Here is a 62,659-nt window from a genome sequence, read left to right on the forward strand (position 1 = left end):
TTTTTTTTTTTTTTTTTTACATTAGCAATAGTAAGCAGTTGAACATAGATTTCTTTTTTCCTACAAAATCTATCAAAGCACTAACAGGTACATTCCCTCTAGAAGTGTAATGTCAACTGGATTTCCAGTTTCTTTGAAACCCCCATCCCACCCCGTCCCACCCACCTCTACATTTCTCGTTTGTCTGCGTTTTTGTATGCGTCTAAGATCACACAGACAAAAACAGTTTCACCGACACGCCAGGCGAATGTTACGTTGGCCTATCGGTCGTGTTTCGGTTTGGTTTCCATGCTGGAGATGAGCTTCCACATTCACACACAAGTCTCCCCATCTCTCCTCGAAGAGACCTAGCACCAATACGGTCTTTCTCCACGCGTTGTGCATTGGTTAGGTTGCTATTTGGTGTCAAAAAAGAAATGTTTTCGCTTTTGGTATGTCTTCAGTTTTGGCTTATCGTTTCACAACATTCGCAAATCGAAGCAAAATTTGGAAGCTACATGTTCACAGTATTGTTTCAAACCGCCTGATGAGGGAACCCCCCTCCCCGGCACGATCAATTCAAAATGAAGCAACACACGAAATATGAAAATAGGCAATACGTCACCCCATTATCCCAAAAATATAAAGCAATGAGACGAGTCATACAGCATAAACAGACAGACCAAGAGGAAAAAGCAATAAAACAAAATATATATGTATATATATATATTCTGAAGTTCAGTTCGATGAGGTTAATAAATATTCTCCCGTCCAGGAAGGAGAGTGAAAGCATCGACTAAACAGAAAGAAGGAGGGAGGAGGTGAAGGAATGATCTTCTGGTCGAAGCCACGTCGAGTCTTTTTTCACGAGTCTTGCTACTCTAAAAACCTCCTCCTCGTGCACCTCCTGTGGTCCACTCCTAGTATTTGGTTTCATTCCATTGAGTAAAGTTCAGTTTTAGTCCGTTGGTTTTGGTTTGGTTTCATTTTTGGTTTAATCCGTGAGTTGGAAAAAATTAAAATAAAAAAGCGGCAACATCACATGTCTCCCCTCAGCATCTCGGTTGCTGGATTTCCCCCTGCGAATTTCCTCGGATCCTCTTCAGTCGCTGCTCCTCTTGCTTTTCTTCGTTTGGCCTGCGTTTTTTTGGCCGAGGCACAGGAGAGGGGTCTAGAGAGGATGGAGGGCAGGGGTTTGGGGGCTCGGGGGGATTCGTTTTTAAATTTCTCCTTATGTACATGTTGTTTTTTTTGACATGTCTGAGGTCTTCTCATCTGAGCACTTTTCAGCTGACGCAAAAAGCCAGACAAACGCTTTGGTATCCAAGAAAAGTGAGTTGAGGATTGAGGCATGGATGCGCTTCCAGCGGATGATCAGTGATGGAAAGGGAATAGGGGATGTGTCACAGTAAGCGTCTGTGTGTCTGTGATACTGTTGAAAGTAGAGAAAAATCCCTCTAAATCTGTTTTTCATTGTAATTTGACAGGGAAAAATGCTGACAATGTCATGGATCAAAAATGAATAGAATGAGAAAATCTAAATACTTGGTAGCAGAGGTAGATTGAGAAATACATTTACAAAAAGTTGAAATTATAAGGGGTGCATGGAAAGATGGTATTTGGTGTTGTGTAGAGTTAATCTGATCCTGGACAAGTCAGGTTTCAAAGTCTTAGGTAAAGCTTTTCTCTCCGATTTTTGGTTTTGGTTTTTGGTATTTTGGTTTTGGCATTTTTTGTCTTTGTGAGTCTTTCCATTCTTCCTCCATGTGTTTATTTTTTGGTTTCTCTTCTCTACCGTCCAGTGACACTTGTCAAATGTCCTTCCTTTGTTCCATTCGTTGCCACCCGTTTTCCTTTTTCCTTGTTGTTTCTTCGCAAAGTTTTTTGGCTCTCGACCCTGCCCTCAAATTCAGTTCGTGTGGGTTTATCTTTTTCCATTTGGAAAGGTATAAATGTACATTCTCAAAGTAGCTCCGTCGAAGCCACCTCTCCACGCTGTGTAGGTCAATTTTTTGGTTTAAACAGTCCCCGTTATCCTGTTCTCTCCTTATCCCTGTTCTCTTCTGCTCATTTCTCTGTATTTTTGGCATTAAAAGACGTAATGAGAGAGAGAGAGAGAGCACAAGAGAGAAATAGAGGGAGTGAGAGATGGCTTTGGTTGAAAAGGCGAGTCTTGTCTGTCTTCTTTCTTCCGCCCCTCTGACTCCCCTCAATTGCAGCAGGTTGGTGTGGGCGTCACTCAGCCATGGCTCCACCCAGAGGGGGTGGTGAGGCGTCGCCTAACGAGCAGAAGGAGGCGGGGCTTGAGCAGGGGGAGATGGAGCAGGAGTCTGGACTTGTGCCACTGGCGCCCGGAGGCGGAGAAGCCCTGGGGGTGCCGATCAGACCCATGCCTGCGCTCCTCGCCAGGGGCAGTAAAGTGGGGTGGTTTAGGAAGAGGGACTGACGAAGTCCAGCTCCTGGACCTCCAGCTCCACCCAGGAACATTTGACCACTGCCCTCAAGAGCGGAAATGGGCATCTGGCCACCACTGGCAGCCAGGGCTGTGAAACAGATAAGAGAATAGAGGGAAAGAGAGAGATTTTTAAATTTAGGGCATATAAAACATATACACTCTTACAATGGCTGTTTGATGCCCCTTTTCCACCAAAAGGGTGCTGGTGCTTGGAAACAGCAGTTTTTTTTCTAATAATTGAGAGTTGAAAAAAGACTAATTGAAGAGTCTTATTAGTTTTTAGAATGTATTTTAACATTTAAAGTAATTACATTAAGTACCTTTGCCATCACGCCAGCTTTCGTGTAATTAAATTCTAAAAATATATGCACAATTTAAAAGAAAAAAAAAAAAAAAAAAATCTAAAGTTTCTTTTGCTCACCAAGGCTGCATTTATTTGATCAAAATACAGTAAAAACAGTAATATTGTGAAATATTATTACAATGTCAAATAGCTGTTTTCTATTTGAATATATTTTAAAATGTAATTTACTCCTGTGATGACAAAGCTGAATTTTCAGCATCATTACTTCAGTCTTCAGTGTCGCATGATGCTTCAGACATCATTCTGATATGCTGATTTGCTGGTCAAGGATAATTTCTTGTTATTATCAACTGTTGGTTAATATTTTTGAGAAAAAACATTTCATCAGGATTATTTGATAATTATAAATTCAAAATAACAAGTCTTTTGTAACATTATAAATGTCTTTACTGTCATTTTTAATCCATTTAATGCATCCTTGCTTAAGTATTGTTTGCAAAAAAAAAGTTAATATTACTTAATAGTATTCAATAATATTATTCACAGCTTTCAATTCACATGAACATTTTTTTTTTTACAATTTTAGTAATATTTAAAATTTTTCAAACTTGGTATACCATTTTAAAAAACTGTATTCGTAGATTTCAATGAACAAGATTATTTTTTCTTGATTATTGTTTTATGAATGAAATTTAATTATGTATTAATATAAATAAAATGCAAATTCAAAAAGCACTGTGTTGGTGGCAAAGGCTTTTAAGTGGTTAGGATGAAAGTTCAATGATGAGTTCAATAACAAGGGCCTAGAAATGGCAGGTGCTTTAGAAAAAGACAGACAAGGTACACAAACACAGTTCTTCTCACACACACACGCACGCAGACACACACACATCAGTAGTGAGGATGAAGATGTGATGAATATGCGGTGGGAGTACAGCGGAAGGCTCTTTGATGATGAATGATGGGAAGGTTTCCCTCATGTTATTCTAACGGATCTCTAAATATGTTCTCCTGCTCCATATATTTCTATCAAAACACTTTCATGCAACCATCTTTTTCTCCAAGCCTTTTTTTTATCTTGTCCTCTTCACTATGACAAACCTTGCATTGTGACCAGAGGGTTGCTGCTGATGAGGGCCTGGTTCATTCCTGTGCTTACACCCATCATTGTGTTCCTGTAACGTGTGGTGTCATTTACACGTGCCCACAAACACACGCCATTCATACATGCAGAGAGAAGCAAGCTTTTTAGTAACATTTCAAGAGCAGCCGCGTTCATCGTGGAGTTTGTGTTCATTTCACATGCTGGAAAGACTTACATGAGCCAGACAAAGAAAGAAAACTCAAGAACAAGAAATTCAGCATGCGGTTTAGGTTCAAATTGACAGGTTTGGAATACAACTGAGAACATTGCGAAAACAAGTATGATAAGACTGCAGCAAAACTGTAATTATTTTAGTTCAGAATGCTTAGCCATAATGAAAGCTGCTGACAGAAATACAGGCTTCATGAACTATTAATGATCACAACATTTAGCAAAATGCAGAACACCGGATTTATGCAAATATTGTTGCACATCAGAGGTATCATAAATAATAATAAATGAACATTCACAATATTTTTATGATTCAAATATAGTTGATTGATTGAAACAACCTAAAGAAAAAATTTTTGGTACTGTATATTATTATCATTAAACATATATGTAACAATTCTGTTTCTAAGATTATTTACATTATGTAACACTAGATTTTGTACATTTGGGCAAATTTCCAAATGTGGTTTCAAACGTTAAAGAATACTAAACAAGAAAAATTAACATTCATAATATATGTATCGCTCAATATGTTAGATGTAAACAAATATTGCACGGGTTAACTGATTGTTTATTAATAATAATAGTCTTTATTACTTTTATTATTAATTACATTTGGAGCAGTCCTGGTCTAAAATCAATCACAAAATCACAGAATTTGTACAAATATGTTTTCAAATGTCAAAATATAATAAACAAGAATATATTCATATGCATTATACATTACTCAATACTTTCTTAGCTGATTAAAACAGCCTAAACAATTAATTGAAAAAATGTTTAACCGTCTTGGTCTAAAATCATTTACATTATGTATAACATTGGATTCTGAATTTGTTCAAATATTTTTTTCAAATGTCAAAGAAATATATATATGTGTAAATATATTACTTTCTTAGTTGACTAAAACAACCAAAATAAATCATTTATAATTTCATTATTAATATAAATATTATCATAATAACACACTTAGAATAATTCATAATAATGTATTATTTACTATTACTAATGATTATAATTTATTATTATTATTGTTGTTTAAATTTTAAAAAGTTTTTCATCATTACTATAAAAACAGCATCAAAAGAGCATTTTCCTGCCCTAAACAGATGAAGCAGCTTCTCACCCTGTGTTCAGGCCAGGGTTGCTGAGACTGGGCGGAGTGGGGCTGACTGTGCTGAGAGGAGGCGGAGTCACGGAGGAAGGGGCGGAGCTCATTGCTGCATGTCCACTGGGGTTGAGAGAGCAGGCCACAGAAGGTGTGGGACTGACGGCTAGATTCAAGAGGAAGGATTCAGTGTCTGTACTTCTAACCACAAATTTGAAGTGTGCATTATTCATTGGAACTGCTCTTCTTACCTGTTGTGCTGAGACTGGTAGCGGCCTGAGCCAGTCCGTGACTAGACATCTAAAATGAAAAAGGAATAAGACTCCAATTAACAAACATACTTCTCCTCATGATGGTCTTTTATACTTTCTTTTACTTCCAAAGGTCTAATTTTCATTTTCTGGTGGAACATTATTCAAACACGTCGTGACCAGACATGTCTCCTCGGTACGGCATTTTGCACCCATTCTTACCACGCACCACGCAAACAACATTTGAACACAGCCGTCTGCAGAAACGGCTTTGGGCCATATCAGTGGCTAAAGCTGTGAGTGGGTGTACCATGTGCGGGCTGTAGCAGGGCTGTTTGTGCGTCGGCGCCGGAGGGTGATTGGGCAGAGGAGGGGTGGCGCTGCTGGGGTTTATACGCTTCTCTTTCTGCCGCCGGTTGCAGAACCAGACTCGGATGACCTCTTTCTCCATGCTGAGCTGCCCGGCCATCAGCAGGATTTCTTCAGAGGTAGGCTTCTGGTTCTGGGGGTGAGACGAGGCGCATGAGTACATGACATATGACAAAAACATTTGGACCAAGACCAGGTTTCAGCTCGAAACTATTTCTGTTAATGCATGATGCATGACATAAATCAAAGAAGCAGTTGAGCAACTGGTACTCAAAAATGCCTGTAAATACAGATTTGTTGAACCCTTAACACTAGAACCACCACGGGGTAAATTTTACCGGTGGCTGTTTTTCAAAGGTACATTACAGGTTTTCTATGATACATTCAAGTCTCCCAGAGGGCCTTATTCATGAAACACGAGCAGAACGAATTTTTGTGTAAATTGTTCGTAAAGCTGTTCTGACGTAAATTTTCGGATTCATGAAAGAGTTTGTATTTTCAAAATGTTAGTTGGTACGAAAGAAATGTACGCCTGGTCCCTATCACGTGTAAATGGTGCGTAAAACGTTCTGTGTTGTTTTTGGCAAACTGATGACACTGAATATTGATGCACTGCCATCTTAATATTTTACAAGTTCTTTGCACTTGTTTTTTTTTGTAGCTGAGAGTTGATAAATGTTCAGCTTTGGGTAAAACGCAGCACTTGTCATATCACTTTTACCCAGCCGTCCAATCAACGGAGGAGGGGCGGGACAAATATCTCCAATCAATCATCCTACTTGTACAACAACTGAACAACAATAGAGAAGTTAATATTGCTGGTTACTGCATTTTTATATTCAGTAATATTCTTCAAAATGAGATACTGGTAATACGTTACTGCCGTGGATATTCCACTTCATAGCAACCAAATCGACAGCTGGAAAAACGCTGTGCCACCAAAGCATTCAAGCGCCACTAGCTGGCCGCTTTTAGAAGAGTGCCTGACATTTTTTCAGTTGGCTAAAAACGCTTTGGTGGACACACATTATTGAATATATATCGTTAGCCATATGGCCTATTAGTCTTTTTAGCATTAATGCAATATACTGGAGCCAAACCTGAGAAAGTAGACCAGAATATTCCACTGCGTTCCTGGACACGCACAATGCGTAGCTGTAATTCATAGGCACGGATTATGCTAATTGTGAATGAGCGTGCACAAGCGCCCTATTTACTAATGATTGGAATTCATTAACATACATGTTTAACTATCAAATCTGATGTTTACAAAGCGTTTGTGAATCCAGGTTTTGTGAGTTCCAGTTTTCAGGAAGGTCCGTTTTATGCGCAAATTACTCAAAAGTTACTCCTATATTTACAAAGGTTCTTGAATGAGGCCCATTTACTTTTTACTGAAATTATGTGATTTACAATTGTTAAAAATTGTTTAGATAAAACCAGATAAAAAAAACGGTGCATTTATACCTATAAGCGGCTCGTAAGTTAATTTACCCACAATATAATGCCTGTATTTTTGCGCTGTCATTTTCTTGCCGCTTAACATTGTACATAGCTAGGCAACGCCTTTCACTCACTGAATTAGCGGTTATCATTTTCATAAATAAAGACAAAATGAGTAAAAGAAGGCGATTTATGGATGCTGAAGAGGTATAAGAAACACCATGAGCGATGGAGAGTCTGATGGAGGGGAGATAAGTAAAGCGTCCTGGGTCGGCTCAGCATCCGACAGCAGTTAAGATTTCATTTATGTTCTAGCCTAATGCTACTCATAATTGTTCAAAATTTGTATTAATTATTTCATTTTTGTTTTGCCATTTCTATCGTTTATCGTCCGCTTCTGTGGTGTTACAGTATTTAGTCTGCCCGTTTCCTGACAAAGAAAAAACGTTTAAAAAAGTTTATTGGTGCTGTTCTCTCATTCAAGTTATAAACGATATAACTAAACAAATGAATATTTAATTAGGTGAAGCTGTGCTCTTGAATTTGTCATCGCATCATGCAGTGTGGTGAATTATTATTGCTCATTATTGTCTATTGGCTATTTTAGTAATTAAACACAGGTTAATATATTATCTAATATGATTATATTATCATATCTTAATATATTAACTAATGACACTGTAGTTTAATATTACATCACCCAAATATGTATTTATTTCCTTATAATTCTCGTTGTCAGTGCAGGCTTGTTTAGCTTATATTGACCGTTATGAAAAGTGATTAGTGGCCTGTATAAAAAAAGCCTTGAACATAAAACAGGACAAAACTATAGTTGACTAGACATAATCATTTCATGACTCTAGACACTTCTTTGTGAAGATTATACAATGAAATAATATGTTCTTTAGCCATTATAGTGCGTGGGTAAAATTGAGCAAATTTGCTGGCGGTTTTAGGTATGCAGCGACCCCTCTCTACAAGTACAAGTAGAGTCACTCAGAAACGGAAAGAAACAGTGCCTCAAGTGTATTGGCTGTTTGCCTTGATCTTAGATGGGCTTCCTCGTGTCTTACCAGCACAAGTGTGGTGCTTACCAGAGAAGAACTGTGATGCAGTGCTTTTGTGATACAAGCGCAGCCAAACAACTTGGGAATGAATGAATCTGTATTGTGTGGTAAAACACTGAAATCTTGAAATGGGTGTAGTCTGAGTGTAGTCTCCTTTTTGGTTTTTAGATTCACCAACTCTTAAGCCACGTTCACACCAAGCACAATAACTATAAAGATAACAATAAAGATATAGTTCTAAAAATCGTTCCCAATATTAAAGAATAGCAGAGTCTACACCACAGCTATAACGATAAAGGCATAGAGAAACGATATTGTTGGAATCACTTTCAGTACGATTTTTCCAGCTGATGAACGATACAAACATTGACATCCAGTCAGAATCCATCCTGCTATAAGGAGCTTGTGCACTGAGAATAAACAGATGATATCGTTCGCTGGTGTGGACGCTAATATCGTTATCTATATAGTTATCGCTCTTGGTGTGAACGGGGCTTTAGTGCTGCTTGGTGTTCCACTCACTGTGTAAAGCAATACACACTCTTATCGATTGATTTGGTTGTCTGTCTGTCTATTCAATCCAAATCAAGAACATTTTATTTTATTTTAACTAACAAATGAACATTGCAAGCATTGCAATAAAATGCATAATTATTATAATATGTGACCCTGGACCACAAAACCAGTCATAAGGGTAAATGTTTTGAAATTGAGATTTATACATCATCTGAAAGCTGAATAAACAATATTTCCATTGATGTATGGTTTGTTAGGACCGGACAATATTTGGCCAATACAGCTATTTGAAAATCCGGAATCTGAGGGTACAAAAAAAATCAAAATATTGAGAAAATCACCTTTAAAGTTGTCCAAATGAAGCTCTTAGGAATGCATATTACTGATCAAAAATTAAGTTTTGATATATTTACGGTAGGAAATTTACAAAATATCTTCATGGAACATGATCTTAATGTCCTAATGATTTCTGGCATAAAAGAAAAATCAATCATTTTTGACCTATACAATGTATTTTTGGCTATTGCTACAAATATACCCCAGCGACTTAAGTACTGTGGTCCAGGGTCACACATGATATATTATTATACTTTGGAATATTATTTTATTATTTGCATATATTTATTTGATCCAAATTAACTTATCATATTATATTACATTATTATATTCTGGAATTATATTTTATGAATTTATATGATGTATTGCTATATTTTGGGATTATATTTTATTATTATTTAGCTAGCTGCTCGCATCTCAGCGTGTCTAACAGATATTTTTTGCTGGATGATGGACCATCACCTTCAACTCAACCTAGCTAAGACAGAACTGCTTGTAGTTTCAGCTAACCCATCACTTCATCACAATCTCACCTTCTAGTTAGGCTCATCTACCATAACTCCTTCAAAAACAGCCAGAAACCTTGCAGTTGTGATTGATGATAAGATGAATTTCTCAAGAAACGGCTAAAAACTCACCTGTTCCATCTTTACTTGACCCTCTAACTCTAGCACTCTCTATTCTATGTTTATTTTATCTATATGTCTTTTTATTAAAAAATCACGCCAGATGTATAAGGGTGTAATGTGGTGACGATTCTTATACTGTATGTTGCAATAAATTAGTTTGCGGCAGACTTCTGATTCTCCAGAGAGGCATCAGCATTTTCAAAATCCAATATATTATTTTTTATCATGAGACGGCAAAAAAGAGGTCATTTCTGAAGCTGAGGTGTGCTGTACAGAATGATCCAAGCCCTGTGAACGAAATACTATTTCTGTGGAAAGAAAATGAAAATCTTGCTACATGTGTTGATGTGTGTGTCTAACCGAGATGAAGTTGCGCTCCAGGGCTATGCGGACGTTGGTCTCGATGCTGGTGCGTTTCTTTCGGCGGCGTCCAGGCAAGCCTTCATAGCCCAGCAGAGGTGAGGACAGCGAACTGGGGCTCGGCAGCATGTTGTCTATCGCCATGGTTTCTGTTACACAAAAACACACACACTGTAACATGAATCACAGGGAACGCTATTGTGAAACAGCAAAAGAAAACCGACAGAAACACACACCTGCGTCGCTCAGCCATTTCTCCAGCAAAGGTTTGAGCTTGCACATGTTCTTGAAGCTGAGGTTAAGAGCCTCGAAGCGCGAGATGGTGGTCTGACTGAAGTCATTGCCGTAGAGTTTACCCATGGCCATACCCACATCCCCCTGCAGGAAGATATGGAGTAGAGTTACCTTGTTTTAGCAATTTATCCCTATGCAGACAGGACAGGTCAGTTTACATTTCACATACATACTGTATGTTATTTCAATACCGACTTATGTGGTTTTTTATTACATATCCTCTGAGAAAATCTAGAGCAAATCCTCTAAGAATTTTAATCTCATCCAAATAGAAATAGTCTATGCTAACCGTATTATTTTCTCAAAAAGCAACTCCTCATTTGTTCGATCGTCAATGAATAGCATAATTGAGGCTACATTTCTCATTGGGCCAACTGTTTGCATCTGTGTTATGGGTTTAGATCTTTTTGTCAACTTAAAAATAATAGCACAGCTGGAATCACATGTGAATTAAAAAAAAAAAAAAAGAAAAGAAAAAAAATCAATAAAAGTCTGATCCTAAATAATGCATTAAAATAATGCATAAAAAATTACATTTGCATTAAAATGGCATTTAATTGAAAAATAATAATTTAATTAAATACAATTTTTAAAAAGCTAATGAAAGAATGTAACCTAATGCCTCTCCTAATTATATACATATCCTTATATATATATGATAAATAAGTATTGTTTATTTTAATAAAAAACAAAAAAGATGATAGTGTTATATTCTAAATATTTATTAAAAATTCAAATGCATTAAATGTTTATTAAATCAGTTCAAATATATAAATTGTTTATTTCAATAAAAAATTTTTTTACAAACAATTTAAATACATTAAAGCTGTATTAAAATGGAATTAAAACAATTAAAAATAAATTAAGATTTATTAAGATTAAAATGCCTCCCTTAATTACGTTATAAATGATCTTATAAATAAATATGATAAATAAGTAATGTTTATTTCATTGTATTTATTAACTGCATGTCAAAAAAAGTGTCTTGAAAGAAAGTTTATATATAAAGTTAGATTTTTAAGAACATCTTTTGAACTGTGACAGAAAATATCAGAAATAATCACACACACACACACACACACACACACACACACACCTGTGTGAAGCCCAGTTTAATTCTCCTCTGTTTGAAGGTTCTGGCGAACTGTTCGAGCTCCTCCAGATCGCTGGGCTCCTCGGCGTGAGCCGTCACCGTGGGAACGGAGCTCATGGGCGGGGCTGAGGAGGGGGCGGAGCTCACAGCGCTCTCCACGCTCTTCTCCCTCTGCAATGACCACAGCCTGTCGTCAAGATGATGCTACAGCACAGATTGGGGAAACACACTACTTTCTCAAACACGGGTATAGTGTAAGACAGACAGTCCTTCCATTTCAAACATATTATTAAAGATTCCCCTAAAGTTTCACATTATATTGATTTCTACCCCTATCTTTTCCAACTTTTTAGAGATGAAAGGGAGCAAATCTAGACTCTGGCATACTACAGCATACTACAAACTTGTAGAAGTATGCGATATGTACACTAACGTTTCAGTGAGATTTTACATTTTTTTAATTAATAGTTTTAAGGAAGCATTCAATTGATCAAAAGTGACAGTAATTCTATACATATATTAGTGCTGTCAAACGATTAATCGCTAGTAATCGCATCCAAAATAAGTTTTTATTTACATAATATAAGTATGTGTACTGTGTATATTTATTATGTATATTTAAATGCAAACATATGCATGTATGTATTTTGAAAATATTTACATGTATATACATTTATATTATATACAAGTATATTTAATATATAAACATAACATATTTTTCTTAAATATATACATGTTTGTATTTACATATACATAATTAATATACACAGTATACACACATATATTATGTAAACAAAAACTTTTATTTTGAATGTGATTAATCGCGATTAATCGTTTGACAGCACTAATATATAAATATATATTTTTCTTAAGAAATGTTTGATGAGCAGCGAATCAGCAAATTAGAATGATTTCTAAAGGATCATGTGACACTGAAGAAAATTCTGATTTGATCCTAGGAATAAATTACATTTCAAGATATATTCAAACAGAAAATTTGTTATTATTTTATGTATTTTTGATCAAACAAATGCAGTCTTAGCAAGCATAAGAGACATTTAACTTTAAACCAATACTTTTAATAAAAATCTTACTGACTCCAAACTTTAGAATAGTAATATATATGATAGGCAACACTTTTACAGAGCACACTGCGTCACATACTGTATCCCCTAATGCAATGCGCTTGACCTTCTATTACTTGTTGACACGTTATTTGATTGAACTGCCATTAACACTGAAAAATAACCATATTTATTACTGAGATGATAACTGGACACCACTTGCTAATTAAATAAGCAATAATGAGGTTGACAACAATGTAGTTTGAATCTGTTTTGGTTTCATACCCGTGCTTGAAGACCCAGTCTAGATGGGGAGGTCAGGAGACTCCCTGGGCTCTGCTGAGGTAGTGGAATCAAATTTGATGTCGAAAGCAAACCTGAAAGAGCATGAAAGACAATTTCTCACTAAAGACATCAGTGCACACAAATGTTACTGGTGTGACAGAGACCCCATAGGCAAATAATGAACTAATGTGTGAACAGGACACGCCTCACCTTGCTGACCCTGTTGAGCCTGGGCTTGAGGAAGCAGGAACTGAGCTGGAGACTGTAGATGATGACCGGGCATCAGGACCAGCTGCTGTAACTGCAGTAACTGCTGAATGTCCTGCAGAGAATGACAGAAAGCCTTATGAGAATGAAATGCGAGCAACAAAAGACAGGGGGAATAAGAGAAAAGATCCAGTTATTCTACAAATCAAGTTTCAGAAACAATTGGCTCAGGCAATCTTAATTTGTATTTTTATTTTTTTTGGTAAACTCTAGTCTCATTTCACATTCTGTTAATGACTAACTATATATGACTATACATTCAAATTGTATTTGCATAATATAAATGCATTAAAAGTTCGTTTAACTGAATATACTGTATACATAGTTAAATAAAAATGTATAAAAAGTTAAATACATTCATTCAAAATTATATTTAAATTGTATTAAATACATGTTAAATAAAATATCAGTATAATAATTTAATTATAAAGAACAATATTAAAATATTTTATTTTTGTCTTATGATAATATATAACATAATATATATATCATATATAACATAACATAATAATTAAATTATATTAAAAGCATCTTTTTTTGTATTATGATTAAACATATAATGCAATAAAAAAGTATAACATAATTTAAAAACATTTATTCAAAATTATACTTAAATGGTATTAAATACATTCGAATAAAATAAAAATTTAATATTAAAACTATAACAAAATGTACATATTTTTGCATTAGGATTTTTCAAATTTAAATAGTTTTATTTACTTTATATATTTATTAAATCTTTAAATACGGTATTGCAAGAATTCAAATGTAAACATGTTTCTTAATTATTTACAAACTAATAAACTGCATTTTCTTATTTTCTGTTCATAACTGGCCACATGCCACAGATGCTGCTGAAGAAGTTTATTTAACCGGGTATGTTCTTGTAACTGAAATAAAGGAAAATGCCAGTCTGGTCTGCGCTTTCCTGAAAACCTATAACCGCAGCGCTGACGGTACCTGGGCAGTGAGCTGGATAGGCTGTGACAAAAGTGGAGGCGGAGCTTGTTCAGGTTTGGCTTGAGACTGGGCTTGTGCTGCTGCCTGATTGGCCTGCTGCTGCTGCGTCTGCTGCTGCTGATTGGCTGCCGCAGCTGCATGGGCAGCATGCGCAGCGTTCGACTGCTGCACGGCTGCGGCTAACAGCTGCGCTTGAGCCTGCTGCAACAACAACTGCTGCTGCGCAGGGAGGAGAGCGGCCAGCTGAAGACAGGAGCGAGGGATGAAGAGAAAAGGTGGAGAACAGAACAGCGTCACCAAGCAGAAAAAGCAGCATCTGTAGCACCCTCTCTTAAGCAAGCAGAGCCTGAGATGACATCCACAGCACGGTTAAGTTGCAAAGACATGTAGTTGCATTTAGTTAATACAAGCATAGAGCAAAAGAGAGAGAGAGCGAAAGAGAGCAAGAGAGAGATCCATGTCTCTATTTACATTTATGCATTTAGCAGATATATATATTTAACACCGCATTCAAGAAACACTTTTATCAGTTCTTGCTTTCCCTGGGAATCGAACCCATGACCTTGGTGTTGCCAGATATATTTGTATCAATATAATATCTATATTTGTTTTCATTGAGATTAATTATTACATAATATAGCAAATAAAAATATGTTTATTTCAGGGTTTTGCTTTGCCCTAAACTTGCACTACTGGTTTAGTTAAAGTGCCACAAAGCCAGTGTTTTCACTCAGAAATTGCAAGTAAATTTCACAAAGAATTGTCAAGAAACACATTGAAATAAACAATTTGAAGCAGAAAGACTGAAATAGCATTCTCTGTACTCCAATCATGTTTGATTTAGAACTAAAAACATGTTTTTTACAGCGTATACATGGTTTATTTACAGTTGTGGCTGCATGTTGCATTAGAAAAAGAGAAAGTCATGTATAAAACGTGTCATTTGTATAATACAAATATTTAACTGAAATGTTTAATTTTGTAAAAATGCCACATTAACAATCAAGATAGAACATATTAATCTGATCATTTTTTTAAACTCAGTAAATGTATAATTTATTATATTTCATTTTTAAAATAAGCACTTAAAATCTGGGTGGTGCTGAGTTTATTATTTCTTTTCTTCACTTTTATTAATTTTTTTACATTTTAATTTAGGCCATTGGCCACTTGACAAGTGAGATACATAAAAACGAGACAATGCAGCTTCAACTAAATGAATAAATAAAATTCAGCTTAGTGCTGTTTTGTTTCCCCTAAAAAATGTCAAATATTATGTTTTTAAAATCTTCACTAGCCTACATGTTTGTCTCATCACGCAGCCCTGTGTGTGTGTATGAGCTCATACCCCTGCGAGCTGACTGCCTGCCAGCATGAGTTGTGTGTGTGGCAGAGCCGGCTGAGCTGGAGGAGGTGGAGGAGCGTGAACACTCGTCATCTCAGAGGCCTCCTCGGCTTTCACCTAACAAACATTCACATACATCAATATGTGTGTATATGTATATAATAAACAGCCACATAAACAATGATAATATAATACACTAACACTCTTCTCACACACACACACACACACACCCACCTCTGGTCAGCTAATCTTGTAGGGACTCTCCATAGGTGTAATGGTATTTATACTGTACAAACCATATTTTCTATCGCCCTACAACAACCCTACACCTAAACCTACCCCCTTACAGGAAACTGTGCATTTTTACTTTCTCAAAAAACTAATTCTGTATGATTTATAAGCCTTTTGAAATATGGGGACATGGGGAAATATCCTCATAAATCACCTTCTCTTTGTAATACCTATGTCATATCCATGTCATTATACAAATTTGCGTCCTCATATGTCACAAAAAAACGCACACGCACACACACACACACACACACAATCACATAAATAGCAACAATATAAAACACACAAAAATACATCTTGCAATATAAAACAAATATAAATTATTTTTTGTACTATTTATTTATCATTCAATTTCTGTCAAATTATTTTCATTTAAAGACTAAAAATAGCATTATTCATTTTTATTTCCTTATCTGTATCAAATGAACAGTGAATCATTTGTTACTGGTACAACTAGTTTGTAACTGATATGCAAATTGCCGTTACTAAATGTCAACGACCGATTACACCAACAACCACTTCATGTCTTTTCTTGACAAAGACAAAAACCACAAACAAAGTCCATTTCCATATGTAAACACACACACACACACTTCCAGTTATTCATTTGATTACTCACCGATTTAAGAGAAGAGAAGCAGTTTAAATTGTTTAGTCATGTAAATATCCATCCAGAACCTCTCTGCAACTACAACTGTCCTACTCCGTTCAATCCGACTCTTTTTACCTCACTTCTGATTGAACTCTCTCTCTCTCTCCTGTATCTTGTCTGGCATCTTGTTAGGAATGCAGCTCAAAATCACTACTGAAATCTAATTTGCATATTACAATGTTAACGGAGAATTACCTGAGGGCATCCATCTTAGGAAAAATGGACGTAACTAGTTAGGCATTACACACACACACACACACACACCTTTGTGTTGCTGGGTGCGGGAGACAGGCAGAAAGGACTTGTTTTCATCGGCTGGGTCTGAATGAGATGGGAAAAATTGATTAGGGGCAAAATGGATTAATCTCACTGGCCTAAACTGGATAACATTAGCTTGAATAAATAATCTCAAACAGAACATATCACAATTTTAGGCTTGGAAAGTAACTGTGTGTTGAATTAGAGGTCTGGTTCTCAGTCAAATGCACTCTTAACAATAAAGGTTACAAAAGGGTTTTGCAACAGTGCCATAAAAGAATTCCAGTGAACAGTTCTCAAAATAACTGTTTTTTTTTATTATTATTATTAGTGTGACAAAAACATTTTAATATTCTAAAGAACCTTTTGTGGAATGGAAAGATTCCATGGATGTTAACGATTCTAGGTTCCAAAAGTGTGTTTTTGTAGTGATGCCATAGATGAAACATTTTTGGTTCCTCAAGGGACCTTTCAGTGATTAGTTCTTAAAAGAACTGGTATTCTCTTGGTGTGAATTTTGATCTAAAGAAACTTTTTCCACTATAAATAACCTTTTTTGCAATGGAAAGATTCTATGGATGTTAAAGGTTCTTCGTGGAACCATCGATGCCAATAAAACCTTTACTTTTAAGAGTGTATCAGTATTAATCCACCATGTTCAAAATTCATTCAGCGGAGACTTGGAAACAATTATGAAGTTCACTTTGTAACCATCACACCTTTCATTGCATCTGTCCATACTGTTAATGCAGTAATCACCAAACTTCAAACTTCAAAGAGGGAAAATGAACATGTTAGCCACGGGACTGTCCCTGCATTCACCCGGGACGACATTTGCAAATGACGAATACTGCGTGTTATTAAAAGAAAGGTTTGATTCGTTGGTTAATGACACTGATTCCATGAACATATATACATGGCTTTTAGCATCATTTGCCACATACGGTAAATGTATTTTATTTTTCCTCATAATCGAATCTTTGACAACCCTGATCTAGATGGTTAAGTTTCTTTTGAGAACTTCTCATGAATGTCTTTCTTTCTTTTTTTTTACTAAAACACATTCACTGACATCGAACCACTAATAAAAAACATGCACTAAAAGATGTTCACACACCTGATCGCTGGTCTCTGGACTGTTCCTCTCAGAGTCTGTAGAAACACACACACACACAGAGAGACACACACATGAAGGACACATCAGGTCAGAATAGTGCCTCAGGCTCCGGCCCTCACATCAACAAAAGCGTGGTCTGGTTAGCCAGAGGCATTGCATTATTGGAATACCATGGAGCGTTTAACCTGGGTTACTGTATGATGCTGTGTGTGAGTGTGTGTGTGTGTGTGTCAGATTGGGGCCACGGCTGACTAAAGTGTTCTGTGTGTGATTCAGATCAAGTGGAAAATGTGAGAATTATGCCAAAAGAAAATCTCATCACACTTACACACACACACACACACACACACACACACATCTAGGAATAATAATGAATCATAGTAATGTACATAATAAAACACATGCAGTGTTTCTCTCCAGCAATATAACATACATTTCTACTACATCTTAAAGCATTCAGGCTCACATAGACCTTCAATAATCAATCGTAATATTGATTTTTACCTGTACTGTCCACTGGAAGCTCAGTCCCCATCTTGTCGTCCTCGACGGCTTTAGACATCCTGATATCTACTGAAATAGAGAGAAACCGACTGAAAACACTTCTGGCATTAGCTTTGAAAAGCTTTTCTGTCAGTCGGCTCTAAGTCATCAACCACATAAAAGTGTTGTTGACAAATAACCTGTTTTCATCATGAGGAGTCATGGTTTAAAACATTTAAATGTCTATTGTAGGTGCCAGAAGTGGGTAGCTTACTGTCATTTTATGACACATTTGCATAAAATTGTAAGATTTCATAAATAAATACAACATTGTTTTTATTACTGGACTTACGCTTTTGGACATGCTAAAGTACATTTCAAAAACAAATAAAAGTCTGTGTTTTTATTTTATTTGACATCATTCTTTAAAATATAGTAATAACTACTTAAAAAAAAAAAAAAAAACTTTAAAATAATATTAAGCTAAATATCATACCATGCATTCAAAAAGTCTGACAGATTATCTTTAACTAAAAAACATTTTTAAAATGATAAAAGAACATTATTGAAATATAATACAATATATGGCATCTAACATAATAAAATAATATATAAAATATAATTGAAATCATAATATTAATAACAACCCCATCCAAACAGTATATACCAATCAAACCAAAACCTCTAATTATCGAAACAGACACCTTAGCATCAAAAATCCATTTCCATCAGCAAAACTATTCAGCGAGCAGCTCAACTGCTCTATCTGTCTTTCCTTTGTCCTTTACTTTTCTATTTCATTCTGTTTTGGTCCTGTTTGACACTCTCTTCATCCTAATACAGCACCTGCGCCTCCCAGAGAGCAGCAGAGATGGAGGGGCATGTCCCATCCTGCACGCCATCCTTCATACAGATACACACTCACGTACACACACACACAAACACAAACACACTCGCAATAGCTGTTAATGCGGACAGGAGAGGATCTCATCCCACAAGAGCACGTGTTGCACTTCGCAGGAGGATAACAGCTTTTCTCTTTCTTACTCACGGTGAAATTGATGGCCACCTCAGACCATTTCCAAGAACAAATTGATTTCCTTGTCCAGTTTACTTCATGTTAACTAAGTTCATATTACGAGGCTGAAACGTGTACGCTGATCTATCATAAAGATCATTTGTATGGAAGCAATCATATCAATTAGCAAAAAAGAAGGGACGCAAAATTAAAATACGAACATTTTAGAAAACGTGCAAAGGCAGAGAGATGTAAACAAACAGAAAGTTAACAGGCATTCATGTAAACAAGAACAGTTTGTATGCACTGAAAAAAATTAGGTGGGGAAGGAAATTTGACTCAGAAATTAGTAGTAAATTTTACAGATAAAAACAAACGGCGAGTAACATTAAATTAAATGTGAAATTTTGAAACAGAAAGGCTGAAATGGTATACTCTAATGATGTTTTATTTAAAAAAAAAATATTTGAAAAATATATTTTTACAGCGTGGTTTTGCTGAATTGCATATACTATGAAATAAATTGTCAAAATAAATGCAATAAAATAAAATTTTAAAATCCAATTTCTCAAGTAACTTTTGTAACTGTAAATAAAAAAATAAAATGGATTATTGGAGTAAAATAACATTTCAGTTTCAGTACTTCAAAATTTCACGTTTATTTCTATGTGTACCGCCATTTCTTACTAATTCTTTGTGAAATTTACTCACAATTTCTGAGTGCAAACTCTTTCTACACCAAATTTTTTGTCAGCATATTAAACATTTCAATTAGACAACAAACGAGTCAAGGAAAGCCTTCCATGACAAACAAACACTGACCAACTCAAAATAATCACACACACAAAGCAACATTTTTAACCTGATATTCAAGTAATATTAGAATAAGCAGTATTTTAGTGATACATTATTGCAGTTATTGCAGGTCGGTGTGTTTGTGACTCACCGGAATGTTTTCTGCTCAACTCTCTCTATCCTCCGATCACTCGATGAGAACAGCTCCTTCACTCTATATGCCACTACGCCGGCCGTGGGTGCTTTTTTTTTTGGTGGTTCACAAATTTCACTTGCTTTAGTCATAGAAGTCAAAGTCAAATTAAAGCCACTTTCCAACTGAGTCAAACGAAACCTCCATCCTCCGCCGCCCACCTCATTCGAGTGAGTTACTAAATTAGGATGAATTACTCACTGATATTGATAGTCAAATGAGTGGAAATGAAAGAAAAGACTGATCACCTGCTTCCAGACAATCACACCGATGAGGTGAGCCAGCGATTGCGATCATAAGCACAGTGTAAATCACAGTCAAAGTGCCACCGAGTTGTTTTGTCATGATACAAAGCCACGAAAGGCCTAGAGGCGAATATGACGTGCCGGTTGCATAAAAGTGTCTGGCACTTCCTTCATCTGAGCGTCTGAATCGAGACCCTTCACTATTAAAAATAAAGGTTCCAGGAACTTTTTTGAGACTCACAAAGAGCTTCTCGTTCTCAGTTTCTTTTAAAAAAAAAACATTGTTGCTCTGAATGCATGAATGCAAAACTCTGATCTCTGCTGTATAATGTAATATAAAGACCTTTTATGATCTCTAATCAACCATAAACCTCAAGAAACCCTCCCAAAGTCTGGTTGATAATGATACATAGCTCAATGAGACTGTGAAATAATAAACAGTAAAAATAAAAATAGATACACCTGAGAGATGTAGATGTAGATGTAGAATAAAGAAAACGCAACACTGCACTCTAAGAAAAGTATGTAAAAATAGGCCCCAGTGTTTTCTGTTAATATAATGGTATTTTCCTTATTGATTTTTCATGGGTGTTTTACCATAATTTCAATTACACAATGCAATGTCCGGAAACTTAACTTATAATGACCTGGCAGACAATTACAAGTACCAGTGCTGAGTTGGGTGCTACTTTGAGAAATATTAAAGTGTGTTTGGTTTTCATAACCTCATAACCTAAAAATATTAGCATTTGTAAGGTATGTTGCAGTACATCATAAAACCTGTCTTCGCATTTTAGTCCATATCAGCCAATTATAGCCAGCTTATTGTATTATAGTCTTATTTTACAATATATTACTCTACTGAAGATATCATCATACCAATGTCAAAAATTGAAAATAAATATTTAAAAATATTATTGAACGTGTTTGATGGTTCAAATATTTTTTGCATTTAAATGTGACACAGATAAAGAATTATTTTCCTTTCAAAAAATTTTATCAATAAAAAATGATGTTTGTTTCCCAATATTTGTTTTCAGCTGTATGGAATAAAAGGCATTTTAGATTATAGCAATATAAAAAATGAAAGCCTGTGGTTTATTTTAGTAATGACTGACGTTTTTATTCGAAGGACACAACAAACATGACTAACTAACCATAAACCTCACAAAGCCAAAATGGAAATATCATTCCGATGACTCTATTATGAAATATAAAATAGTGTGAAAAACGTGAAAGGTTGATTCACACGCAGTCGATTCTGTGTCAGTATTACCCACAAACCTCTGTGCTGTGTGAGTCAGTGTAGTGTCACCCCCATTTCCTGTTTAACCGTGTGGCCTTCCACACACACACACACACACACACACACACACACACACACTGAACAACAGAGAGAGATATTCTTGGAAAAACTCAATCAATCAGCATCAGTCACATCTTTTTAAAGGGCATACAACTGGCTGAGGGAGACAAATCTACAAATCGTGTTCTTAAAATTAAAATTCTTTTTTTTTTCAAATTGCAATTTTAAAATGCACCTATTAATTCATTGATAAAACTGATATGTATACCTAAAAAACACTTAGTCTTTTACTATACGTGTACTATATGTAATATACATGTACACACACACACACACACACACACACACACACACAGTATGTTATGTATATGTATGTGTTTGTAATGACAATTTCATTATGAATATGAAATTACCTTATTTAATTCAGTTAGATTTGATTCCATTTAGATTTCAAATATAGCTTTAGGCAAGTTAATTTAAGCTATAATTAAATGTTTCACTTTAATAATTTAAGAGGCATGTGACTTGCATGTGATTTCATTTTGGAATGGTTGTTACTGTAAAATAATGAATAACAAAAAATATATTTTTTTTTAGTTAATGATTATAAAAAATAGATTAAGTATTATTAAAGATAATAAGATTTATGATTCGCCTATGGTTATGTAGGCATACTGTTGTGGAAAAACAATATTCGAATGAATTTTAAAAAAAAATCAGCCTGGTTGTGATTCAAAAATGGGTAAATGATTTGTTTTCATTATTTTTGACGCTATAATATGGAGTAAAGCACTAGAGCAAATGCAGACACAGCAAAAAAAAAAAAAAACTATAAAACAGCAAACCTGCCCTGATGACAACTTAATTCACAACATAAATCCTTATGTGAACATCTTTAAAACAGTACAGTACAAACAAAGTAGAAACACATTCAAATCTAGAAGATCATCTTTTCTAACAATATCTGGCTTTTTGTATTATTGGGTTGTGGTTTATTTAGTTATAATCTAATATGACTGAAACACCTGGAGGTTTCTGGTTATAGAGTGACCTATAAGTATAGAAAAGCTGCTATATAAATAATACATGTACTCCACTGATTTTTCACACTTATTGCCTCATCTCTCTAATATTCTTCTATATTAAAAAGTAATGGGAGCACGTACAGATTATTTGCATACACCAGGCCTCTACATACACCGACATACATTACACTTCACACACACACACACACACACACACTGATATTCAAGTCTCTTGCATTCCTCCAGAGATTTGCTCCTGACATTTCATTACTTTTGGCCTCAGTCCAGTTAGTTTTGATGTCCTCTCATTAGCAGACTCAGTTAGCGAAGGCGAAGCTAATTAACCTTGCGGCCCCCTCTCGAGAGATCATTAGAGGGAAGGAAAAGAGAGAAAGAGAGAGAGAAAGACACTGACTTACCTGGAATTCAGACATTTCGCCATAGCCGCCATTTTATAAATAAACCACAGCCTTCTGTCTGTGTCTGTCTGAGTCTCTGAGGTTTATCAGTGAGCAATACTTCAGTCCAGCTCCTAACGAGCAGACCAATCGCTGCTCTCAATGATCAATTTATGCAAACTACAGAGTGAATATTCATAATATTATTTGAATATTAGATTCCATTTCGAACACAAGGCTATTGACTCAAAGTTCTAGCTTGAAAAGTGTTCAGCTGTCCTTGTTCAACTACATTTAATTGTCACATGAAAGAATGAATGGGTTCATACAGTCACTCTCTCCTCACTTCCCTCCCACATTTTCTCTCCACCCACAAACACCGCTGTATTTCACCCCTACACTTCCTCTGACATCTCTGAACTCGGGTACGGGTGAACGCTCACACAAAAAAGGAAAAAGTTATTATCTAGAGACATATATCAGGTAAAACAGGTGGTTATTTCTCTGTTGTTTTGTTGGGGGAAGCTATCAAGGCTGGTTTGAAGTGGTGTAGCTCAATGTTGAGAAAGAAGGAGGCTGAAAGAGAGAAAGAGAAAGAGGGAAAGACAGCTCAAGTCAGCATAAGAAAGTGCTGGGGTGGCTGGAAAGTGCTCATCACAAGAACGAAAAACATGTATATCTCATTTTCGTTCTTCACACGCCTCTCTTTTCCATTGCTTGGTCTCAATGCGCTAAAATTACCACATCTGCCCAGCGAAAATGAAACTGAAGTAGCGCAGATGAACCGCAAGAGGGCAGCAGAGCCTTTAACAATCAGGCGTCAAACCTCGTTTTCCACTTCAACTTTTTGTCCTGCTCATATGTATATGTTATGGCTTTGATTAACAAAGCTGCTTTTTAAGTGTAAATAGGTTTTAGCTTAAAAGGGAGACCGATATTCTTAACCGATCGAACGGACGTTTTCCTGATATTTCCACCTTTCAGCTTCCTCCTCATTTCTCACGTGCTTAATTTCAATGTATAGCCTATAGATTCTACTTACAAATAATTACTAAACAAAATCACGAGCGAATGAACGATATCACATGTCGTTTCTGCTTCAACTTCTTCCTCTGAATTTAATTTAACGTTTCATTTTTTTGAGCTTTTTATATTTGGAAAGCCATGTTGTTGAGTAAATTATGTCGATGTCGAGTTCGGAGACTTTTGAGAAACAATTATGTTATTAAGAGTTTTAACCATGATGCCAGTTAAACGTTAACAGACATTATTATAAAGTGAGGTTTTCATATTCATTTAATAATCACGGCTAATTTTCACAATCCTCTTTTTGTAGCGTTTTTTTGTCATCGGAAAATGGTGATTTACTTTCAATATTGAGTCATTAAAGAGCCTGCATGTCTACTTTTCACGACCTCTTTACCTTTAATTGTCCATCTAGTTTAATAGTTTAATATTATTGCAAATGTTTTTGATCCTAAATATTGCTCGTACATAGTACAAATATTACTAATAGGCTAATAGCTTACTACAGATTTTAGTTGTAATGCAAGAAAGTGTTTGAAACCTTGAGTTTTGTGTGTCACACTAATGATTTAACCATGCAATATCCAAGCTATACAACCAAGGTTCACCTGCTTACATTTGTTTTGAAAATGCACACACACACTTTCACACTTCTTCACCGTACAGACCCCTCACACACACTGATTCACCCACAGGACAGTTGATGCGTCCTCCAGTTTAAGCCTTTTACCCCAGCGCTCATAATAGCTCTGTCTTGTGAATATGTGTGTGTGTAATGCTCAGGGTCACGGTCAGGGGTTTAGCAAGTTTTCGGGCCCCCTTTTATGTGCCCCCGAAGCTCCTCAGTAACGCCTGTCAGGGCCGTGACAGACGGCGCGTGGGTGTGTGTGTGTGTCCGTGCGAGGGACTGAAAGAGGGATGCTGGGTGGCGTGTGTTAGGGTCAAGGGTCAGTCCTCTGCGCACCCTCCCTCATCCCCCCTCCCCCTGGTCTTGCCCCCCTTGAACTTTGGGGAGGCCAGTGAGGGGTACGTCTGCCTCGGAGGAACAGGAGGCGGCGTTTCTCGCAGGGACGGCTCTATAAATAACGGTGGCCTTAAATCACAGACTAGTTGCGCTGCCCCAATTAGTTTTGATGAAATTAGGTGCCAAACGACGGGCACATAAACACATGTATGTGCATATATCTTTGCTTGAGTCTGATTTTAATGTGAAGCTGACATGCAAGGTAAAAAAAAAAGAGTCATCTTATAAAAATGTAAAAAGGAATACTTTTTTTATGCCATGATTTTTGGTTTGATATTATTGCAGATTTTTGATCTAACATATAAACAGTAGTACAAATACTACACTACAACATTTAACACTAAAGACGGAAATATGTTTATTTATTTGTAAAATATCCAAGCCACACAACCACCAATGACCAACATGCTTTTATTTTAACAAATCAATTTAAATCAAACTTTTACCTCACACAGTACATCGTAAAAAATGATAAACTGCAATTTTTAAATACCTTATTCAACCCTTAAATTTACATTTGGAAAGTGTTACCCAATCCATTAAGGTTTTTATTTATTTTTTATATAAAAAAAACACACTTGATTATCACTTCATTTTACTTTATTACTTAATATTTATTATTAAAATTGTGATATTATTTATATTGAATAAATATAATATTAGCATAATATGACAACAAAAACAATATTTTTGACTTAATTTACAGGTTACCACATACAGCCCATATTGGATTTTTTTTTGTTGTACAAATTGAAGTATGGGTCAGAAATGTTCTCTGTGATAATCTTGAACATGCCACAGTCACCATCCACAGTGCTTTAACCAGGAATATTCCTTTAACCAAAACTAATGCAACACCAATTCAACAAACACAGTGCTCTAAAGATGCAGTGCAAACACACACACACACTTCAAGCACAGCAGTGACTCCCCCTTGACTCAAGGAGAGATGCAGAGGCAGGTTAGGGTGTTAAATCTTATCGGCTGTTGACCTGATTTAAAGACAATAGAGCAGAACAATGGAGGGTACAGGTATAAAAGTAGACCTTTCTCGCACCTTCTCTCTGTCCGTAACCGAAATATACTAATAAAGTTGCATCATGTGCTGCCCAAGATTTTGTATTCAGGATTCACTTCAGACATGGTATGTTTTAATAATACACTTAGTTGCATCTATATATTAGTTAATAATACATCTTAGTTGCATATATATATATATATATATATATATAGTATATATTTGTGGTATATAAATATCTATAATTAGGTCTATTTTTTATTTATATATTATATTTAAAAAATTCTACATATTTAAAAGAAATATAAATGCTACAACAAAACTTTATAGTAACTCAAGGCCATTGTCGCTCAGTATATCCCCCCCCCCCCCCCCCCCCCTCTACAGCATGTTCAGCAGTGCTGGTCAGCTGCGGTCATGACATCACTGGACAGCACAGCTCTCCAATAGGACACCTAGCCACGTTGCCAGGCAACAGCAGTGAAAGACCTGCATGTGTGTGTGTATATGTGTGTGTGAGCGTGTATGTGATAATCAAGCCATGTTCTGGCTCTAAGTAATAAGTTGGTTTGTTCTTGTGCAGACAAACAAATTTCCTAATTTAAATATAAATACACACTTCAAACAGGAACACGACACAAATTCAGACCAGATAATGAAACTGAAATATACCATGTAGTGGACTTTACCAACATGCATTTTAGGGGTATTTCTGAGGTCAAAATTATGTTTTTCTGTTCTTAACAAAACACTTCCGTGAATGCAATTTAATTAGCTTTTTTTTTTTTTTTTTTAGCTCGTATGAATCATCTGTATTAGTGCACTGTGTGTGTTTTTGGATAGCATGTCGGGAGTATTTTCTTGGCCTCTAGCTATGTGTGTGTGTTTCAAGTGCATCTTAGCTGCACACGTTTTAAGAGCGGATTTACGTAAATAAATTTGTGCTCGAGTGTGCGTAAGCCTCTCCGGCGGTGGGTATTTTGTATTTGTGTGTGTATGTGAGTGTCTCTGGGTTGGTATTTTGTATTATTGTGTGTGTGCGCCTCTGCGCCTGCTGTCTCAGGAGTGTATATTATATCCGATACAGTACCTCTTTCGCGCACCACATATTTCTGGGCCGATCGATACTTCTGACTCCCTACAAGACAATAATCGCTCCTCTCGCCCCCCTCCCCTGTATGGCTACCATTATTACCACCCTCCCCGAGGGAACGCGCAAAACAGGGAGGGAGGCCGACGCTTCCACCCTTCCTCCATCCCTCTGTCCATCCACCCCGACCCTCTGTCCTTCTATTATTTCGCCCCGACAGGAGGTGTCAGGGATGCAGGGATGGAGTGGACGACGGGAGAAATAAAGTGGCAGGAACCATATTAAGATATGAGTAAACGCAGGACGGGTAGAGAGACAAAGAGAGGAGGAGAAGAAAAGTGAGTGCAGGTGCATTGTGATCGTACAATAAATGGAGGGAATGACAGGAGAAGATTTACACAGCTGTCTCCTAATAAAGGATAAGAGGGAAGGCTCAGACGTGGAGAGAGGCACCGTATAATTATGCCCAAAATGTACAGAAATCCAAATCGCGCGGCAGGTTCAATGAGTGCAGAGCCAATCCGACCGAATCCCATCTGGGGGTCGGTGTCCGTCCGTGACAGAATCTACTAAGCAACTAAACAGCATGATGTATGTGTTATGGGGGACGGCAGATTGCTCGGTGTATAGGTTTATCGATCGCACTGGACTTAAATTGGCTCTCAATTAAAGAGAACACTTATTTGACCTCTTCCTCGCCGCCTGCGCCGCACGTCTTTCTTGATTTTTTTTCCTCACCTGCACATCCATCTCTTTCACATGCTAAGGCTACGACCTCAAACCTGTTCTGGCCTGCTCGTCTAACCCAGCGGCCGGTCCCTCCGCATGCCTCTTTCATTAGGGCCGGATCCTGCAGAATCTTTCACCCACTATCAATCCGGTTAAAACTGCGGAGATGAATTATTAAGTTTATTTATTCAAACACTATTAATAATATAAGCAGACACAACACCTCGAGTCGAGGCGGACGGGGAGAGGTGCGTGAAAAGGGAGAGAAAAGGTGGTGTGCATAGTGGTAGTAGTAGTAGTTGGAGGGCTAAAAAAGGTGGAGGGAGAGGAGAAGGGAGGGTTAGGAAATTGGTCTGGCTAGCGGAACAGCTTTTCACCCCTCTATCCCCCCTCCACCACCACCCTCCCCTTCTCTCCCCCATTCTGCTTTGTATTCTGTGGAGATGACAGGGAGAAAGCTTTATTGCTCCGAGTTGGTATCGATCGGGGCCCCTCTCGGAGGGTGCTCAGACCCGCGCATATTGGAGGCACTTTTGCAATGCCCACAACCTCCCCCCTTGTATCTCGTTTCCACTACTACTTCTTCTGTATATTTCTTTCTCGTTCTGCTTCGCTTTCTCTCACGCACTCTTTTTTGTGTCATTTATGTGGCCTGGGGATTCAAAAATCACAGTTTGGAGACGCTTCTGGTTGTATTTACCCGAGCTTCTTGCGCGAGTGCGGCGGGGCGTCGAATCAACAGCGGGCCTCACAATTCAAACATGGATGAATACACACAAACTTACAGATCTCTTATTCCCTCATCCTCAGCCTAATTTCTCCATTCCCTTCTCTCTTTTATCACCTCGCGCACTCGGCTAAGCGCTAGTTTTGATGTGGGCTCAACAAATGTCAGCGTTGCTGTAAAAAAGTGACAAGAAGGCAGAGAAATACGCAGGAAGAGATGCACTGTTCTCGGAGGATCGAAGGCTGTTTTGTAAGGTAGGTGTGTTGTCGTCGGCTAGCGCGGCAGCGATGCTAACAGTGCCTCAGCATCGGGAAGCATTAGGATGGCTGTGTGGAAATACACTGACTGACAATTCCCCTGAAGAATGGAGGGAGGAGAGAAATAGAGGGATAGCTGGATGGATGAAGGCCCCCTCTACCCTTCGCTTGTGCCCTTGGGCAAGGTTTTTCACCCATGGTTCCCTGGGGTGTGTTCAACCTCTTCTTCTTCTGTCTTTCTGTGCTTTTTGCCTGTCCATTTCGGCCGCGGCACCTGCGCTTCTTTCGCAGGTTATTTAACCAAACTCCATTTTGAATGGCGAGGCTCATGGCCACATTCGTTCTCGGACGCGTCCTAAGCTCCGGCTGTACAAAAAAAAGGTGGCCACTCTGCTGTCTAATTTTACCTCGCCCTCTCCATCAGCCTACCTTTCCACCGCCTCAGTGCCACTTATGTTCACTCACCAAATGACACACAAACACCCCCATCTCCCCCCATCCATCCATCGCTCGCTCGCTCTCTTTGTTGCTACGTCATCGGCTGTATGGTCGCCAAGCATGGCAATTTTGCCAAAATCACAGTGAGTGTGTGTATTTGAAGGGGAAATGGCAAGATATGTGTTTTTGTGTTAAAGATGTTGAAAGGGGAGTGCATGTGTACTCAGTGTGGCTTAAAAGTACTTTGTGAAGTCACCTTTTGATTTGTAGTGTTAGGGAACTGCACTTTCTGTCAAATGGTGCAGACAGAACTGAAACAGATCTTATTGTGGACGTAAAAATAAATTCAAGTTATGAAAATGTGTAAAATGAATGGCTACTGATACCATCTCATTCAAAATATAATTTTAAGAACATGAATCAAAAATAATTTTGAAGTCTTTTAGTTATGGAATTTGTTTAGGTGTATCCTTATTAAAAAATAAATAAATTCTTCAAAAATTGTCTTATCAAAGTAACGAATAGTTGTATACATCAACTGATGACATGTTACATCAACATAACACCATCATAATATGGACAATATCATTTCTTTTTTTTAATATTCACTGTATTCACACACACACAAAACTATATTTTATAATATCTATTAATTGTTATTAACTAAAATATAAAACATTTTATATAGCTTTAAATAATATTTTGTTAAGTATTTTAAAGTACTGTATGTATGCAGGTTTATATAATAATAAATATTGTTATTATTATTACGTTTAAAAATTATATCTAAGTAATAAAATAATAATAATAATAATTAAAAAATAATTACTTATACAAAAAATCTGTATTAATCTGATTATTTAAAAAAATATATAAAATATATGTCTGTGTATCAAAGTTACAATAAGAATTATATCGGATCTTTCTTAAACTATATGTGATGTTGATGTAATGAATAAATGTGTTACATAAACATCACATCTATATTTATCTAATATTATATTTAATATATTTAATAATATATTAATTATAATTATGGTTATGATGATTATTATTTGCATATATATATATATAATTTAGGGCTTAACGTCTTTTTATTTCGATTAATCTATTCATCTAAACGATTAATTTTCCACACAAAAAATCAACAATTTTACTTAATATTTTACTAAACCAAATGAAATCCAAATTTCTATGAAATCCTTTTTTTAAAGCAAAAGTAAAGCACAACAGTGTGCAAGAAGCAAGCGTCTATCTCATAGTCCAAATCACTAAAATCAAAGTTCAGTATTATAGTGTAAGAATGACAACATATCCACGTGTTCTAGTCTAATAATACTAAAATTATAGTAAAAAAAAAACTTTTTAAAGGAGTATTTACCAGAAATGTTATTTACCTGAATTTATTTAGGTGAAAAATGTAAATGTGCAAAAAAAAAAAATTGAAATATAAAATCAATTAATTGGAGATGCTTTTGGTTATAAAAATTTAATGGAACCATTAAAATGGAATCCAGAAAATAATGGAAAACAGAATTTGGTAAAGATAAAACTGTAAAACTTAATTAATTAGACAGGCTTTTTGATGAATACAATTTAATTTAACCATTAAAGCATAGTATAGAAAAATTAAAATGGAAAAAAAAAAATGAATTTGTAAATAAAACAGATTTGATAGGGCCCTATAATTATAATATATATTTTTTTTTGGTAATAAAAATAGAAGTGAACAATAGCTTTTAAAATGACTTAAAATACATATATAATAGCAATGATGCAATAATAATTAGTTCAAATAAAGTATCAAAAGCAATAAATCATATGGATTACGCATTACAACAAAGGCGCTCCACACATGTAAATAATAAGTTTCTGCTGAACTACTGAGACGCACGATCTTAACCTACACGCATGTACATAATTAAAGCGCATATACGGTGTTAGAACTGCATCGCATATAATTATTTATTTAAATCATAGCTTTTGTGTATTCACAATTCTGCTTAATTATGTTTACTATATCATGCAGCCTTGGAAAATAGTTTAATGATGTGTTTTATGGATTTTCGTCCGTGAAATGCACCACTTCCGGTATTTTGCCGGTTAGTTGACGCAAGCAAAATGAAGTCGACGATTTTTAAAAATCGACTAGTCGACTAAAATCGACGAATCGCGACAGCCCTAATATAATTATTATAATTATATAACTGTGTAACCTAAGTTGAAAATGTTTTATTTCTCAGTGAATAAAATAAAATTAAAATTACCCCCCAAAAACTAAAAAACTTTAGTCTGATTTCTTTTTCGGCTTTTTTGTGCCAGTGGCTGCATGTATGTGTGTGTATGCACATGTGTATATATGTGTGGCGTGTGTTGATTGCTGGGTTGTGGTCGTGCTGGGTGCCAGGGTAGTGAGGTGCTGGGTGAGTGGCACGTCACCAGCTGAGAGAAAGACAGAAAGAGAGAGAAAAACGAAGAGAGGAAGAGAGCTGAGAGGCTTTGGAGAGCGCCGGTCCCCCGGCCAACCGCCATTTCACACTGGTGACCAACACAAATTGGATCAGGCCGTGTTCTCATTGCACCAGCAAAAAATCAGACGCACAAAATGGCTGAATCTCCAGTACCGCAATACTGGACACTGGACCACTGACTACTGGATAGAGGAACAAATTGGTATCACAAAGTGAAAAATAATAGTGTAATAAGACAATAAAGAATATATTGATGCAACACGCAAAGTGTAGTGACACACCAATGTTTTTAAAGTAAAAGAATATTTAATATTAGAATAAACTGAAATAATGGTAAGGACTTCATTTCATCTATCATTGCCACTTTTTTGCAATATAAGAGAAAACTGGGAAAGCTAGACTCAAATTCTGATGGCAAACCAATTTGCGTCTCTGACAGACTTGATTGGATTAGTACTGTGGAAAAACATATACTGTGATGTTATTGGTTAATATTATTTTCCCCAACCATGCTGCCCAAGTTACATCAAGTCACAGACAGAGAAATTAATGACAGATTATAAAAAATATAAATTTTCCTCTTTAAAAATGCATGCATTGCTGAATCGTGCACAATAAGACCAGAGGGCATTTATTAATAAAGTAAATGGAGTCGATATTGATTTCATGTTGTCTTTAACACATGAACGCTATTATATGTAGCATTAACCTGACAAAGAAACAGATTCTCCTGCATGCTTAATGATGCTGATCATCATTCTTTAACATCATTCAAGTCGTCTGCAAAAAAAAAAAAAGTTATGATAGAAATGCAGTTTTGATCAAGCGAAGGCTTCCATTCAAACCGTCTCCGAATTTCGTCAGCATCGTTTCTAAGCGATGACCTTAAACTCAAAACGGCTCTGTATGTATATGATAAGTCCTTCGCTTTTAAAGATTTACAAAATCTTGCCTGACAATATCCAGAGGAACGCTGCTATTGGAAAAGACGTCCTTGCCTTTTCACTGACCTGTGATGCTTGTCATCAGGTTTTTTAAGGAACGGCAGGGCGAACGTCTGAATGAGTGGGTTTTTGAAACCGCCTCTGTACGAAAATGCCTTCGTACAGTGCCTGTGCCTTTTTTAATCAGACAGAGCAAACTGGGGCAACGCCAGCGTAATATAAATGTAACGTTTTGCATATTTGCTAATGCACGCTTACCGTATTCATTTATGCACGGGCGTGTGCAGTTCTGGTGCCACGTGTTCGCCGTGTTTACACACTGAGAGAGGGGCACGTGGGGCGATATCTCACGGCAATCGATGAGAGGGGGAGTGGAGGGGGGGTGGAGGAAAAATCGGTAAGGAAAGCAGGTTATCTCCCGTCATTAATGGGGGGGAATCCCGGGTAGGTGGGCCCTGCTTGTGTGTATGTGTGTAAGTTGGGGGAAGACCTGGATTCATTGAGAAAAACACAGACTGTTTGGCATCGGGAGAAAGCAGACAATTATCTGTATTGATTAAAGCCAGCCAGCCAGCAGGCTGAAGACAGAAAACTATGACTAGATCAATACAGAGAAGGGGAGAGAGAGAGAGAGACACACACACACACACACACACACACAGAGGCAGAGAGAGAGGGAGGACGGCTGCGTGTTTTGTGGGGTACTGCAAATAGGTTGTGAGTTGGCAGAAAAAAAAGCTGAGTGGTGCAACAGTTGTACGAAGCAAATGGGACAGAAAAAGGGCAGCGGTGGACAAAGAGAGGAGAGTGTTTTGTTAGGTCAATGAAAGGAAAACAGGGAAATGAGAGTAAAAATTATACCAGTATTTGGTGTTGTTGGTGAACACATGAAAAAAGTTGTTTTGCTCATTCTGTCTGTAAATTGATGTCACTTAAAACATTTAAACTTTTTTTATCTGTACAATTCAATAATAAAACAATTGAAAAAGCCAACTCAACTTTGGCTACTTACACTTCTTAAAATGCAAGCTCAATTTCCCACTATACTGCTTTTCAAAAAGTGTTACAAACCATAATGCAAACAAAAAAAAACTAATTAAAAAGGTTACAAAATAATACATAATTTAAAACACGTACATGTATGTATTAAGCAGATGACTTGCAAAACAGGAGCAAGAGTAATTTGCCAAAAAAATTGTGATCATATTAAAATAAATCAATTAAAATCCTGTTCTAGATGTTTTAAGATGACCATTTTAGTACTGAAGTTAACCACAAGTTTAAATAAAAAAAAGCATGGCATAAGCAGGGGTCACCAGACTCGGTCCTGGAGGGCATGGTGTCCTGCAGAGTTTAGCTCCAGCCCTAATTAAACACACCTGAATCAGCTAATCAAGGTCTTACTAGGTATATAGGCAGGTGTGTTGAGGCAAGTTGGCGCAAAACTCTGCAGGACACTGGCCCTCCAGGATCAAGTTTGGTGACCTCTGGCATTAAGTATGTTTTGGGCCTTATACATGTACCGCACATACATTAAGCCTTACAACTCGGGTTCAAGGCACACTCAAAATAAATAAAAATGGCAAAAAGCCTTGAAACTGAAACATTTCTGGAAAGAAATTGAGATACTGTGGATTAACAAGTTCTGCATAAATCACAGGTTTCCTCCTCTTGATGCTAAATAGTAAATCGCTGCTGAGGAAACAGGTGGACAAAGTGAGAGGTGTGGTTAGGCGTCACGGTTATTAGTGACAACGTGATGCCAGATTAGCAGACAAGAACTAAAGAAAGAAGTGTGTGTTTGCGTCTCCCACTGCAGCTGTGTGCTTTGTACCTTGTACAAAAATATATCTTTCATGATTAAACCTGAAAGTCAACCCTACTGTGCTAGTGTGTCTAACAAGCCACTTCAAAATCAGCAACCAATCACACACACATAAACAGCTGGACACACATATTCAATTATGGCACACTCCAACATTGTAGTGCACAAGTCTGGCCTGATTACTCTCTCTCTGTGAGGGCGTGCGTGAAAGACAGACAGAGAGAAAGAGAGAGAGAGCAGGTCTTTCCTGAGCTGTAAGGCCTGGGAGAAATGGAACTTAAATGCCTCTCACTGGCTCTCAAACTCCAGTTGGCTTTATTGATGCACTGGCCTACTGCCAACCAGAGGCCTTTTCCACTTCAAAGGGTCTGCGTTCACACACAAACACACGCACACACACACACGCACACACATAAATTCGTCCTCACCTGTGAGCATGAAATGCACTCCAACCTCTATCTGTACTTCAGGCCTATATCCGTTATGTCCACCTCCATGTGTAATCTTAGATATAAAAAAGGCCACTCAAAGTGCGATTCAATGTGCAATTCAAACCTCTATCTGTCATCTGAAAGTCTATAAAACCCCATCTATACTGCGAGGGAGCAGTAACATGGCAAAACTAAAACACTCCCATTATAAGCTGGTTCGAATCGCAAAGTGATTCGGTTTGTTATGAGACTTGCGGCAATTCGAATTTGATTTAAAGTATGCAGTCATTTAGAATCAATTCACACACTGCATTCTTTAGAATTAAATTAAAAACTGGAATGGATTTGAATAGCATTGTTTCAATTCAAGTTTACAGTGATTCAAATTAGTTTTGAAGTATGCAGTAATTCAAAGTGCATTAGAACGTCGGAGTATTTGAGATTAGTTTTGGAGCTTTCAGTGATTTGATTCAAAGTTGCAATGATTCAGATTCAGTTTGAAACATGCAGTAATTCGAATTTGAGTCAACGCTTGCAGTGATTCAAACTCGATTCATTGTTGTAGGGATTCAAATTCATTTTGAAGCATGCACTGATTTGAATTTAAATTATAGCATGCAGTGATTCAAATTTGATTCAATTTTGCAATTATTCACATTTTGGCTGAAGATTGTATTGTTGTGAAAATTCAGTTCATATTTGCACTTATGTGTAAAAAGAATAAAAACATTTAATAGTCTACAATATGGAAAAGGGATATTTTAAAAAGAAAAAACAGCATGCATGTTTTCGGTGACTTGCAATTAATTCACAAATAATTTATGCTTATTGCAATAGGCTACTTTCCTAAAGAAAAAAGGTGAAAATGTTAAATGAATGCATTAACATGCTCCATTCTTATAGATCAACATGAACAATTGCTACTATAAATATGCTTCTCAATTAATTATGTGCAATGTATACAGTAATTAATACATTTGCAAATTCAACAATTTGTTATCTAAATGCGCACAAAAAAAAAATCGCTCAGGCACTTTTTCTTTAGTTAAAAAAAAACGCATAACGTAAATATTTTGACATTTTTTTGACATAAATATTAAGCGACAACTTATCAAGATCAGTAGAAACGCTGCTACATGTCAGTCCCTTTCAGGCTCTACAGGTCTGAGGCTCTACTGTGTGGATCCCAGAATTCACAAATGTCGATACAACCCACATGTCTATGCCTCAGCCTTTGCATTTCAATGCAGTTTCCTTTTCATTATTTATGACTCTTTTACCCACGTCAGAAAAAAAGCATGGGCCTACACCTCCACGCCTATCCCCATAGTAACCAGCCTCACAAGTCCTGTATATGCACAAAGAGCCCCTCACAGAGCACATACCATATACACAAGTATGTGTGTGTGCACGTTTGGACATACATGTATGCACAATCGTAATGGGCTTCCTGGTGTCCTGGGGAGAAAGTGCAAGAGGTGAGCGTCTCTCCATGCCTCTGAGAATGGAGTGAGAAACTAGACTACCGCTGAGTGTGAACAAGCTGGGACAAGAAACTGTCATATCTGATGGGAGAGTGACAGTCTGCATACGAGGACATTATATATAAATATAGAACAAGCTTTCACGAATTTCTGGTGCATCTCTTTTTTTTTAACGACAGCAGCACTGAAGTTACATGGACAAAACCTGATCATTATGTTCTCCAGCTTGATTTGAGAATGATTCAAAGAGCATTATTTGCCTCAATGGAAGAAAGAACATCTGATCGCATACACAAAAGGAGTTCACAGTCACAAATGTGATTTATTGTGAGTTTATAGTGATTACAATGAAATTTTTGCCATGATTCAAGGTCAATTAGAAGGCTGAAGTGATTCAGATTCAGTTTGCCACTTTGATTCAAACCACGCAGTGATTCAGATTTGATTTGGAGCTTCACATGGTCTCTAATCTGTTTAAAATGAAAGAGTTTTCAGTTATTTTTATTTGTTTGGGAGGCTTGCAGTGATTCATAGTCAATTACAAGGTTGAAGGGATTCAGTTTCATTTTGGATCTTGTATGGATTCAAATTTGATTAAGTGATTAAAATTCAGGTTGACACTTGCATTGATTAGAATTCAGTTCAAAGCTTGTGATTGTTTAAATTTGATTTTAATGTCACAAATGTGTATTAAATTTGCAGTGATTCAAAGCCAACAAGAAAGGTTGGATTGATTCAGACTTGTTTTGGAGCTTTCAGCGATTCAAATTCAGTTTTCCGTATACAGTGATTCAGATTCAATTTTGAGCTTCACATTGTCACAAATGTGCTTTAAATTCAACTAAATTAAGAGAGATTCAACTTTGTTTTGAGGTTTCAATGAGGTTTCAAAGTGACATAGAATGTTAAAGTCATTTGTATATTTTTATAATTTTTTTCAAAGCTGCAATGATTCAGATTCATTTTGATGCTTGCATTAATCAGGATCTGATTCAAAGTTGCAGTGCACATGGTCACTAATAATACTAATTGAATAAGTAGTTTAGGATTCATATCCATTTTGAGGTTTGCAGAGATTCAAAGTTAATTAGAAGATTGAAATGATTCAGATTTGTTTTGGATCTTCCACTCATTCATATTTACATATAACGTTTTGATTAGAATTCAATTCAATTTCAGTTTTCCGTATACAGTGATTCAGATTCAATTCAAAACTTGAAGTGATTCAAATTAGATTTTGAGCATCTGATGGTCACAAATGTGCTTTATATTCAATAAGGAGATTAGAGTGATTGAAATTCATTTGAGGTTTGCAGGCATTACATTGATTCAAATTCGAATTTGTCTGCACAAAAGAGTTCACACAATCCCAAATGTGCATACTTGACCTTATAAATAGCAGAACCTTAAAAGGAAAATTCTGTCATCATTTACTCATCCTCATGTTGTTCCAAACCTTTATAAATGACTGTGTTCTATGAAACAAATAAAAAAGACATTTTTCAAAATATTTTATTTTGTGTTTCGCAGAAATAATCCTGCAAACAGGTTTCAAATGATATTATGGTGAGTAAATGATGACACTTTTTTTCTTTTTGTGTCAAATAATTTCTTTTATGTTCCTCTTGTCTTAGCTTTTAAATTTGAAATATTTTAGAATTTAGATGTTCTCCAGCCCTTCCATGTTGGTAATGCTCAATATCCTAGTACTATGGTTATTGGGTATTATGCGTGTTCTGTTTGTACCGGTCCATTGAATGGTCCTGCTTTGGCCCATCGTCCGCTTTTCCTTATGTCACTGCTGATGGACAATAGCCCTTACTGAGGGTCCCCACTGCTGCAGCTTACGCTTAATGAACAACAACCTATCCACCCCCCCACCATCATCCATCTATCTACCCCCCAAACACCCTCTCCCATCCGCCCCTGCCCACAACCACTGTTGTCCACTGTTCACCTCATCCATAGTAGACGGTATTGATTTTCAGTGGGGAAAATAAAAAAGGCCATGAATTTTAATGCTTTCTGTCTCTCTCTCTCCCTCTCTCTCTCTGTTATACCCCCCATCCACCTTTTTTTCCACCCCTTCTTCTCCTGACCCATCCCTCTGCTGCATTCTTTCCTGGGGGAAGGATAAAGGAGAGGGGGATGGGACAGTCATGGAGGGGAGAGGTGGAGGGGTTGGTGGTGTGGAGTTGGGTCATTTCTCATTTCCGAACCCTGGACGCTCACCTCCCCCTTCCTGTTAACTAGCCTTCTCATTGCAGTAAGGATACAGATGGAAACACGCAACGACCCCTCTGGACGCTCTTCATCGATACCATGTGTATAACTCTACACAAGCTTGTGTTATTTCAATTAAATAAATGAATAATCTGATCACCCGGCACCATATTTAGTATTTAATGATGCAAATTAATTAAAGGTAATTAAGAGTTTCTCTAGCTTCAAAAAATGAAAAAACAAAAAGTAATAATGCAGGAATAAAAAGTCATATAAAAAAGAATTTCATATTAATTTTTTTAATGTCCAGTTAAACGACATTAAAGTTCAAAAGTTTGGAGTCAATAAGTTTTTTTTAAAAGATGTATTACATTAATAAAAAAGTGACAGTAAAGACATTTGTTATGTGACGAAAGATTTCCATTTCAAATAAACTCTTTCTGTTTGCCAAAGAATCCATAATTCATTAAAATCTGATTTCCATAAAAATATTAAGCACAAAAATATTAGGGTTTCCACAAAAATATTAAGCAGCACACCTGTTTTTAATATTTATAATAATAGCACATGTTTTTAAGTGCCAAATCAGCATATTTGAATGATTTCTGAAATATCATGTGACACTGAAGACTGGAGTGATAATGCTGAAAATTCAGCTTTGCACAGGAAAAAAATTACATTTTAAATAACTGGTAGCTATAATTCAATAATGCATGCACAATAAACACTATGCTTTATGACAACTTGACAACTTATTAGCGTTACTTGTATTCATGTGACATTTTTCTAACATTAATTAGACTGGAAATGCTCTAGTATTCAGCATACTTAAACATGGACTCTCTGCTAATGGCCATATGGTCATCATCACATTTGTCGCTGAAATAACATTATAGCACAACAAAGATAGATATAACAATATCCCAACACTCTGTCAGTGTGACAAATGTTTTAATAATTCCAGCAAGTAAAAAATGGCACGCACAATATACCATTACTACAGTGGCATAGCCATACAGTGAGTGACCACATACTCCAATTTACCAGCATTTACACCTAATTGTCATCTGTGTAAGACACATGCGGCGAGGCTCATAATCTTTGTGCACATCTTTTTGTGTTATTTTCTGTATGTGGTTCCTCACCGCCTTCTAATATAAAAGCCGAGAGGATGGACGAGAAATGGACAAAATTGAGGGAGTAAAAAGGGGCTTTTAGGGCCGAAAGCGCAGTTTGGTGTGTATGTGTATGTGAGTTCGTATCTGTGTGTGTGTGTGTGTTAAAAGAGGGGTTTTAAAAACTGCATCTACAGATTGGACGTAGACAGTAATGTTTCATTTCCTTTTACAGCTACAGTAAACTATTATTATCCTCCATGGTAGAGCATTCAGACAGTCTGTAGTCATCAAGCAAATTTGAACAATGTTCCATTTATATTTTAATGAAGTTTAACTGAGTATACCAAAAACTCTGAAAATTGCACATTTTTGTACTAAAAATATATATACATATATCATGTCCTTGAGATTTCTGTCTTTTCTACAGCTCAGTGACTTCTGATACCACATTAAGAACTCATTCGTGTGAAATGTGACAAATTCGGTCTTATTGGGTTTGTCCAGATCGCAATCCTCCACTCTTTTCTTTTCTATAACACCGAGGCCACTCTGATAGTCATTCAATTACACCATACAAAGAAAGGACACTACAACCACATTCGCACAAAGTCGTTCGACGCACAAAAATAGTCCTTGAGTTCACATGTTAAAATATGTTTTGATTCATATTCACCATTTACGTGTCTTTGTGATTCACGCGTCGCTCACCTCCACCTCTTGTACTGTATTGAACCACACAAAGGGAGAACTTGTGAATGCATGTCCGCTAATAATGACACATCGATGTGTTTCTTTCGCATGTTTCCACAGTCTGTGCTTCCGTGACATGTGAAAGGTCATTTGCGATGTATTGGGGTATTTACTAACAGCCAAGTGTTTTGTGTTATTCTTGCGTGTTCTGGTTAAACTTGTGAAAGCTGGCAGACTCATAATGAGGATTTGAAATTGAGGTCAAACACTTTTGAAATGCATCCATATGCATGTCAAGAAATTATATCAGCACGTCACACAAACATTTATAACGGATGCGTTCAAAAAGACATAAAACGTCCTACATACCACAAGAATCATGCATTTCTCATCCCTGAGAGCTTTCAATAACTCTGGTAAAATTAAACAACACAGCTTACTATATTCAAACCAACCACAGTTGATTTGCTTGGATATTAAAGATAAATTTGAAAGGCAGTCTCAAAGATCTATTGTGTGCAATTTCTCCACATTTTAGAAGCACTGTTGGCTCATTCAGGTTTGCAGTTATTGTGTGCTTTGATTAATCACATGTGAGGAGTCATACTCTTAACGGACATTTGAAATTGTGGTTACAACACTGAATGCAAAATGCTTTCATCAACATAAGTCATAACATTCAAACCTACAACAGTTGATTTTCTTGGATTTTGGAGGTAGATTTGGAGGCAGTCTTAAAGATCCACTGCAACTAACATTATACAATATCTCCAAATTTTGGAGACACTTTTGGTGTGTCTCATTATATTGATTCATTTAAGTTTGTTGTTGTCATTGTGTGTTTTGATTAAACTTGTGAGTGCTAATTGATTCATAATAAACATTCAAAATTGAAATTTCAAAATCAGTGCATGTGCAAAGAAAATCTACAGGAACCTCACACAAACATTTATAATGGATACATCACCAAATTTGTACAAAACATCACAAGAATTGTGCCTTTGTTCATCATTATGAACTTTCATTATATTCAAACCAACCACAACTGATTTTCTTTATATTTGGAGGCAATCTCAAAGATCAATTGCAAAACAACGTTAACAATTTTGGATTCCTCAAAGAACCTTTCAGTGAATAGTTCTTAAAAGAACTAATTTTTTCTTAGGTTGAGGAATATTTTAACCGACCCTGTTTTGAAATGGAAAGTTTCCACATTCTTAAAATTTGAGCTGGTAATACCCAATATTCCAAAAAGGTTCTCTTAAAAGAACTTTGAGAAACCAAAAATGTTTTTTAAATGGTTCCCTTTTTGGAACCTTTAAAGGTTCCTCGTGGAACCACAGAAGCCAGTAAAGACTGTACACAATGCCTCCCAATTTTGGAGCCACTTTTGATGCACATCATAAAGTTGTTTGCAATCCAAGCACATGGTGCATTAAGACACTAGGCAGAGGTTCCCGCCTCAATGCAAGCGGCCCACAAGGCCTTGAACTTGAGACAGCAGGAGAGTCAATAAGAAAACGGGGCTTTTAGAAAGAAGGGACAAGATGAAAAAGAGTAGAGGGGGGGATGATGAGTGGCTGCATGTGAATGGAAGGGGGCACGAGAGAGGGGCGGAAGGAGGGGTAGGGCTGAGGTGAGGGTCAGGGGTCAACTTGTCAACCCCCACTGCCCCTGACGGGCAGACAAAGGGAGGCAAGAGGGGTCAGAGTGCACCACTCCAATCGGGGGTGTCTCTTTAGCCACATGCAGAAAAGAGCGTCTTTCATACTTGTGCCGCATCCTTTTGAGGGCGTTTGAACCAGTTGACATTCGGATTCCTTTCAAGGTCTCTAAAAAGAGAAATTTGAATACACAGCCGCCCTGACAAAAGTCTCCCTTTCAAGAGCCGCTCTACAAGTTCACGTATGCGCGTGGGCTCTTTTGAATACGCTAATGCGACTGGAGATTTCCTGTTGCCCGTACGTTATGACTCAAAGAAAACGATAACAAATCTCCTTCTAAATATAGACGCAGCGCACGCACATGAGTGCATGTCACAACTGCCTCATTATCTTAAAACATGCACCGCTGCCGTGCTGCCGGAGGTCAAGTCCACTTACGGTCGGAGCTACGCTAGCTATTTATCTTATCTGCAAGATTAGCCGGGCGGCCTGTCAGGTAAACCACACCCCGCAACAACTGCACAGTTCCCGTGGTTACCCTCTTGGGTAATCAGAGCGGGATTTCTTTGTAAAATTATGCAGCTGACCAGCACATATGCTCACCATATTCATCCTGCATATGGAGCAGGGGAAGATGGATAGACGTAGGGAGGAGCAGAAGTGATGGGGTGGGTCACCTGACCTAGTTATTCTTAACAAATACATATTATTCATACATACACAAATCAGAAGTGTCATCATGAGTAAACACAGAAATGCATTAGGAGATTGGAAACATTGCTTTCGATACAATACTTGTGCCATTGTCAGTGCTATCAAACTATGTCATTCATTAAATATATATCAATATATCAAAAATATATCAAATTAAATCACTGGTCTACAGTCCACAGAGTTAGTAATTCTTTTTAGGTAGATTCTGCACCATTTCTAGATGTTAGTCTATGCAGTCTATCGTTCAAATGTTTGGGGTGAGACTTTATTTTTAAAGAAATTATTCATTTTTATTCATCAAGTATACCCTTAAAATGTATTAAAAGTGCGAGTAAAGACATTTATAATGTTACAAAAGATTTCTAATTCAAAACAAATGCTGTTATTTTGAACTTTCTATTCATCGAATAATCCTGAAAACAAACATGTCACAGTATAGGTTTAGGGTTGGAAGAGTTGAAAGAAGTTAGAAGAGTCGGAAGACCTCAGTTTCATATCGTTATTAGTGAATACAAAAAGCAACAGCAGAAAAGGCAGAACGACAAATAAAGTGGTAAAGGGAGAAATATGAAGAAAGATGGTTGTAAGGTGGCAAATTGATTTCATTTCTGGATCAAAAGAATGAAAAGACCATGAAAGAAAAGAATAAAAAAATAAGTGGACATACTACAAAATAAATAAATAAATAAGAAAATTAAATGTTGGGCACTTGTCCTTGTGTAAAAATATAAACAAGTACCTTGACCTAACAATGTGTACGTGCAGTGTGCGACCGGCTCTTAACATTCCTTTGGACACACTCGCATGTGTTGAATTTCCACTCGTTTTAAGCAAAAATGTACAGATGTTTACTATAGATGAAGTTTGAAATTCAAAAGTGTTCTTTGCCAATCTTTCCATGAACGTGGGCTTGAATGTCTTTCTTTAAATTAATTTGTCCACATCTACTGTCAAAAGTGTGAAAGAGTACATGTTAACATTGAGTGTGAATGTGTGTGTTTGGAGGAAGGTGGTGTAGGGTAAAGATGCGGTTACTTTGAGAAGATTGAAGCGCAAAAGCACTCAGATTTATTAAAAGCTGCCACTTACGCCTGTCTCCCTCTCTCTCTCCTGCTTATTCCGTACCATTGTTGCAATACCCCCTTCATTGTGTATACATTGTGGAGGGATATTAAATTTCTCCCTTCGAACCCAACTGTAACCACTACACAGCCATGGGGAAGGGCAGCACGTCCCTGAGGTCCAAACACACACACAGATACATGCATCTGCTCATTTTCATACAGCTTGTCCATCAAATTAAACTGGGTGGTGAAAAACCCGCCCAAAATCAGGACACTCGTGGTCCAGGAGCTAATATGAAATGCAGGGGAGGGGAACAAATTCAATCAAACAAGCTCTGGTTGTTACGAGTCCAAGTTATTACTTAAATGGCCACATCACGGGCGGCTGGTCCAATGTATAGATACTTGTGAAAGACACGCGTACACTCTCTGGAACCTGCGCGGTGAGACCAGATCGATCGATAAAAGTTTAAAAGCGAATATTAATTCAAGCAAGTTGAAATTAAAAATCAATATGAATGCGTACCTGATTGTTTTACGCTCCTCTTTACACTCCATCGGCCCTTGGTCTTCATCTAACACATTTATTCTTTCTTCCACTCGACAGCCAACAATTTCTGTTCTACATGGCACACAGCTGACCAGAGGGCTACGGTCTCTTTCTCCCCATAATAAAATGTGTGAACCCTGAGTCTTTGATAAGGGCTCAAAAAGTGGGAATGACAGTGATGTGGAGAGAGAAAGTAAGATGGCTCATATTGTGGATGCCATAATAAGAGCTGCGTACAAGTGTAAATGTATGTGGTTTCAAATGGGTAAATGTGTGTGTGCGTGTGCGTGGTGAATTCTAATTCCTGAGCTTAATTAAGAGGCAGTAAGACCCTGACCTCAATGACAAGCCCTACAGCTATTCACACGCCACTTCCAGAGAAAGAAAGATTTACACTCTGGATTTAAGGCAAATGTATTCTGTATTTGTATAAATACTGTACAAACAACTAGTATAAGAGTGAAAGGGTTATGGACAGATTGAGAAATTAATCTTCTGGGGTTTCTAACTGGTCTAAGCTAGTTATTTATATCAGCTAGACCTGGGTAAACTGTCTTGGTCATGCTTATTTGGGCTGGTAGACCACCCTAGTCCAGCAACAACCAGCTTGACCACCTTAGGCTAGAAACATACTTTATGGAAGAGCATGGATGAGAACCACTATACATTCTTAATGTGGATACAAATATTGCAGTACCTTAAATATTTCATCTGTTTTATACCATTATTTTTAATTGTTTGAAAAATGTTCAAAATCCATATTTAAATTGAAAATAAATGTAACAATTTCAGTGCGAACTCACTGTATTTGCATTGGAGTATAAAAAGAGTTTAGACAAAGTATTCATAAACAAAGTTACATACATTTCTCACACAAAACATGTTTCAGACTTTAAATTAGTTCACCCATCACTCTTAAAAATAAAGGTTCCAATATGATTTACAGTGTTGCTATAAAATAAACATTTTGGGCTCTCTAAAAAAAACTGTTCTTAGAAGAAATGTTTTTTTTTTTAGTGTGTAGAATATTTTAATATTCTGAATAGAGTTGCAAAAAGGTGGTAAATTTCCTTGTAAATTTCGGAAACTTGCCAAGATTATTTGGAATCTTCCGTGAATTTTCCACTCCTTTGCAACCCTAATTGTGAATATTCTTTTTCGACTCTTTTGTGGAACTGAAAAGTTTCCATGGATCTTAAAGGTTCTTCGTGGAACCATTAATGTCAATAAAGAACCTTTATTTTAAAAAATGAATGATGAAAGATGATAATTTGTTCAAAACCTATTAATTTCTTCAATGTAACACAAAATTTGTTATTTTAAGTAAAATGTCCAAGCTGTTTAATTCCAAACAATGAAAGTGAATGTAGACCACAGCTTTTACAATCATTTTATTCAAGCTGTTCCTCACATTAAACTAAGACATGAAATTTCTATGAAGCTTTTATGGCACTATTTGCAGCAGTTTTTGGTCACCATCTACTATCACTGTACAGAAAAAGCAGCGCTTTTCAACACTCTTCAAAACTTCTTTTTGTGTTCCATGAAAAAATAAAGTCACGTGTTGGAATGACATAAGTGTACGAATTTTTTTTAAACTGGTATGAACTGGTTTTCCAACAAGAGAGGCATGGAAACATAAAGGCACGGGTCACAGTTGACCAGCGAGAGTGTATTAACATGGCCGTACCGTGTAATTTAGTTTATGACTCTGATAAAGGTCCATCGAGAGAAAGAGAGAGAATGTGATGTCTTGCTCCACCTGTACAATATGACCACCAGATCCCATTTCACACGGTCGGGCCGTAATAGCGCTCAGTGTGTTAAGAGCTATCAGAAATCGGCCAACACACTGTCCCTCCAGCGATCATTACGCATACGTCCTCACCTACACACCAGGTAACGCAAACACACACCAGAGAATGAAAAAAACCACTTGGCCCTGTCAGATATGGGGTATTGGAGTCCGAATGAGGTCCATTTAGTCGGCAGTGGTCTTGATGGTGGTCTCCATCGCAGAGGTGAGGCCCAGCGTAGAGGAGAGAGTGTTTACCTACATCCCTTTATTACCATCTGCTTAATGGCCTATGAATGTCTCCATGGATACTCAGGAGGGAGAGAGAGATGGATGGAGGGACAGAGATGGCTCCGATCAGAAAGGTAGGCTCTCAGCAGGGAACACTCGTACGCATGTGAGTGCGTTTGGCTTAATGCATGTGTGTTTATGTGTTCAGAGATACTTAGTGCAATGAGTGCAGTACTTCAAATTATTTCAGTTTCCTGTAAGTGCAACATCAAAAAAGAAAAAAAAAAAGATGCAAACCGGTAGATGTGTGTGTGCTAGCGCACATGTGTGTGTGGAGGGTAAGCCTAGGTGTCGGGATGGGGAAGAGAGAGGTGGTTTAATGCAATAAAGCATGTTGTATTGACATCTCTGTTGTGTCTATTGATTCCCCATTATGTCCCTAACAAACCCGGGTGGACATTTTGTCATTCGCAATCACGTTAGCACTGGGACTTGCCGACGTTCCCGCTCAAATCCGATCTATATACACACACACTCGCGCTCTCTGGCTGCGGACGGCAGGGCTGATCTTCCTTAATCAATACCTGTTTGAGGTTAAAACACTTTGCGGCGCATCAAACTGTAAATTTGTATCAGTGTAAACACAGCTGGCCTGCGCAGACAGACATGCGACGGAGCCATAGACTGACCGGATCGCATTTGACCTTTAACCTCAAGTGCACCCCAATATTCTCCTAAAGAGCAGCTACTTGGATTTACACAGCAGCATAAAACTATTTTGTGGTTTTGCCACAGTGATTAGTCTGTGGATATATTTATTGTATAAGATTATTATTCCATAAAAGTGACCCCGAAAGGGGTTTAGAGACTGCTCAAAAAAACAACAGTACAACAATATGGTTCCAAATCACAGCACCAGGGAAATAAGGCTTAAAAATAATGGTGGACCTGTTAAACATCTCCATAAGCATTCGCTCCCTAGAGCTAAAAACACACAACTGGGTTCGAAAGTTTGAGACAACCAGTGAAAATGTTCTCTTTTTCTAATTCGGATTACAAAATATATTATCAGTATAATTTGAGAGCTAAATTATTATTATTTTTTTTGTATGCCAACTTTTTACCTTAATGATTACATGGACTTGAGGTTGCATGGAGTCCACCAGTCACCAGGGACAACATCATGCATTTCTTATATTTTGAACAATAGTACAGAATTTTTTTTTTTTACCCAACTTTTATTTATTTATATATTAAATTCAAAAACTTTTATCTACAAGCTTAATTTAATAAAGAAACAACAACAACAACACATTTTTGATGTTATCTCGACTTTTGGCCTGAACTGTGCATCTCTTCCAGCCAATATGAATATAGATGCTTAGTGAGGGAAGGTACATTTATTTTCATCGTTACTTACAGATAAACACTATTAAGGGCATCGGTTTTATTAGCAACATTTAACTAAAGCTGTTTTGGTGGTCTCCATAGGATTTCTTTGTGAGAGTGTGTTACACAACGTGATGAAAATGAACACCGATGCATCAATAACAGAGCAGAATTTGCTAGAAAATATGTGCTTCCCAGCAGCCTAGGCACTCAAAGCTACATTATAAACATAGTGTGCAGATTATCCCAATCTCCCTGATGCCAAGATTCTACAGTAAACACACAGAGTAAAAACTGTTAGATATCTTCATGGCCATTGGCTAGGAAAAACCTAGTAAAAACTTTGAACCAATGCCCTTGATAGTGTCTATCATCTGTAAATAAGGCTGAACATAAATGTAGTTTCCCTCACCCAACATAAAGATCCTCACTGGCTGCTCCGCTTGTGACTCTGACCTCTGCAGCATTTAATGTCAGCTGTGGCGCCTGGTGTCCATTTTGAGTCTTATATTATCAAAGAAGTGAAAGGTTTAACCTTTGGAATAATTTTAAAGTGGCAGCCGAACGCCAAATACATTCGGCTCTATTTTTTTTTTTTTTAATTTAGTGAAAAAGTAAATATATATATAAGAAAATATCGAACGTGACGCATCAAGTGATAATGTTATTTCATTACCAGACATTAAAAGCGCTAATTACCGCACAGAACAGACAAAACAAGCACACAAGTGTCAGCAAACACTGAACACAAGTACACACACAATCAATAATGCATCCATCAAAACACTGTAAGTACCTGTTCAAAATGAACTTGCTGCACAATTAATTGTTTACTGTAATTTATTTTTTATTTTTAACATTGTTTTTTAAATGTAAATTTAAGAATCAATGTCTCTATCATTTTCAGGAATTATATAGAATCCCCCTCTCTCTTTTCCTCGCTCAGTATCCCCCAGTTCACTAGACTTCAGACCTACAAGACAAATCCCATCCAATCAATCAGGCCAAACCAATTTTAACACTACCTGCATTTCAAGAAAGCACATCACCATGTGGGCCCATTACGTGGTGAAGCTTATAAAAGCTCTGTCTGGCTCTTTGCTCATTTAGGCGCCAGTAAGTAATTAAAGGCTCTTGCTCTCATTTCTTGAGGTATTAACCTTATTCGGGGCAGACGCCATATTTACTTTTTGTGAATGAAGAAGAAGCTTTGAGATCTGTTTAATTGGTTCTGCAGAGGCAACAAGTTAAAAAATATCCACAAAACTCTTTGATACGAAAATATGGGCATAACCTTATGACTCAGCCTCACTAACTAACTAACTAACTAAATAAATAAATATGGCGTCCACTTTCAGTAAGGTCTATGGTGTATCCACTTCTTAGTATTTAGGCCTAGCTCTTATATGAAACAGAGTTAAAGGCAGCGGTGCCAACTCGAAGTTTTTAATTTCCTTATTTACATTTTAGTCATTGTGTGCTGGTGTATGACATGTGTTTAAGGTGACACGATCTATAAGTGGCGCATACGTTTAATCCATCTGCTGGTTGCATCTGGTTGCAATCCAAATTTCCGCTTCGTTGAACGCCAGACGCTGCGCGCACACATTGCGCGCCCCCGCCCCCTCACTAATGCAGTAGGCTACTTCAGAAGCTACACTCTTTATACGATGTTCTTTCATCTCAAACTGACATTCTTGGTAAGACTTCATTACAGAGTCATGTTACACTTTTCATGCAAATAGCCCTACTATTTATTACTTTAATCATTTTGCGAAAATGGGTTAATTAATTTTCAAGCAGCGCCACAAAATATAAACAACTGCACATGTGTTGTTTGTTTGTAACATGAATAAAACTATGCAAAGTCTATTAAAAAGTCTTGACTAAAAATAAAAGTTATCTGCAAATTTCAAAGCGTAAGCTAATATATTCTCAGGTAAATTACAGTTTAAAATTAAATTAAGATTATTACGTTATTTATGCCTATAGTAAAAGCACTTAAAATCGACAAAAGCGTCAACAAATAAAGTCTCATCATTCTCAAACTTGTCGTTAAATTCACACACTCGCTCCGTCTTTCCCTCGATGTCTGCGTGTATCGATCTCGGCGGAATCGATAAATTAGCATCAATATTCCTGAACCGGTCGTGAGAAGAGAGTCAGGCGGCAGATGGAGAAGCAGACACGGGGAGCACAGAAGGATGAAAGAGGCCGAGACGAACCATTCAAACAAGGGCAATTATGGGCAGACGTCTTTTCAACTTAACCAGCCTTCATTAATGCACACTCAAAGTGGCACATTTTTATAAAATATATAGGCTACATACACAAACGGAAGTAAAACGATCTGAACGTATTTTTTAAGAGATACAAAAATATGGTTTTCGTTCAGACGGTTGTCTCTGGCTGAACAGGTGTTTCGGCTCCACGTTTAGATTTTTTTTTCTTTTCAGTGTGAGGGGGAAAAAAGAAAAGCTTATACCGACATTAACCAGAGGGAGGTAAAGGGTATCTCTTACCGGAGTTACCGGAGCGCAGAGGCAGCGGAGACTTGAGTCGCCAGGCGCTGAAGTCAGGAGCGGTTCTCTGAAACACCAACGGCACCGGCAAGGGAACAAACATGATCCGCTGTCGTCTGGGCTTTTCTTCTATGGTCTCTTGTCTTGAGTTTCTTTTTCTTTGGTTGCTTATTTTGTCAAGTAGTGTTTTGAGGTTGTTATTTTTTCTTTTTGGTAGGTTAATAGTAACTATTTGGTTTAAAATGTATAACCTAAATATATTTCTGAAGCTATCTTTACATTTTTGGTATTGTGCCTCTCAGTCATTACTTCTTCGTCGGGGATACTCTATCACGGACTGACACACAGACAGATAGTAGGGATCTTTTAAATATCGTCGAGATATATACTAAAAGTGTTTTTGTGGTCACTTAACCTTTGTTTTGTCTTTCTGTTGGATTGGTTGAAATAATCCGTTAATTTTCCTACAAATTAGAATAACGTTAAAGACCTACGCTTTCAAACGACGAACCCGAAACTGTGACTTTTTAAAATTCAAAACTCTCTTGTTGTCTTAACCGTCATAACGTTTCCCGGGTTTTGCATATATCCCGCGCGAGATCAGGTGTGCGGCCGGTAAAAGTCACAATGGCCTTGCGCGCGCCGCGATCCGGTTCCACTTTGGTTTCGCTTTTTAAACAAATCTCGAGTCAAAATCGTGTTCACTTCAGTACAAAAACTATTTGGTTACATTTCAATCAAGTCGCGGTTGCTGGCTTTAAAACGGTTTGCAGAGGTTTAACAGCAATATTTGGTTTCTAGCTCTCCAGTGTGGTTTATCTCGCGCACATTGCATGCATTTCAAGCAGCATTATAATTCTTGTAGAAAATATAATAGAATCGCTTATATTTAAATAATCACGTATAAGGCTACGCAGCGGCTCGATACGCTCCCCCTTCGTTTCCACTCACGAACCGGTAATTAAAACGCAGTCAATCGATAAATAAATTAAGGAGCAACACTGCTTGTGCACGAAATATTAAAACTGAACGAAAAGAAAACAACACGGTACCCGTTAAGCGGAATTCAGCTCTTTGGCTCTGTCCCACCACCATCCGTCTGTGTGTGTCCGTTACGATAGTCCCGTTATCTGGGAACCCGGTCGCTCGCGAGCTCTGTCCGCCTCCCGGTACGAAAGCAACACTGAAAGAGAGGAGCAGCCGCTATACTCCCCCCGCCCCCCTTTCTCTCCCTCCATCCATACCTCCCCCTCTCCCCTTCCCTTTTTTTTACTAATCCCATATAAGGCAAGCTATCCTGCGTATTGATCGCTTGATTACTCTTCATTATGATGACTCTGATGATCGCGGTGGGCCGCTGATCGATAGGCTTACACACATTCACCGAGTAGCTTACATCAGGTGATTATATCCTCATTCAGGTATATATCTGTGGAAAAACACGGGCGATATAAGAGACCTGTCTACGGAGAAACCATTGATATGTTATGGTGATTAATTAACGTGACGGATTATACTGTGAATAAGCAACAAACAGAACCCGATTATCACTACCTCACAAAAGTTTCATTTGGTCTATTACTAGTCTAGGCTATCTCTCTCTTTCTCCCATTCTACCTTTCATTCCCTCTTTCCGACACTGAATGCTGTCAGTAATAAAGCTACAATCTCTGCCGCGCATTTACACTCCAGATTATTGCCGACATAGATTTTTTAAATAGAAAAATCTATAAGCTAAACATCGCAGTCAATACGGGAAAAATCAAAATCTCAGCTCCTGATCCCCCCACCACACTCACCCAACTCACTTTCTGTCTCTCTCTAGCTATCTGTCTATTCTACTATATCCGAGGTGAAATAGATCAATTACTGGCCAGCGTATCATAAGAAAGTAAGACAAATATTTACAAAAACAAGACAAAAAAACACTTACTTAACTGATTTGAAACATGCCTTAATAGCTATTTGATTAACACAATATACACACGCATATTTTATTTGCTTCAAAAAATCATATTTTCCCACAACACAACAGACTCACAATGATTCCTTGAGCTTTATTGTCCCCAAGCACCCCCTCCATTTGACAGATGACATCCGCGTGTCCAACGAGCGAGGAAGAGAGAGAGAGAGGGAGAGAGAGAGAAAAAAGAAGCGACAAGTTGTCCTTCACGAATCCCCCTCGCCTGAAAGGGCACGCGTTGCGAACCCCCCCATCCAAACTCCTTCCAGACAAAAGCAATTATTTCTTGTAGAATATAGTGTGTTTTGCGCGTCTATAGCGCGGAGAAGGAAGAAAGGTGTGCTGACTGAAATACAGTTTCCAAATATGACATTTCCTTTTGGTTACATTCAATGATCAGCTCATTGTTCACTACAGTATCCAATAGGCATTACCATTGACATGCCATCATTTAAAAATGGGGGAAATCAAATGCAAACAATTGCAAATGTATCACTACATGCAAGACACTGTAGCTTGAACACCTGCTATAATGCATAAAGTGAAAACAAAATAAAGTTATTTAAAATTATGCACAATTTTTTTCTTACAGATATTAATATTAATGTTGGCATCATTATCATTATTTAAGTTCCTGTTGTGATAAAAAAAAAAGGTAAAGAACCTGGTGATCAATAGAAATAATCATTACCCAGTGCACACATAAAAAGAAACTTCCTCCTGCGTGTGTCTGGGTGGGTGAACCAGACAGCGATAGTGAAAGAGTTCATCGTTAAATGGCAATGTCATGTTGACAAATGCGTTGGTTGAATTAAATTCTCTCTCATCAATAACAAGGCGCCCCAATCAATACCAGCTTACAATTATATCAACACCCCTTCTTGCTGTAACAAGCAGCTAATACCGTGGCTAGGACACATTCCCATTGTGGTGCAACCCTTCTATACAATATCATTCCTTCTCACCAACACAGACAGATACAAAACAACTCCAGAGTTCTCTTACACAACCATACACAGAATGTAATGTACTTTCTATATGCAATCTTTGCATGTGATGCATATGTATGCCTCTAAACACAAAAAAAGATCTAAAAAGAATCAACGTATACTATACCTCACCCAATGTGTACTTAATTCCTGAATGATGGAGTTAGAAGTGACTCAAGAAGGGACTCACACACTTTCTCTCTTCAGCTGATCTAATGATCAGTGCTGACATATTGTCAATATCCAGCTCAAGTCTGCCAATACCCCTAATACAAATCCATCCTCTGTGCCATAGCTCTCTTTTAACACACACGCAGGGTAATAATTGCATGGTGCTAAAGTTGTCTTCTCTTTATCACCAATCGACATCAGATCTTGTCTTATTGACAGATAGCCTGCTCATCAATGCAAGGGAATGTTGGGATTTGTAGTTCTTCATATGCCTTGTTTAACAGCTTTGTCATTAGCCCTATATTTCCTCTTTAACATATTAGCATTTTTTTGCACCTTTAACATCTGGGATGAAGGGAGAAGAATAAGATAATTAATTCTCAATAGTTAATAGTTACTTTAATGGAATAATACCACAACAAATGTCCTTTTTAATCTCAGATACAGTTTAGGCTGCTTACACCATTTGCCCTTTTGTTGCTTTTCTTGCATAGCCTGCCAAATACTCTTACAATATTTCGATTTCACACATTTGCTTATGGCGGCTAAAATTCACAAACAAGATTTTTATTTCTTCTTTTATTAATGCATCCTATACAGGACCCACCACAAAACGTCTTTTCCATTTCATACAGATTCTACCATCATTCCACGCTATGCTAGTTTTAACACGATCAAAGACTTGGGAGACAGCAGCTGAAGATCCAGCAGTCAGTGCTGGTAAAAGACATCGACCCCCAAAGTGCTGGCGATGTGTCTCGCCCGCAGCGGCCTGCCGCAGCCTAATGCTATGACATGGAAGGGGCTATCAGTAGCGCGCAGACTAGCTTGAGAGGGGGAGCTGATTTTGCCCCGTCAGAGGCCTGCTCAATATGTGATCCACCGTTCCAGCAGAAGAGGATAAAGCCCCAATACCCCGTCTGTGATCTTTATGGGGTGCCGAGTGTGTGTAAGTGTGTGTGGCAATGCGGAGGCAAAAGGTAGTGCATGGGGGTAAGTGTGTGCAATGCGTTAAAAATGAGTGTTTATGTATTAAATCTTAATAAATAAAAAAAATCACTATATATTATTTACTATATAATATTTGTTTTCACGATATTTAATAGTAATAATTAATGTGATATTTAATTATAATATTTATTATATATATTCACAAAATATAAGTTAATCTGTCATATATTCTCTAAGAGAATTCTTTTGACAAACATAAATAATAACTCCGCATTTATGAACTATCCATTCCAGGTCATTCCAATAAGTTTCGGACTCCTTTTTTGTCTAACAATGACACACTTAACAGATCCCTCTCCTCTCTCTTCTCTCTCTCTCTCTCTGTCTCGCCTTGTGCATTGAGACTGTGTGTGGGTAGATTTAGAACCGAGATCAATAAGAAATGTAGAAATCAATGCACTTAGCACTAGGAAATCAATGGGCCCTAATCGGGATGCCGATGGCACAAGTCAAAACAATTAAGAGAGAAGAAAAATGTTTAACAACCTCTACTCTCTTGCTTACACAGTGAAGACGAGAGAGAGGGAGTGGGGAAAAAGGAGAACGAAGGGTGCAACGCCGATGAGATTACAGTTGGGAATCAGGAAGTGCTGAGAAAAGGAAAGCTGAAAAGCCAAATGTTGATAGAGGGAAGTGGGCGAGGAAAAGGGACGCATGGAGTCAATGAAATGGGTGGAGATGAAGAAAAATTGAGGACGAAAACAGATGTGTAATTATAAAGCAGAGAAGAAAAGACAGAAATGTGGACGGGAGAAGCGAATGGAGGAATTATTTGACACAAATAATGAATGAGTGCCGGTGAGAGGACTCAATTATGGACAGCGGCCAACCTAAATGAACCATCACACAACTTTAAATGGTGACTAAGCAAATTAGGATGTCAAAGGTTAACGGCCATGTTTTTAATGCGCGAACGTAGCAGTTGGTTCAACGGTCCCATCAGATGGTCAAACACAGGGGCACTCATCCATGGTTAAGCATGTAAATCTAGCTGTCAATCAAAACAAGGCCCAATTACCGACGCACCTTGACCAAACCAATCGGAAGCAAAGCAAAGCGCTATCGGTTCGCCCTGTGAAAACTACGGTGGCACAGGTTGACGCGGAGCGGGTGGGTTGTGATTTGGGGTCAATCAATAGCTGAACCCCAATCCTGACCTCTACCTCATTCTTAAGGCAAAGGGGGAAATCAATGCGGAAGGGTCTATGACTTCTGACTAGTGTATGGATTGGTGAAGTGACAACTAATCAGCAACTTAGTTTATGTGACACTATGCCTATTAACCTATTGATATGACACTTGGCAACGTGGACAAATATGCACATGACACTACATATTCTCACACTCCTTTGACGTGAATATACAGTAAACAAAAAAAAATTATGGGAAATAATTATCAGATTTACCATCAATTTATTTCATTTTAAAATGCAAAAAGGTACGTGTCAATGCAGATAAATAAATTGCACAAACAAAATGGAAACTAAATATAAAAGAGAAAGAAGTAAGCGAAACAAAACACAAGGCACGAGAGGACAAGCTCAGGGAGTGTGAGTGAGTGATAAGATGAGGGAAAAAAAGAGGGGAAGAGGAAGCAAAGAAGGTTGTATCAAAGGAGGTTTCAGCATTAGGGCTCAAAGGCGAGGGGGGAATACCTTTGATATTTGGGATTAGAAAACATGTGGTGAAGTAGGCAGGGATTAAGCAGGAAGATGGAGAAAGAAAGAAAAAGAGAGGGGTGTTTGGGGGAGGTGAAGTAACAAAACCTTACAGGAGTGTAAATACTTAGTCTGGAGAATTCTGTGGGTAGGGTTTTTTTTCTTTTCTGGCCTTGCATTCCCTCGATTGTGTCTATCTGCCTGTTTCTTATTTGTATATTGAGGTTATAAAATATAAATATATCTAACTATACAGAATATATGTGTGTGTGTGTGTGTTAAATGCAATATTAAATATTACATACACACGTATGTATACACACACACACACACACACACACGCTTACCACTTTTAGCCACTGAAAAAAATACACTACAGGCCTTTTTGAAGACATGGACATGCACATGTTGTGAAAAAGAATCAGAGTCATAACTATTGCAGTCCGCAAAAAAAATATTATAAAAAAGACCATATATATATATATATATACATAGCCATCTCCATTTTGTGTTCAATGAAAACAGGAATATTTAGAGGACAAACCACCATAGATTTAAGTGCAATGACATTTACTTAACATCCTCACACAAGCTTCTAGCTGGACATCTGTGCCTGTTTGTTTCTCTCCTCTCTCTTAATGTGCATGTGTGTGTGAGTGTGTATTTGGGGCCGTGGGGGTTGATGTTTAGGCACTCTTAAAGGTTAGGTTCAGTATCAGTGGTCAAGGTCAGGTGTTAATTCATGAGAGCAAGAGAGAGAGAGAGATATGTATAGACAGAGTAAAAATCTACTTAATCTAAAAGGACAATGGCAGAATCTGACCAATACAATGAAAATGCACAACACCAAAGACGACAACATCACAACTGTTAGATGATCGGCCCTAATGCCAATCGTTTCTTCTTTCTTTTTCTCTATTTATCTCTTTCTTTCCTCCCCTTACCAGTTTGACCACAGGGGTCAGCCTCCAGCGAATGAGGTCATTCGTCTGGGATGAAATTGACCTTCAACCTCTCAACTTGATCGCTTGCCCGCATTCTAACCACCTGGACAACCAACCAGCACAGAGCTCTCGGAGCGTGCGTGTGTGTGCATGCGTATGTGTGTTTGTCGCAAAACAATCAAATCATTTCACTCATAGAAAAACATGGATACATTCTCAAGGCTAAATATATATATAGGCAATGATAGATAATAATATCACATCTTATTAAAAATGAACCATTCAGATACTATTTGTTTGAAATGATCTATTCCTATTTTTTTTTTAAGTAGCTAATACAGCAAAGTCTTAATGCAAATCGAACACATGCATGCACATACTAGATTTGGTCTGTAATAAAAAAGCACACACACTGAAGATGCAGCAAAGCATCAGTGTTGGAGGTCAATACCTCACTAACTCTCCTTATGATGGCACATCAAAAAGTCAATGATCAGCTCAAGAGAATCAAAGCTATTGATTACAAACAGACCAAACATGACATCCACTGCAACCTACATACTGTTTCCATTCCAATGGTCCATGTGGCCTGCAAAATTCACTGAAAGTAAATACAACTATGAAATAACATTATTTATTATCTATCAAATGCATTATTTTGGAGGAACACATGATATTTTATATATTTACATTCATGCATTATTTTCTGTTTCTATGTTATATTCTACAATTAGCCTACATAAGAAAATAAAAACTGTATGTAGCCTATATGTGATAGAATATTAGGTTAAGATCTCATTCAAAAATAGGTATCAATTATAAACAGGTGGATATTTATATTATCCCAATATAAAGTCTATTTCTCTGGATTTGTAATATTATATATTATTGGGATGTGTATGCTGTGCATGTTCTTCTTCACTAATGAAATATAGAGCAATAACGACAGAAGCCGATGCGCGCTCTCGCGGCCAGCGCGTCTGGAGACTGACCAACTGCCCTTTGACACTGAGGTCGTGAGCTAATGGGCTTTGCACAGCTTTGCACATTGTGTGGACAAATGGTATTTTTTAGCGTTAATGTCAGGGTAATTTTTTCTCCCGTTTTTGTTTTGATCGTCAATGCCTTTTGGACCACAAGTTGTTGTTTAAGTTGAAAGATCGATACTATTTTGCCGCATTTTGCCGAGGTGAGCTAAATTCTCTAAAATATCGGGAAAACAACGAACTTGCCGAGTCCTTCATGGGGGAAAAAAAACAAACAAAAAAATGTTTTTCCTTTGCATTTAGTCAGAAAATGCGACCGATATACCAATATTAATATTTGTTAAATATCTGGAAAAATGAATATTATTTTAAACGTATTAATCATTTAGTGCGTGATTTCACTTATTTTACATGAATAATTATGATAATAATGGCCAAAATATTAAGTGCATGCATATTATAATAAATTATTGCATTTACTATATTACAAAGCTATGTGACACCACAAAAAAAATCTTCCATTTGGAGTTTTTACCAACACCTGCACATTCAGTTGTCAAAATGGATTTCCTTTTAGTTGCTCAGTCATTTGATATGGGTACATTTATCATAAATCTAAATAAACATTAAAATTAAACAAATTTATTCATGACATAAATTATCAAAGCATGCACATGCATCACTAAAACTCTTACCCGAAGTACTCATGTTTGTCTCTAACTAGCATGCATTTATTTAATCAATGCATATTTGCATTTATAAACTCAAATATCTAAATGTTCTTTTAGTTCGTAATAAAAATAAGCTATATTAAGAATTCTTTTAGTTCCTAATCGAAATGTGACGACTGAAGTCAAAGGCATTATGATACTAAAATTAATATTCACGTTTTGCATAAATTTGCGTTTACTTTAAATTCACGATTTTAATCAGTTCGTTAAAGTTTTAGGCATAGCATGTTTTCATTTTGAATATGCAAAAATGCAAACATGTCAATGCATAATTAAACAATAAATGCAAATGCTGCCATATTCGCCTATATATTTTAACCATTTAGCAATAAATTAATAAATGTTATATCGTGAACACAATACATAAAATGGCAGTAAATATATTTTAAGCAACGCACAACTAATATATAAACTAAATTTCAATTGTAAATTCGACGATCCAGCTCTTAAAACGAAAAGCACTGCACTAGATGCCACAAAGTTGTTGCAAAATACGGGAAATTAATAAAGTAAAATCTACATCAAACATTAGATTAAACACTGGGATAATCGGACACCATTAAAATATGCTACGACAGAAACATACGACTGTTTATTCCGTTCTAAATTAAAAAAGCACAACAAAAGTTTGCATGTTGCATTTGCTGAATAATGATAAAGTTTAAAATCATTAAAAAAAAACTATAAATAGACTATAACATATGTGCATAAAAATACATATGGCCTAGGTGTGTGTGAATGTTTATTTTTCTTCCAGCAAACAAGCAATGGAACTGTCTTGTTGCTAAATTCCAGCTGTAAAATCCAACGTAAAATCAATCTTATACCCGTGTTTTTTAGTCCTCAATTTATGTCTTTAGACTAACTTAAATTAACCCCCTCAACGAATTGGTGGATATAGCTACCAAAAGGAAAATAGAAATGAGAAGGTGAGAAAAAAGGTTAAGCATATTGCAAGCATGGTTTCGTATAGGGTGAAGTAGCCTAATGTAAAAGTGGGTAATTTTAAGCATTTAAGCATTGTAATATTTATACACACACGATTTCCTAAATGCACAACTCTACATAAATCATTTAATTATAACTTAAATAATACGTTTCATCGTGTAGCCCTTTACGCTGGCAATACAGCTTCCTGAAGACAGACAGACGCAGTTTAAACCTGGAAGATTTCCACTGAATCTCTGTAGCTGGTGTCAGCACGTCTCCCCCTCTCTCTTTCTCTGTCTGTCTGTCTGTCTGATTCTCCATGTCTCTAGTCTAGATAGAGAGATACCAGCCGCGCGCTCCAGACTTCAAACACGCGCGCGCCGGGAGGAAGTGTCTCTCGCTCCCCTCTCGACCTGTCGATATCCCGAAGGCAGTTCGCTCTTTATAAAAGTCACAATTCCATCCTATTAATTGATTTCTCATAATTAACTCAGTGTGTTCATCGATTTCCACTCGACGGCGCATAGGCCTCTCTATCCGGGAACACACCGCTCGCGAACATAAGGCCTTATTATTTTCGCGTTAACTGAGGCCGAATAAATATTGACTACATTCAATATCAATTAAAGCCCAACGACACTAAATAATCCCACTGTTTCCGGCACCGGGGTCCCAGACAGGTGGAGAAGTCGTCAAAACGGAGGTAAAACGTGTATTTTGAAACTGGATTTTGGTCGTATTTTATATATGCTTCTTATATCTGTCGTTTGATATAGGTTGGCTACATTGAGCATAAATTTAAATAGCTTAAACATGAAGCTAATTACACAAACATATTCATAACATAAATGACTAAAACATGCGTATATGCACACACCTTTGTCTGACTAGCCATTTTCTGAGGACATGAAGTGCACCTTGATATTGTCGCCTTAAGAATTTCTGTCACTGACGTAAACATCTGCTATTGAGCATACATATATATATAATATATATATATATATATTAGCCACTGAAGAACAAACTCATTTGAATAATTTGGTGAAGCCCTCTGCTCTAAATGTCAATTCTGTCTTTGATTTCTGTGGACCTTTTAAATCTTATTAAGCATCATTTTAATGTTCACATTTGTGTTTTTGAAAATAGACCAAGTTCCGATTCAAGCTATTAAAAAAATATTTATCTGTGACAAGTGCCGGTAGCTAGTGGTGTGAAAGATGGGAACATTTTCAGGAGCCAGCAAAGTCCAAATTTCTAAATTTCATTTTTAAAAGGTAAGAATCCCTGAATCAAAAGCTTTTGGAGAAAACCGGCTCAGAAATTCAAGAACAGAGAAAGAAAGCAAGAGAGCAAAGCAAGGACAGGAGGAAGGTTTATCATAGCTTTATCAAACAGGCACCTGACAGGATAATGGTCACTAACTCAATGTGTAATTATCAGAGAGCAAGAGGGTCAATACTGCATGTACTCTATGCATTTATATGAAACAAAAAAGGTATTGTTTCTTTGCCAAAGATTATGTTTTCACCTGCATTTGAAAAAAAATCTGATTGATTAGTTCGGACAACAACAAAACATAATATTATCACACTTCTCATTCATTGTATTTGCCAAACAAATGCATTATGAAGAGCTTTTATATATTTTTATTAAGAAATTGTCTTGGCAAAAGAGGCATGAAGGCAATGTATGGAGGAAAGAAACAGTCAAAAAGAGGAGGGGAGTGAATAAAGGAGGTGAGAGGGAAAAAAGTGAGGCGAACAGAGGAAGAAATAAGATGGTGTAAGAGTGGATCAGAGAAAGAGAGAGGGGCGAAAGAACGCGGGTGGAGGGAGGGATGTAGAGGCCCCTTCTCTGTAGAATCAAACCCCTCATGAATTAAACGCTTTAAGGCTCTGAATAGGAGGCACGTGCAGGAGGGCCTCTGAGAATAAAAAACGCTCACCCCATCTGGCTCTTTCAGGGAGAAAGAGTGAGCCAGAAAGAAAGAGAGAGATCAGGAGAAAGTGGAAGATCAATGGGCGTGACATGGCGAGAAACCGGAGGAACAACCGAGCGTGATATATTTGGGGTTTTGTGCAGGACTATGCAAAAACACAGCATTAGCTAGATGAAATGTTTAATGTTACTAACATTAGGACCCGAATTTGAGCCCAAGCAGGCACACAAACAGTTGTCATCACCAACCTTTAATCTGCGAGCGACCTTCAGACACTTTTTTCCCTGCGTCCCTCACCCTCCATCTCTCCTTCTCTCACTTTCCCTTGTTGTACCCAGCATCTTGGCTGTTTCCATGACGACCGAGTAGATACTGATGGGGAAGAGGTGCACATTTGTGAGGGAGCCTGAGAGTTATTGAGGGTGGGACTCCACTTGATGGACATTGGCACATCTGAAATCCATCATACATGACTTAATGGATGAGCTCTATAATTCTGCATGTATAACAATAGAAGTGCAGGGTTATATAATACTCTCAAGAAACGCACAGTACTATTTGATATAATGTTTGCCTCTTAAAGTCATCATGAATTCAAAATGTATTACGTTTTTTCTGCAATTTGGTACATTTGCTGAAATTAACATGGCCAAACGGTAAGATTGCTTGTAATTTAAATCACTGAGATCTTT

The 62,659-nt window shown here is 37.1% G+C and overlaps 1 protein-coding gene across 1 annotated transcript; it reads right to left on the reverse strand.

Moving 5' to 3' along the window:
* Positions 1 to 2,214: 2,214 nt before the first annotated feature.
* On the reverse strand, positions 2,215 to 50,748 carry LOC306884897 (POU domain, class 2, transcription factor 2-like; the record flags this gene model as incomplete). The annotated part of the gene is made up of 16 exons (XM_079441136.1): positions 2,215 to 2,522; positions 3,840 to 3,913; positions 5,180 to 5,327; positions 5,413 to 5,461; positions 5,723 to 5,914; positions 10,133 to 10,281; positions 10,369 to 10,510; positions 11,523 to 11,723; positions 12,869 to 12,960; positions 13,070 to 13,190; positions 14,096 to 14,338; positions 15,444 to 15,557; positions 16,648 to 16,704; positions 17,759 to 17,793; positions 18,263 to 18,331; positions 50,646 to 50,748. 16 exons carry the CDS (start codon positions 50,746 to 50,748, stop codon positions 2,215 to 2,217), a joined length of 2,097 nt encoding a protein of 698 aa, XP_079297262.1.
* Between the last annotated feature and the right edge of the window lie 11,911 nt (positions 50,749 to 62,659).

Source organism: Barbus barbus, assembly GCF_936440315.1.
Source record: "Barbus barbus genome assembly, chromosome: 19".
Lineage (NCBI taxonomy): Eukaryota > Metazoa > Chordata > Actinopteri > Cypriniformes > Cyprinidae > Barbus > Barbus barbus.